At 42.9% G+C, this 72089-nt stretch overlaps 1 protein-coding gene across 1 annotated transcript; it reads left to right on the top strand.

The window, feature by feature from the left end:
* The first annotated feature begins 16727 nt into the window (after nucleotides 1-16727).
* On the top strand, nucleotides 16728-30151 carry SLC2A10 (solute carrier family 2 member 10). The gene is made up of 6 exons (XM_075278605.1): nucleotides 16728-16780; nucleotides 18189-18236; nucleotides 23442-24743; nucleotides 26763-26885; nucleotides 29087-29222; nucleotides 29965-30151. Exons 2-6 carry the CDS (start codon nucleotides 18233-18235, stop codon nucleotides 30083-30085), a joined length of 1686 nt encoding a protein of 561 aa, XP_075134706.1. The 5' UTR covers nucleotides 16728-16780; nucleotides 18189-18232; the 3' UTR covers nucleotides 30086-30151.
* Nucleotides 30152-72089: the final 41938 nt, after the last annotated feature.

The raw sequence follows: 72089 nt of genomic DNA, 5'->3' as shown, positions 1-72089 counted from the left end.
AGGTCTGTCCTTTTCCTTTTCGAACAGATATTCTGCTTCTAAACTTTTCTAGAAAGCTTCTATTTACCACCTGCCATCTAGGTTTGACCCACGAGTCTAAAATCTATGACGTATGGGAAATGTTTTATATTTTGGTAGACCCTGTGGGATAGATTAAACTTTGAGAAAATAGATCCTTGTTGTGGTTTATTAAAGGGGTTCTACCATTAAAACACTTATTCTTCTCGTTAACACATCGGAATAGCCTGAAGAAAGGCTATTCTTCTCCTGCCTTTAGAAGACGTCTCTGCTCTGCCTTTCGGTTAAAATCCCGGTTTTTGTCGGTATGAAAATGAATTTTCTCGCAGCACTGGGGGCAGGTCTCAGCGCTCAAACAGCACTGGCGCGTCCCCAATGCTGCAAGAGAACTCTCTCCAGCGACGCCTCCATCTTCTTTAGCAACCACCTCTTCACTCGTCTTCTTCCAGCTGGGGTCACACTTCGACACCTGCGCAGTCAGCTCTGCCATTGGGCCTCACACAGAGCTGACTGCAAATGCCAGCGGCCATTTTTTGTGGCTGCTTACGCGAGCATGCGCAGTAAGCGGTGACAAAAAAATGGCTGCTAGCATTTGCAGTCGGCTCTGCGTGAGGCTGGAGAGAGTTCTCTTGCAGCATTGGGGACGCCCCCAGTGCTGTTTGAGTGCTGAGGCCCGCCCCCAGTGCTGTGAGAGAACTAATTTGTGTTTTAATGGTAGAATCCCTTTAAAGCAGGGGTCCTCAAACTGCGGCCCGCCAAGCACTTCTGTCCGGCCCACCGACAACGCCGGTAGGCGTGCATTTATAATGAAGCTCCAGGGGAGATCGGGTCAGGCCATGGAGCGCACTTCACTTTACATATTGGAGGACACCACTCCTGATGTCTGTGCGACCTGCGCTGCTTCCGGTGTCCGCTTGTGTCCTCCTGCCACATCGCTTGTATGCGATGTAAGGAGGATACAGGAGGCACCGCTCCTTATGTCTGCGTGGCCTGATCTGCCTCCGGTACCCTCCTTACATCGCATACATGCGATGTGACAGGTGGACATCAGAGGCAGAGCAGGTCGCACAGACATCAGGAGTGTGGTAAAGTGAAGCGCGCCGTCTCCATGGCCTGGCCCAATATAGTCAACTGTGCCCCTCCGTCACTTCGTCAGTCAGGTCATCCTAGCAATGTGACCTGACGCAGCCCAAATTACAGTAAGCAAAGCCACTACCGTACTACAGTTTTCTGTGCCGCTCAGCAGTGGTCTCACTGGTCAGGTTTAGTGCCTGCTGCCTTCCTGGACGGACCCTACCTGTGCCCCCTGAAGTAAGCAGTATAATATCTTACTGTAGGATAAATAACACCTCAGAGGGCGTTCACACTTGTGCTCGGTGTCTGGTGTATAGTATTCCGTCGGGTTTCCATCTTCAGTCCCAGTGAAACTGAACAGGGGACGGAAACCTGACAGTCACCTTTAAAGCTCATTCAATTGAATGGGTTTGTAAAGGTGACTACCAGTGTCCGCCTGTGGCCTGTCTGCGGGGAAACCATTTTTTTAAAGCCGGACACAAAGTCCTGCATGTCTGAATTTGTGTCCGGCTAAAAAAAAACGGTTTCCCCGTGGACAGGCCACAGGCGGATACTGGTGGTCACATTTATAAACCCATTCAATTGCATGGGTTATAAAGGTGACTGCCGGGTTTCCGTCCCCTGTTCAGTTTCACTGGGACTGAAGATGGAAACCCAACGGAATGCATACACCACACACCGAGCACAAGTGTGATTGCCCCCTGAGATTGAAAATTGAGTGTCCCCCTCCACCGCACGGTTGCATTCATCTCCTTTTTTTCTCAATAACACATAGGAATAGCCTTAATAAAGACCTCTAAAGGTAGGAGAAGAATAGCCTTTCTTAAGGCCATTCCTACGTGTTATCGAGAAAAAATGTCATTTTAATGGTAGAATCCCTTTAAACTATATTTCGGCCCTCCAATGGTCCGAGGGACAGTGAACTGGCCCACTGTTTAAAAAGTTTGAGGACCCCTGCTTTAAAGTGTATTGTTATGTGAGTTACATTGGAGCCATTATAACCTCTTTTGTCATCATCAATAATTATGATTACATTATGATGTGTTGAAAACATGTTAAAGGAGCAGATATAAATGCTTTTAAATAGTGTTGTGACACTGTCATATTTCATATTAGTGATGGAGCCCATATGCGTTCATGAGTGCGTGCTGCAGACACACTATGGCCCGGTTCACATTTTGTGTTCGGGTTTCTGTTCAGGGATTCTGCTTGGAGACCTCCCCCCTCCCCCCCCCAAATGGAAACCTATACTCATTAAAAAGCGGTTACCTAAGGAAACCCATGGACCCCATAAACTATAATGGGTCCATGTGGTTTCCGCACGAAACATGCATAGAGAAAAAGTGCTACTTCAACAGAGGACAAGTGTGAAGTCATAGATTAGATAAATCTGTATTTATTCATCTGTGTTTTCTCACTTGGTCTGTTTTTTTCTTTATCTTCTATTAGATGCTGGGCAGTAATTATCGCCCAACTTTCCACAGACCCTAAATGAAATATAAATCTGCTACGTCATGTAAAGTTACACCTCTACCACCTGTAAGCTACTGCTCTGTCTGTCTATCAGTGTGCACTAAACAAGTATATTCTTTTCTTTTTACTTTATTTACTCTCCAGAATAGTGTAGTAGGGTATAGCGGATAATCGTGTGAAGACACAGTAACTATAAATGATATTGTATGCCTATAGATTTACCCAAACTGTTCTGTAATCACTTTGCCAGTTCAGACACATGACAGTTTTTGTTGTGGTTTTGTTTTGGAACATAAACCTAATCTGCTGCTATAGTCCATCTATGGCACTTCTCCTCCTTACTATTTTCTCAATGCTTTTGCTAAATTATATTAGACTAGCTTTTACCCGCGACTTCGTCTCCGGTGATTTGAGAATTGGGCGGACACAGACGTGTGAAACTGTAAAAGTGCTTTAAAAAGTTTGGTGGGCTAGCAAATGTGATGTGATGTGTTATATTGTGTATGTCGTGATACAGACAATGTGATGTGTTGTATTGTGTCAGACAATGTGATGTGTTGTATTGTGTCAGACAATGTGATGTGTTGTATTGTGTATGTCGTGATACAGACAATGTGATGTGTTGTATTGTGTCAGACAATGTGATGTGTTGTATTGTGTATGTCGTGATACAGACAATGTGATGTGTTATATAGTGGAAAGTTATATGTAACATGTGAGTGAGTAGAGTGAGGGCTACTCCTGAGGTGACAGTAAGGAGTGTGCAGGCAGGTTGAGGCAGGAAATGCCAGGCAGTGTGTGTGAGTGTGTATGTAGTGATACAGACAATGTGATGTGTTGTGTATGTAGTGATACAGACAATGTGATGTGTTATGTGAGTGAGTAGAGTGAGGTCTACTCCTGAGGTGACAGTAAGGAGTGTGCAGGCAGGTTGAGGCAGGAAATGCCAGGCAGTGTATGTGAGTCTATAGCTGGGGCTAGGAGTCCTGCTTTTGTGAGTCTCCTGCTAGGAAGCCATGTTGTTTAGTGGCACCAAAAGTAGCCTGTGACTCAATCCTAAGGGAAAACTATGTTTGTGGAAAATTGCACGCAAATCCGTCCAGGCGTTTTAGCGTGATTGAGGAACAAACATCCAAACTCACAAACATCCAAACATCCAAACACACAAACTTTCACACTTATAATATTAGTAGGATCTGAAAAAGGAATATGCCAAATCTGTGGTTAAGTGATCTTCAGGTCTGGTTTGCCTCTCCCTCCTCCAGCACAATCCCTCCTCATTCTCTAGATCATCTCCTGCTTGTTACTCTAGCCCAGGGGTAGGGAACCTTTGGCTCTCCAGCTGCTGTGAAACTACAACTCCCAGCATGCTCCATTCACTTCCATGGGAGTTCCCAGAACAGCAGAGCCAGTATGCATGCTGGGAGTTGTAGTTTTGCAACAGCTGGAGAGCCGTACGTTCCCTACCCCTGCTCTAGCCCATCGCTGGTCGCACTTTCCCTGCGGGATCACTTTGTTGTCTTCTAAGCATGGTCTCATTACCATTAGAAAGGATGTTGCTATAGCTGCATTGAAATCCTTTCAATCTATTACAAGTTGCCACTTTGTTCTTGTCAATTGTAGCTGATGGTGCATCGAGTTACAATGAGATCTTTTCAGGTAAATGGCAACTCCTTTGGATTTCTAGTATAATATTTTACCTTTAACATGAAGATCTTTGAGTGAATGGGAACATTCTATAGTGACAAACATCCAACATGATGCTACAGCTCCTACAGATGTTGTCAACTAGATTTCTTGGGTTTCTGATTGGTGAGTCTTTCTATAACGTGAGTCTTTTCTATAACATTCTTCTTGTCAGTTCTACGTATCAGGGCTCTCCAGGCTCTTCAATGTAAATAAGACTTTGCAAATGGTGAAATGGTGCCAAGGAAAAAGCTTTTCTGTTTTGTTCTGTTCTGTTCTGCGTTATACTGTGTGTGTGTGTGTGTGGGGGGGGGAGGAGCATTGTACTGTGTGTGAGGCAACTGAGGAGCATCTTAGTGTTTGGGAGCCACTGGAGAGCACTATATTGTGTGGAAGGCCCACTGGGAAGCATTACACTGTGTGTGAGGCCACTGAGAAGCATTATATTTATTGGGAACCACAAGGGAGCATTATACTGAGTCGAGGTAGTCACTAGAAAGCAATAAACTGTATAACATATTGCTAACCTCACTGTTGTAATGCCAGCTCAGGTCTGCCACCCCAAGGTAGACTTCAGGTAACAACAGCTCAGTGCCAAAGCAGTTCTTTTTTCCCAAGAACTTGTGCATGCAAGAAGCCAAGCTAGTACGCAATTCAAAAGGATTTTTTTAAAGTAGGGATACAGTGTAACTGAATACTGTTCTCTGTAGAGCTGTCTCAAAGTTGCCCTGAATCCTAAGAAACCATGCAGAAAAATGTGTATTGGCAGTAATTCTAAAGTTGGGCTTAGTTAAACGAAGAGAGAGTTCTGTTTGGGATCATTAGATTTATCAGCCACCATTTGTTAGAGTATTTTATTGGTGGCATTCAATGGCAACAATATTTTCCCTCATATCATCTTGTATACAGATGAACGAGTAGTATTCGATCGAGTAGGTATTTAATAGAATACTATGGTATTCGAAATACTCGTACTCGTTCGAATACTACTCCTATTCACAGTAAAGATTCGATTCAGAACCAGCATTGATTGGCCGAATGCTATACAGTGTATAGCATTCGGTTAATCAACGCTGGTTCTGCAGCAGGCTCTTCTTTGCTAGTCGGGAGAGCTGGCAGCTTTCAGTTATGCGGGAGCTGACTTCTTCTCATAGAAATGCATTGACCAGCGTTGATTGGCCGAATGCTATACAGTGTACAGCTTTCGGCCAATCAAAGCTGGTTCTGCCGGAGGCTCGTCTGTGAGGAGGCGGAGTCTAAGATCGGACCACAGCAGTCTCCATTGTGGAGCAAGTCTGTCAGAGAAGCTCCCCCTTTAAGTGTTTTGCATTCTAGGTTCCTATTACTGAGATCATACAAAACTCTTGATGGCTCCATGTGAGTTTTTGACAAAAGTATTAGGAATATGAAATGGTTCTGTCTGGAAAAGATAACTAGTGTCAGGATATCCATCTTGACCGCAAACCATGAGAGGAGAGGGTGATTGTAAGATTTGAAGTCCTGAGTCGATCTTTGTAAAAGGTAGATTTATTGTGGAATACTCTGAGAAATATGAGATAATATGGATTTCTAAATATTGAAAAGATCTGGTTTTCCAGTTGAAGGTGAAAAAGTGTTTTTTTTTAGTTGGTCAGCTAGGTAGAGTAATGTTCAAGGCTTCAGTCATAGATTAGCCCACCTTGAAGTCACTCACCAGACCACAGAAATGGAATCCCTGTTAAGGACTGAGAGGGAATTGTCAGATTTGTGATAAACACTAATCATATTGTGTACAAGGCCAATATATGATTCTTTTTGATAATCTGAATCCTTGAAATGTCAGAAGAAATGTAGAGCGTGAATGCTAAATGGTTCATTGCAATGGCACTTTAGGTGATGGGCACCCCTGTATAGTCCCATTTGCAATGGTTAGAAAAAAGGAAAGCATCCCATTGACGTTAAAACAGTTCATGAAGCATTGGTATGATACAGCAAGTTCAAACCCATACCCAACTAGGCCATTGTGAATTTGATAAAATAGCAATGGACCCAGTTAAATTTCTTTTTAGAATAGCCAAAGACCAGGCATATTGGGGACTGAATGTAACTATAGCCACATCCAGGTACATTGTGTGGCACCACTCTAAGCAGTTAGTCTGGCAAGTTTCACCAATCAATATTAACCTGTTTTTTTTTCCCTAAAAGTCGTTCATATGTACAGTAAAACCACCGCCAGTAAGAATGTGAGTGGCAATTGTCTGGCAAGTAGCAGGAGCAGGAGTTTAGAAGATAAAAATATATTATGAAGGAACGTAAGATTGTGACGTATATGGTTACAGCAAAGCAATTCCGTCACAGCAGGATGATGAAGAGAGTGACAACATGACTTTCACCTAGTATTCAGTAACTTTATCGCATTTCTCCTCCTCTGCCACCCCTGCATTACTTAAATATCTCCATAGTGACCTTTTTATTCCATTAACTCCCTGTGCTTCTCTTATGTCTAGTGAGGCCCCTTTTTCTCAAAGTATTCAGCACTCTAAATACTGATGCCTAGTACTATTCTCCTTAAAGGAGTTGTGAAGGAAACCGCCTTACCAAAGCCGCTTTGGCGCACCTGGCAATCACCCTTCCTCCTTGCTTTCCACTTACACCCTGCGAGTAATATAAATTTTATATATTTATTAACCCGAGTGGTTCGGCACTAGCAACTGACATGTATAGAAATATGTATCAGTGGGCGACAAGCAAATACAGTTACAATACAATACATAAAATAAAATGGGAGTAAAAGATAGAAAATAATACCAAAATGAGTCTCACTGAAACCTGATTGCTAGGCTTCAGGGCACATGTTTAGTCAGTAAGAGCTCCTAAGTCTCTTCACATGGCTTCCAGCAGTAGAACTTCCTTGTCTCCTCATGTGAGACAATATAACACTCCCCAGTCTCAGCCCAGAGTGATGTAATTAGGGATAAAAGTCCAGCCCTCCATCCTTGAAGCCAAATAACGAAGAACAGTGTAAGAAGGGGACAGGCAGAATGCTGGACACCAGATATATCAGCCACAGGTTTCTGACATATGTGTGGTCCAGGACAGATCTGGAGTAGACACAAATTTGTAAAGTGAAAGAACACTGTAGCTCACCATATGCTGAGTCCCGGAAGGGTGCACGACCTGTTGATTCTCCGGACCTACATAGAAATGTTCCATATGGATAAATTGCAGGTACAGGTGGTCCGCAGTCCTTCAGGTTCAGTTAAAAATTAACTTTCAATGATACTTAAAAACGATATCCATTACCATGGTACAAAACACACAAAGTGAAAGAGAAGATAAAAAACTCTGACGCGTTTCGAGGTTGTCTCACCCCTTAATCATGGCCTATACAACATCTCATAGCTATTTCCTTATATATATGTGCTGCTGGTAATTAATACACCTGAGACCATAATTCACGTGACATTTCAGCTGATTCTTTAGCCACACCTCACACCAAATCCAACAATAATACACGTCATGAAAATATATATCCTCTGTAGGGGTACACATAATACATAAACTGCTGGACCACTTAATAAGAATATTAACAATAGAAATTGCCAGTTATTACATTCGGACATTCGTTAAATTAAACGCAATATATGTTAACAGGTCCTAGTTCACATGGTACTCACCCTATTTGGATGTTAGATCTTTTACCCTCAATGTAACACAATCCTGGAAGGTTCACACGATAATTCCTATTGTATATATACATTTGGCAGCATAGATCATCATCACACACATGATTTCACTACAGTTTCAAACACTGTTTACAACATTTGTGATCACATGATCAAAAAAACACCTATCCCTGTAAGGGGCGGAACCGTATTGCTATATGCATTGTCACGTGTTAGTAAGTGACCAATACTTAGAGAGGGCGTGGCTTAGTTACTACGTATATATAACTCTTCATTCATTTTTTCTTCTTTTTTTTCCCTTTCATCCCGGTCATGTGACAAACCATGACCTGTAATACGTCACATCTACGGAGTACAAAAAACGGCATCAGATGTCATTGAATAGTATACATATACCAATGGAAAACCACTCTCATGTATTGTATACACCCCTCCGGGCTTCAGAGTACCCATAACATTGTAGAGCGTTACAGGAAATTATACTGATCTTTCCAGATGGTTTCGTGTTAATGTCATTATGATCTAAAATTAATATATGTACGTAAGATCAGTTCTAATATTTAATCCGTCCGGAGCTCTTCAATTGAACTTTAAAATGTAATACACCTCTCTTTTGAGTAATCTATCTCTGGTGTCTCCACCCCTAATCGATTGATGTACTTTTTCTAAAGCAAAAAATGTCATTGTTTGAGTGCTGCCTTGATGTTTCTCTACAAAGTGTCTGGAGGCACCTGACATGTGTTCTGTATTTTTTTTGGTACTATCCCTAACGTGTTCCTGTATTCTGAGTTTCCTATTAGTGCATCCTATGTAATCTAAGTTACAGATCACACAGCGTATGCAATAAATAACTGATGCAGAATTACAATTTAGATGTTCTCTTATTTGCATATGAAAATCCGAAGCGTTACTACGTACCTCCTGCACATCAACAGCCTTAGTGCATGTTTTGCACTGTAATGTGCCACATCTAGAAAAACCTCCTGGTATTTTTTCTTCACAGACCCCACTTTGTATAGGCAGATACAGTCCTATGAAAAAGTTTGGGCACCCCTATTAATCTTAATCATTTTTAGTTCTAAATATTTTGGTGTTTATAACAGCCATTTTAGTTTGATATATCTAATAACTGATGGACACAGTAATATTTCAGGATTGAAATGAGGTTTATTGTACTAACAGAAAATGTGCAATATGCATTAAACCAAAATTTGACCGGTGCAAAAGTATGGGCACCTCAACAGAAAAGTGACATTAATATTTAGTAGATCCTCCTTTTGCAAAGATAACAGCCTCTAGTCGCTTCCTGTAGCTTTTAATCAGTTCCTGGATCCTGGATAAAGGTATTTTGGACAAACAATTCAAGTTCAGTTAAGTTAGATGGTCGCCGAGCATGGACAGCCCGCTTCAAATCATCCCACAGATGTTCAATGATATTCAGGTCTGGGGACTGGGATGGCCATTCCAGAACATTGTAATTGTTCCTCTGCATGAATGCCTGAGGATTTGGAGCGGTGTTTTGGATCATTGTCTTGCTGAAATATCCATCCCCGGCGTAACTTCAACTTCGTCACTGATTCTTGAACATTATCATCAAGAATCTGCTGATACTGAGTGGAATCCATGCGACTCTCAACTTTAACAAGATTCCCGATGCCGGCATTGGCCACACAGCCAAAAAGCATGATGGAACCTCCACCAAATTTTACAGTGGGTAGCATGTGTTTTTCTTGGAATGCTGTTTCTTTTTGGACGCCATGCATAACGCCTTTTTTTTATAACCAAACAACTCAATTTTTGTTTCCAAAATGAAGCTGCCTTGTCCAAATGTGCTTTTTCATACCTCAGGCAACTCTATTTGTGGCGTACGTGCAGAAACGGCTTCTTTCTCATCACTCTCCCATACAGCTTCTATTTGTGCAAAGTGCGCTGTATAGTTGACCGATGCACAGTGACACCATCTGCAGCAAGATGATGCTGCAGCTCTTTGGAGGTGGTCTGTGGATTGTCCTTGACTGTTCTCACCATTCTTCTTCTCTGCCTTTCTGATATTTTTCTTGGCCTGCCACTTCTGGGCTTAACAAGAACTGTCCCTGTGGTCTTCCATTTCCTTACTATGTTCCTCACAGTGGAAACTGACAGGTTAAATCTCTGAGACAACTTTTTGTATCCTTCCCCTGAACAACTATGTTGAACAATCTTTGTTTTCAGATCATTTGAGAGTTGTTTTGAGTAGCCCATGATGCCACTCTTCAGAGGAGATTCAAATAGGAGATCAACTTGCAATTGGCCACCTTAAATACCTTTTCTTATGATTGGATACATCTGGCTATGAAGTTCAAAGCTCACTGAGGTTACAAAACCAATTTTGTGCTTCAGTAAGTCAGTAAAAAGTAGTTAGGGGAATTCAAATCAATAAAATGATAAGGGTGCCCATACTTTTGCACCGGTCAAATTTTGGTTTAATGCATATTGCACATTTTCTGTTAGTACAATAAACCTCATTTCAATCCTGAAATATTACTGTGTCCATCAGTTATTAGATATATCAAACTGAAATGGCTGTTGCAAACACCAAAATATTTAGAACAAAAAATGATTAAGATTAATAGGGGTGCCCAAACTTTTTCATAGGACTGTAACTAGGGGAGAGTATGTTGCCAAGTGTTTTGCATCTCCTCTCAACAAATTGTACCCCATTCTCAAGCAACTTACTAGTAACAGGATCCAATTCCAGGATCCAATTCCAATATGGGTAAATTTCTTTTAACTAATTTTTTAATCATATGGAACTGTGGACTAAACGCAGTACTGAAAATGATCTTGTTTCCACCTTCCTTCATTCTTTCATCTTTTTCCCTATCTCTTAGTAATTCTTCCCTATCTCTAAGTTTGACCCTGTTTTCTGCTCTTTCCAGCATCCAATTCAGGAAACTGCATTCTCTAAACCTGTTGAGAGTAAGATTACCAAGTTGTTCATAATCAATATCCCTACTACATGCTCTTCTAGTTCTTGTCAGTTCATCCACAGGTATTCCTTTTAGCGTGTGTAAGGGGTGGCAACTATTCGCTCTTAAGATGTTATTTCCAGAGCTAGGTTTTCTATACAGCAAGGTGTGTACTCTGCCCTCTTCCACACTGCCCGTTAACGTAATATCTAAAAAGTCAATGGACACTTTATGATGCATGAATGTGAACACAAGTCCATGCTCATTGCTATTGAGGTATCCAATGAACTCTGGTATGGGCGCCACATTTCCGACCCACACGATCTGGAGTAGGCCTCAGCCCAGGTGTAGATCCTTGGCTCATTACTGGGCCAGAAAAGGCTGCAGCTCCATGAGGTGAATGGAGGTGTGAGTCTGGTGAAACAATATTGCTCCTGTTTTGTTCGTGTGGCTGGAAGTAAGCCACACATATAGTTAGGTTATCAGTTCTATTTAGTTAGTTTTAATTTTGTTTTTGCCTGAAGTTAAGGCTTTATTTTGTTTTGTTTATTTTGTGTCTGAAGTCAAAGTTTATTTATTTTCCTGTTTTTTTTTGTTCTAAATAAACCATTTTGCTGCATGTTTTGTGTCCCTGTCTTGTGTTTGGGTTCGCAATACTACTTTTACTGAGCTAATTTCCCCACAACATTCATAATTCTTCACCAGATGATCATAGGATCAGGTCAGTTGTATGATGGGGTTTGTAGTGAGGTCCCCATTAAGTAGACCCCAAGAATGACACCCCAATCCCCTTTGGGTAAAGAGTTCAGTGTCTGGACCTTTCCCCTGCTCTCAACACTAGCGAGTTTGGACTTTGGCACACCACACCTGAAGAATTTAATGGTGCAACTGTGGCCTGTCCTCCTAGGCAAATATTATCCAAAAACCATATTTCCTTTGAAGATGGACTTAGAGACTTCAAGTGTATGGATGGTGTATGTTCAGAGCTCTTTCAGTATACAACTCCAGGATGGCCCCCTGCTGAGATAATGATGTTAGCACAGGTATGCTAATTGAGCCAGGCCTGGAACCAGAAAGGCATTACAGAGCTGTCATCCGACATTCCTGAGGCCAAATTTTGTTAAAAGACACAAATGTCGCACTGTGTATAAGGGGTCTGCAAAGGTGATGACTTGCCAAAGCCAAATACATAATTGTAAAACACATATCTGGGAGTCTCTTATCCTTACAGGGGTATTCCCATCCCAAGGATCCTATCGATATTGCTAGCTTATGTATATTGAAAAGTTTTCCTAAATATATTGGTTTAGCAATGCTGCTTTGTTTTCCTGCTATGTGAAATTATTCCTCTCATGGTTTACACAGTATTTCCATATAGCCAGACCTGTGTGATAAGACAGGATAGATGATGTCACTCACTGCTATCACTGTTATCTTCTGCTCTGCCATTCAGCTAATTGCAGTTTGCTGACAAAGCCCTGTCTGTTTTGTCTCTATGTAAACACAGTACATTCTCTAGAAGCATATGCATATTATTTGATCAGCATTTATTTTCGATTTTTAGTAATTATAATAAGTATTAATTATTATTATAAGTATAATTAGTATTAATAAGTCATACTTCATGGTCCTATTCAGTAAACTGGGGGAAGGTGGCTTTGACTATTTGAAAAGGAATACCGTAAGTGAGAAGAAAAGACAGAAGGCAAAGCTGCTGAAACAGAGATGGGAAAATCACTTTAAGATAATGTTCTAAAATTTGATGAGAACAGTATGTGGACTGTAATTTGGAGGAGGGTCAGGCAGAGGTGGAGGGCTTGACTGTTGCTCATGGTAGCAGTCGTGGCACTTGGCCCTATTGCTCCTGGAAGGGCAAATCAAGGGCAAATCTGGAGGGGGTAATAACAATGGAAGGCAAGATACTGACATCAGAGGAAGGGGGTGGTGATTGTGATATCAAACTGAGTCAACCTAGCCAAAGCATCAAAACTTGAAAAAAGTCACAGTCAGAACTCCTAGAGCATGAGTGTCAAACACAAGGCCTGCAGGCTGAATCCGGCCTGCAGCCTAGTGTTATCCAGTTCGGGACTTGTTTTTGAGCCGAGACAAAATGACGGTTCACTAATGGTAGATCATAAGATTTACATTCTACATCAGTTTCTCAGCGCTACACATCCTTGACTGGTTCCTCACTCAGATACTTATGGCATAGGAAGACATATTAACCAAGTGAGGAACAGAGCATTGGCATGTGATGTGATGAGATTATACGGAAACTCCTCCCCCGGTCCCTGCCTGTGCTCCATGTGGTAGCTGATACTGCAGAAAGTAGCAAAAGGTCATTCTGTAGCTGTGTCCTTGTGAAGGATCGCCCCGCCTTGCCAAACACCTGCGGTCTCCCCTCTTTACCTCTACTGTCCACTCTCACCCTGAGAGTGATCGGGTCTTATAGGATAATACGAAACGAGCTTTATAAATTTTATATATCTATTAACCCCAAGTGGATTGGTACTAGCCACAAACATACTTAGAGACATAAAATAGAAAACAAAAAGAAAAAAAGCGCAGGGCACTCACCAAACAACGGGTTCTTTAAAAGCAGAAGACTTTATTTCATCTTTTTAAAAACATCCAGTGCATAGGGATAGAGTAGATGGTATAACAAACGGATCAAGCGACGATCATTTCATGCTGTAAGCATTTCATCAGGCTTGCACTTAGAGACATAGAGTCCTATGAAAAAGTTTGGGCACCCCTATTAATCTTAAAGGGGTATTCCCACGTCGCATACTCACCAGTCTTCACTGCTGTAAAATCTTCCTGGTTTCTTGCATCATTTTGTGGGCGGGGTTTCACATGCAACTTGCCATTTAGCTCCGCCCCAAAATTAGTGTATAGCTCCGCCCACCACATAGCGTGATCCTATGGGGTGGCTGAAGGGCCTGTGATGTCATCAAAGGTCCTTAAACACTATATGCACAATGTTGGACTATGAAGTACAGGCAGGAGCAACTCCATTCTGTGTTACATATAGAGACTCCCTGTCTCTGCCATAACGAACACAATTGAATTAGCTAGCCTGATAACCGGGAGAACAGAAGATGTTCAGAAATGAAAGCAGCTCCTCTCCCCTATCTCATAGCCGGAAGCTAGGTCATGTGGTGTAGACACAGGAATAGCTAGAAACACAGGCTTGCTCCCGTGCACTTAGCCCCTCCTCCCTACTCCCTGAGAGCAGGCAGATACATCACTTGACTTTTGAGCAGATAAGTCAAGGGCTGTGTCAACAATGAATTGAATAAAGTAAGATAGTGGACAAACAAAGCAGTTTTGCTGAAGCAGTGTATTTAGGAAAAGTCTTACATCCACATTAACGAGCAGTACAGATAGGATCCTTGTGATGGGACAACCCCTTTAATCATTTTTAGTTCTAAATATTTTGGTGTTTGCAGCAGCCATTTCAGTTTGATATATCTAATAACTGATGGACACAGTAATATTTCAGGATTGAAATGAGGTTTATTGTACTAACAGAAAATGTACAATATGCATTAAACCAAAATTTGACCGGTGCAAAAGTATGGGCACCTCAACAGAAAAGTGACATTAATGTTTAGTAGATCCTCCTTTTGCAAAGATAACTGCCTCTTGTCACTTCTTGTAGCTTTTAATCAGTTCCTGGATCCTGGATGAAGGTATTTTGGACCATTACTCTTTACAAAACAATTCAAGTTCAGTGAGATGCTCATTCCGCCTGAAGACACACCCTCCCGACTAGGCCTATTCATTTGGGCCTAATCCGGAGCGCAGTGCGCAACTGGATGCCAGTGCATTGCACCGGCATTCAGTTGCGGCTACCCTTTTTTTGGTCCAAAACCTGAGGCGGCCTCCGTTCACACGGAGGAAAATGGTGAGGAATTTGGTGTGGAATTTTCCATGCTGAAAAAAAAGCCTCCCATTGATTTCAATGGGTTCTGCTAGCTTTTTTTTCCACTAGTGGAATTTTCAGCTAGTGGAAAAAAAAAGCTAGCAGAACCCATTGAAATCAATGGGAGGCTTTTTTTTTTTTTTCAGCGTGGAAAATTCTACACCAAATTCCTTATCATTTTTCTCTGTGTGAATGGACCAGAAGGGCCCATTCACACGGAGTAAATGCATGTGTATTTTTGCAAAATACACATGTAAAAATAAAACTCCCATTGACTTCAATGACATTTTTTTACATGTGTAAAAAAACACGGCAAAAAACACATCAAAATACACGTGTAAAATGTCTTTTAAGTCAATGGGAGTCTTATTTTTACATGTGTATTTTTTACACATGTATTTTGCCAAGATACACGCGCGTTTACTCCGTGTGAACGGGCCCTTAGGGGACACGGCTTGGATGAGGCTGATTAAGTGTTGATTCAAAGGAACCCTGGAGGTGTGTAAGGGCTCGTTCACATCTGCGCTCGGGCCTCTGTTCTTCAGGTTTCCGTTTCCTGCTCGAAACTGGGCAGGAGATGGAAACCTGCAGGCATGTTTCAAACCCATTCATTTGAATGGGTTTGAAAAGTGTCCGGCCATGAGCGGCGGTGAGCGTTTTATGCTCACCGCGGCGAAACCGTTTTTTTTTTTAACCGGACACAGAGTCGGACATGCAGGACTTGTCCGGCTTTAAAAAAAAGGTTTAGCCGTGGAGAGCATAAATCGCACACTGGTGCTCACGGCCGAACGCTGATGTGAACCCAGCGTAAGCAGTTTCAGGTGCTGACTCTGAGGGCTCATGCACACGGAGTTAATGCGAGCGCATTTTAGCATAATACACTTGAATAGAATACACATGTTAAAATAACACTCCCATTGACTTCAATAAAAAATTTTGAATGTGTAAAAAACACATCAAAAAACGCGTTGTGCTTTTTGGCGTGTTTTTTGACGCGTTTATTACACATGTAAAAAATTTCATTGAAGTCAATGGGAGTGTTATTTTTACACGTGTATTCTATACACGTGTATTATGCTAAAATGCGCTCGTGTTAACTCCGTGTGCACGAGCCCTAAGGAGCCCACTGAGGACAATGAGGTCTGTCCAGCAAAGTACCAGGATTTTGAAGTGGATACAGTGTCCTGCCAGTAATGTAGTCTGGCTGAGGTGCTGCAGTTTGTCTTGGGCTCTGTATGATGCATATTTGTTTCTGCATAAAAATAAACTTAATGCCTTTCTGCTACATTTCCGCTAAAACTTGTGTTTGAATGATTTCATTATTGGCTGTTGCTAACATTGTGAGGAAAAATAGCAAGTGCACTCCTTATGATTTGTGTAACTATGACTGTACTCCCACCACTCACATAGATTTGTATTTCCTTATCATTTGCCTGTTTACAGATATCCCAAAATAAATGTAGCAATATGACCAGCATTGAAAAATAATGTTCACTCAAACCATGTGAGTTCTGCAATTTTATATTATCAAGGCGATCACCTTATACCATTTATCTTGGGATATCTGAAAACAGGACAAGTAAAGGACATATCTGTAACGTCCAACAATTCAGAAAAAAAAAAATATCCATGCAGTGGAGACTAACAAGCCCCCTCCCCTGTGAAATATACAACTACAAACTAAACTAACGTGAAACATTTTGAATCAAATTTTTTTTTACATATTTTTTTTTCTATTTTATTTCTTTTAAATTTCGAAATTTTATTCTTTGATTTCGTAACATCAAAAAAATAACACTTGCAGCAGAATATGATGGAGCTACATAAGTGAAGTTGGAGAGAGGGAATTTGCAGCCTGGGCACAAGGGGTTAATCTGCTCGCATTCCTGCACTCAGGAGGAGAGAATGGGAATTTTTTTTTCTTTGCCACGTCCTCCCCACTTCCTGCAGCCGCCTCCTGCCTGCTTTCTGCTGCTCCTTCTGTGCCAGTAAGTAGTGTTTACCTACAGTTTGGTTACACAAGTACCTACCACTGTGCTCCCATCAATGGATTACATATATGTGCCCTGGGTAACTTTGCCCAATCCTTTTAGACAGTTTGTTTATGGAGTGGATACACTTGGCTATAGTTGATTTTAATGGTAACAATCTCCTGTAGGCTGACGCTGATACATTGTAACAGACTACTACAGCATGTCAATATACACGCCCAGTAATAACAAGCAGATATCTCTTATCACCTTGTTCTGCTGTCTCTCAGGTAGTGACAGACATGCTGCTTTCTAAGTTCTGTCTCCTGTTCTTGGTATAGTTACACTTTATTAGTTGCAATACTTGCATTGCACTGAAAGGAATGGATCCTCATACTCATGGGATGAATAAGTCCTCCAGCCTCCCTGACTATGCATAGGAAGAAAACAGGAGGGCAAGTGCAGGGTTAATCCACAGCCATGAGGAATAGGGGTTACAGAGATGTGATTATTAAAAGGGCTCCTCCTGAATTCACTAAATTCCTTAAAAAAGTGACGAAAACTGAGCTGATGTAGAAGTAGTTTTTTATTCAGCTTGACAAAAAATGCAAAATCTGTAATATTTATTATAGTGTTAAATTTTATGTGGCATTTGGGGCCCTCTCAGGGGCCAGTAGCTGCTACCTCTGCTACTCAAAAGGATGTTGTATCTGTAAATATTTACTTACATATACAGTACTCTCAAGTGGCAGGACTCTCAGGGATTGAAGCTAATACCCAGTATTCACGGTCTAGCTACCTTCTCAGGGATAGTTAGTGGATTTGGATATGGTTTATTTTGGAGGGGAATATGGAAGCTGATATTAAGCTATAAGGGACTATTGATCAGCGACAGGTCCCATCTACATCTGCATTTCCTTTTGGATTTTTACCCTCTTCTGGTTATCTTATCTAGTGTGGAAAGTTTATAATACATGTTTTTTAGCATTGGATTATTAAAGTGTTTTTCTTTTATCTATACCCCTAAGGCTAAGGCCCCATTATTGCGGAAATGCAGGTTTTTATGTTGCAGATTTTGCTCAGTTTTTTTTTTTTTAAATCCAAAGCCAAGAATGGCTACAAAAGGAATGGAAAATATACAGGAAGCTCTTATATTTCTACCTTCGGCTTTATCCACTCCTGGCCTTGGCTCAAAAAAAAAAAAATTGCAGCAAAATCTACAAAAACAAAACAAAACAGCTTTTCCGCAATCTGAGGCTTCAGCCTTTCAGATTTTGTAGGTAGAAGATTTCATTCACATGGTGTGGAAAAATCCATTGACTCTTGGCAGGTTCTCTCTAGAGTCTCTGTTGGAGTCCCTCTCTTGTTATCTGTTCACCTATTGTTGCTCTTTTGTTGACTGTCCCTTTACTGTGATTATTTCCAGCTTACCTACGATGTCAAGACGCCATCCATGACTGTCACTTAAGCATGGGTATGTCACACACTGTATAAATACATAGAGATAAATATTGACTTGTGCAAAAAAAGGTGTAAATGATAAAAGGAGAAATGACTTCAATGGGTTCCGTTTAGCGCGCATACACATTGAAATTAATGGGTTAAAAAGCCTCCCATTGATTTTAATGTGTTACGCGTGCTAAATGGAACCCATTGAAGTCAATGGGATTCTGTTTTGCAACGCTGACACAAGTTTACGTGTCAGAATCTACGCCGCGTTATATCGTGTGAACAGACACTTAGAAACAGAGGACTTTTCTCTCCTCTGTTTTCAGTATAAAAATTGTAGAAACCCCACAGACACCCGGCAGACTACTGTTTTAGCAAAACGGCTCTCAGTTGGTTGGGTCCTGCAGCGGACCCAAATGAGGGAAACCCCAGTGCAAGTGTGAACCTAGCTGTTTGTGGGTTTGTGTGTTTGGATGTTTGTTCCTGAATCACGCAAAACCCGCTCCACTGATTTGGCTGAAATTTTCCACAAACATAGTTGCTACACAGGATTGCGCAATAGGCTACTTTTCATCACAATAGCACAAATATGTTTTTCCCAGGACCCCCACAAAACCCAAACTCACATCACTATCTCTGCAATCTCACACACTTTGGACCATAGCAAGCCACAAAATTCATATTACCCTCTACAGCAGAGGTCAGCAACCCCTGGCACACATGCCAAGAGTGGCACTCCTGCCATATTTCACTGGCACGCCAGCAGCACAGGACCTGCAAGAGTTAAATGAAGGCCGAGCTTCCCTTCAGTGCTCTGCTAGAGCTGAGGCATAAGGACACTCCCCTTCTCTCACTGCCCTCCAATGAGAGGGGTGCAGGAAACCCAGGGGGTGGAGCTTAATCGCTCAGGTCTCTTCCTGCTATAGTGATAGCTCCTGCCGTCTGCATCCTGCAAAGGTTCCCTGAGGAGGAGAGGAAGCTGCTAGCAAAGTGAAAGTAAGAAACACACAGGTCCCTTCCTTTAGTTCCTATTCTCATTAATGGGAAGAATATGCAAATCTGTCTTCTATGATGTAATTAGGAAGTCAGAAGCTGCCTCATTTTTGCAAACCAATAGAGGGCGCTCACTGGAATGTGCAAGCCTGTCTTCCCTGATGTAGTTAGGAAGACAGAATTCCAGTGAAATAACCCAATAAAGGCTTCTCCCTTTAGCATCATGCCCGACCTTCCAAGAGGCCTTTATTTTGCAATGACGCTGGGATTATTACCAGGTATAGTCTCTCAATTGAGGACGGCCGTTTCAATGTACTTGCATCTCATCAGCTCGATGTAGAGAGGACTATAACCTGGTAGAGGTGAGAGGCTTAGACAGGGTTAAGGGGATATTGTCACTCCTTAGGGAGAGACCACCATATAGGTGTGTGGAGATTTATTAAGCCTTTAGCACTCCACTTCGCAAGGAACCATGTCATTGCAAAATTGCAAACGTCATTGCAAAATAAAGGCCTCTTGGAAGGTCAGGCATGATGCTAAAGGGAGCAGCCTTTATTGGGTTATTTCACTGGAATTCTGTCTTCCTAACTACATCAGGGAAGACAGGCTTGCACATTCCAGTGAGCGCCCTCTATTGGTTTGCAACAATGAGGCAGCTTTTGACTTCCTAATTACATCATGGAAGACAGATTTGCATATTCTTCCCATGTTTCCTTGCGAAGTGGAGTGCTAAAGGCTTAATAAATCTCCACACACCTATATGGTGGTCTCTCCCTAAGGAGTGACAATATCCCCTTAACCCTGTCTAAGCCTCTCACCTCTACCAGGTTATAGTCCTCTCTACATCGAGCTGATGAGATGCAAGTACATTGAAACGGCCGTCCTCAATTGAGAGACTATACCTGGTAATAATCCCAGCGTCATTGCAAAATAAAGGCCTCTTGGAAGGTCGGGCATGATGCTAAAGGGAGAAGCCTTTATTGGGTTATTTCACTGGAATTCTGTCTTCCTAACTACATCAGGGAAGACAGGCTTGCACATTCCAGTGAGCGCCCTCTATTGGTTTGCAACAATGTAGCAGCTTCTGACTTCCTAATTACATCATGGAAGACAGATTTGCATATTCTTCCCATGGTTCCTTGCGAAGTGGAGTTCTAAAGGCTTAATAAATCTCCACATACTTATATGGTGGTCTCTCCCTAAGGAGTGACAATATCCCCTATTCTCATTAATGTCAGGCATTTGGTGTTATTAGTTTAGTGTTAGTAACTCCATGTGCCTCACATTAATAGGAATAAACCCCATCATGTCCCTCATATTAACCCCTGTGTGCCTCATATAAAGGTTACTAATATGTGAGACATATGGAGGTACTAATAAAAGACCTCAATAATGAAGATACTTAATTATTACCTCCAAGTCTCTCACATATCAGTAACTCTTACACAGGGGTTAATGTGAGGGACATGATGGGGTTAATTGCTATTAATAAGAGGCACATGGAGTTACTAAACTGTCATGCACAGGGCCAGACTTTTATCTACAATTGTGGATAAAACTATGGTCCTGTACATTTCAATGGGCCCATACACATAGATCCTGTGTGTCCTGGACTGGCTTAGGTCAGCAAAAATGCCGCCCTCCCCGGGGCCCTGGCATAGCGCCGCCTGACGTGCACGGCCAGACTTGTCTTGTGACCCAGTCCATCATATTATGCCCTGCCACAAGGTCACACATGCTGCCATAGCTAACACCACTGCCACAGTTTAGCCAGACATGTCTTGTGGTGCAATCCATTACATTCTCCCATACCACACTATCTTGATTTCACAACTGCTCCCATCAAGGGAAATTTTTGATGTTTTTTTTTTTTTTTTTTTTTTTTTGGAAAGTCAAAAAATTTGTCTCCCATATAATGATGTACCATGTACGAATCATTAAACCAGGTTATTTGCTTTTGCAACATAACGCCATGTGTTTCTAAAAAAAAAAAAAAAAAACCCAAAAAAGCAAAAAAGGCAAGTATCTTTTCCACTTATAAAAGGGTAATCTTTGGAGCATTTTAACTGTTAAAATGCGTAAAAGCAAGTGCTTACCATCTGTTTCCCATAGACATACATGTCACTTTCACTTTGACATAACTTTAGCTGTGTTTGCCTTAGAGAACTAGACATTGAATAGATAGAGTCCTAGGAACCCTAGGAGCGGGCTATGTTTTCAGCCATTTTGATGTTTGACCCAAAACAAAATGAATCTTGAGGTCCGCCAATCTCTACATCCTATTAATATTATAAATGTGAAAGTTCGTGGGTTTGTGTGTTTGGATGTTTGCATGTTCGGATGTTTGTTCCTCAATCACGGAAAAACCGCTCCACCGATTTGGCTGAAATTTTCCACAAACATAGCTAATACACCCGATTAAACAATAGGCTACATTTCGTCACAATAGCGCACATACGTTTGTGCCAGGACCCCCACAAAACCCAAACTCACACCACCATCTCTGCAATCTCACACACTTTGGACCATAGCAAGCCACAAAATTCATATTGCCCTCTACAGCCTCGCCCCTAACCCCACACAATCTCATATACATATACTTTACCACTTTGCCCCTCACCTTAACGATTCTCCAGGAGGCTCTCTTTAACGCTCCGGAGCAGCCATGTTTGCCGACCCCCACCACTTTGACAATCCGCGACACCGCCCACCCATGTCAATACCCCTAGGCGGTCTAATAAATGCAAAAAAAAAGTTTAAAAAAATATAAAAACAAATAAAAAGGATTAAAAATTCAAATCACCCCCCTTTCCCTAGAACACATATAAAAGTAGTTAAAAACTGTGAAACACATACATGTTAGGTATCTCCACGTCCGAAATCGCCCGCTCTACAAAGCTACACAAATATTTTTCCTGTTCGGTAAACGCCGTAGCGGGAAAAATGGTCAAAAGTGCCAAACCTCCATTTTTTCACTGTTTTGATTCTGATAAAAATTTAAATAAAAAGTGATCAAAGCAATAACATTTCCCGAAAATGGTAGAACTACAAAGTACACCCAGTCCCACAAAAAAAGACGCCCTATACATCCCCGTACACGGACGTATAAAAAAGTTACGGCTGTCGGAATATGGCGACTTTTCAAAAAAAAAATTTTTAACACAGTTTTGGATTTTTTTTAAGGGGTCAAAATGTAACTAAAACCATATAAATTTGGTATCCCCAGCATCGTAACGAAACACAGAATACAGGGGACATGTCATTTTGGTTGCACAGTGAACGCTGTAAAACCAAAGCCCATAAGAAAGTCGCAGAAATGCATTTTTTCTTCAAATCCACCCCATTCAGAATTTTTTCCCTGCTTCCCAGTACATTATATAGAATAAATAATGGTGGCATCATGAAGAAAAATTTGTCCCAGGAAAAATTAAGACCTCATATGGCTCTGGGAGCGGAGAAATAAAAAAGTTATGGAGTTTAGAAGGAGGGGAGTCAAAAACGAAAATCAAAAAATGCCATCGGCGGGAAAGGGTTAACTTCAAATACTTCTGTCCCAAAGTCACTATGTAAAGTTTCTCACAACACCGTATAGCAGCTCAAATACAAACTAACTTCAACACAAAAGTCTCACGTATTCTCTGAATTATAGCAAAAACAAGATACAAAGTTACATTTCATATCCCATACCTTATACACAGTACGAAAACCTTACCTGCGCCTGTATCTACCCACTGCTACAATCACCGCAGACGAAGTCGCGGGTACCAGCTAGTGGAGTATATTTACACATGACTTTTTTATGGGAGAGATTTTTAAGTGAAAATTACAGAAAAATTAAATGAAACTTAAAATATAATAAAACATAAATAAATAAAATAAAATTGAGGAAAAGGGATCTGTGGGTAATGTAAAGCTGGAGCTTATTCTTTTCCAGCTCTAGATAACTCCACTTCTTTCTAAGATATCAAATTGTATTTTTTAATGATATATTCTTAAAATTATACGAATAATAGAAGGAGAATGGCCCCTTTAAAAAAAAAAGAAAAAAAAAAGAGAATGGTTATTGCTGATAGATTAAGCCACATATATTGGACAAAGGCCAGCCAAACTGCAATCAAAACATGAACAGCGTACATTTTTCCTGTGAATATTTTTGACATTGTGTTGTCTGTTTTTGTCACTACCTCTTTACACATCTGATTTCATAGCTGATCATATTTTCTTTCTCTCTTTACAGGTGTTCCTGCCGTTACTCTCCTCTTATCAGCTTTGGTGTCATTGCTTGGTGGTCTCATATTTGGATATGAGCTTGGTATTATCTCTGGGGCTTTACTTTGGTTGAAGAATGATTTCCTCCTTACCTGTTTCCAGCAGGAGATCTTGGTTAGTGCGGTACTGGTGGGGGCTCTGGCTGCTTCCCTGGTGGGAGGCTTCCTGATTGATCACTTTGGCCGCCGGACTTCTATACTGGCCAGCAATGTGGTGGTGTTGAGTGGCAGCATTATTCTGATATTTTCTGGATCTTTCTCGAGGTTGGTGATTGGCCGCATTACAATTGGCTTTGCCATCTCTATTTCTTCTATGGCTTGCTGCATCTATGTCTCTGAGATTGTCCAGCCTCATCAGCGTGGCAGGCTGGTGTCACTGTATGAAATGGGCATTACCATAGGCATTCTCCTCTCCTATGGGATGAACTACTTTTTGTCCAGCTGGAAATACATGTTCGGTTTGGCAATATCTCCGGCTTTATTACAGTTCACCAGTATATTGTTTCTTCCTTCCAAACCTTCTATGGTGAATCAATCAGACCAAGAATCCCGCAATGGACTGATTCAGCTGCATGATTTTAAAGAAGCGGAAGGTATGAAGATGTCTTCATCCAAGAAAGCCTACTCCTTTCTTGACCTCTTTGGCACTAAGGACAATATGAGAACCAGGACTCTGATAGGGTTAGGGCTAGTGCTCTTCCAGCAACTGACAGGTCAGCCTAATGTCTTGTATTACGCATCTACCATATTTCGCTCAGTTGGGTTCCAGAGCAATTCCTCAGCCATGCTGGCCTCTGTGGGCCTTGGCATAGTCAAGGTTCTCTCCACACTGGTAGCCATGAGCTGCGCAGACAAGGTAGGAAGGAGAGTTTTACTTCTCACTGGCTGCATTATGTTGACAGTCTCCATAAGCGGAATGGGATGTGCAAGTTTTATGATCCAGTTGGATCCCCACGAGAGCTGCAAGTCCCCAGCACAAGATAATACATCATCTTATGTATCAAATTCGACCAAAAGGCTAGAATCCATTGATGACGTCACTATGTCCCTTCATACTCAGCTGAGTGACCCCATGAAGACAGCCCAAGTTTTTAACACAGGAATAATGAACAGTTACACAACTGGATTGACCATGCCCAGCACAGGGTCAGAGAAGCACATGAATTCCTTTATCAGGGCTGGGACACTGCACAATAACACTGTTTTGAACTGGATTACTCTCTTTAGTTTGATGACGTTTGTAAGTGCTTTTTCAATTGGATTTGGACCAAGTAAGTGTAAAGCAAATATGTGTTTAAGAGTTATAGTGATTTGTGGATTAGTCAAGATTGATTCAGAGATTACGGAAATCTGTGGTTGTTGTCACAAGTATGGATTTGGCTAAACACGGATATAAAAAAATTAAGACCATAGGGAATGGGGTGAGCCAGGGTTAAACCACTGTTACATTATATGCTGCATCACATGATGGGGCATAAGGTTCACTTAACCTTTATTAAATGTTACTGAAATTCCTACTGGTGAATGAAAATGAGATAAAAACCCAGTTACTTCCACCAAAACTTGTATTCCTCCAGACATCATATATTATAATGACTGCAACACCCATACAGTGTAATGACCCCAACCTACACAATATAATTTCTCTGGCCCCAGCACTTTTACTGTATAATGCCCAGGGAGTGAGCCACGTGTAGAGTTCCTGGTCCCTCTCTCAGCTCTGGGTCCTTTCATTGAAGTGTTGCTTGCGCCTGCGCATAATACCTCTCAGCAATGCAAGAACAGGGACCTAAGAGAAGTAACCCCTCGCTCACATCTGCGTTTGGTAATTCGTTCAGGGAGTCTGCATGGGACCCCCCTTCCCCCCGAACAGAATACCAAACGCACTGGCAGGTGGTGTGCCAGTGAAAGCAAATGGACCCCATAGACTATAATGGAGTCTGTGTGCTTGCCGCGAGATCTCCGTAGGGAACAAGCAGACAGGAAAATAGTTCACAATCTAATCTCCTGTCCGCATGTTCCGTGCGGAGATCTCGCGTCAAGCACACGGACCCCATTATAGTCTATGGGGTCCGTGTGCTTTCACTGCACACCGCTTGCAAATACATTCGGTAGTCCATTTGGGGGGTCCCCATTCGAACTCCCCAAATGGATTACCAAGTTCAGGTGTGAACAAGGGGTAAGTGTTAACAAGAACTGGACTTGCAGTTTACTCTCTGGCCATCCAGTAAACAATGGGTGCTTCCACTGGTAGTGATGCCACAATCACAGAATACAGGGAATATAATTTCAATTTAAACATAACTTTTAATTGAGTCCTATCAAAATATAAAAATTCAAAATCTCATGATTTGTACAAATTGTCTCATGCGTAATAAAGAATCTACTGTGTTGTTTGCACAACTTCCAACACAGTATTCTTAAAATTGAATTACCTGGTCAGATGCACTTCCCCCTCAGTTAACCAGAGTTCATGAGGGGCTACAATTAAATAAACCAATATATCTCTAGTGCATGCTGTACATACTTGCACCTTGAAGCTACCCACCTATCGGCTATGTCAACAAGTTCTATAGTGGGACAGCCTGGACGCTACTTCTCCTACTCCAATCGATTTGGGTATAAGTAGTTTATAATGTTATCTCTCCTCATATACTGTGGTGTTTAAAACTATGCAGTTGTGGCATTGAGATGCTTCTCAGATTTGCCCAAAATATACAAAGAGGTTCATTTAGGGTATGCTCACACTAAGTTTTTTTGTAGGCTGATTTGAGATGCAGAGGTCTAAACCAGCTCAAGATTGGGCCGCTCGGTTTGTTTTTCACCTCATTAGAGTTGCGGCCCTGGCTGTGAACCTTAAATTACTCCTGGTGGCAATGATATACCAAGAACTCATAAAATAACAGAGATTCACCAAGTTAGATGAGTCACGTTCCTTATTTCATTTGCACCAATATATTTGGAATATATGCTTTGTGCCATGTAGACTGCTGGTCTACGTATAAATTGTCTAAATATTAGACAGGATTATTACATGTGACCCAGTATGTCTGCTTCTACTAGTAGCTAGTGGGCGAGGAATCAGATTGAGAAAATTGCCTTCTCCCTAGATATATAGAAATGGAAGGGTGACTGGGGAGGAACACTAAAGGACAAAAGTGTATTTGCCACTAGATATGTTCCTGTACCAGATCTGGACATTCTATAAGATCACTGACATTGATTTGCTGCATTGTGCTGACGTTCATGACTCCATCATGTACATTTCTCTTATCCCAAATCTTATCCAGTGACTTGGCTAATCCTCAGTGAGATCTACCCTTCTGAAATCCGAGGTCGGGCCTTTGCCTTTTGTAACAGCTTAAACTGGGCCACCAACCTGCTGATCACACTGTCCTTCCTGGATGTCATCAGTGAGTCACATTTCATAAGTACATTTTTACACACAATTTACTTATGCTTCTTCTGGTGTAGTAAGATGATAAATGTCCTCCACTACTCTCAAAGTAGAAATCTAGCCAACATCTTAGAAAACTAAGCAGACCCTAACTGAGCTGTTTATTAGTTCCGCAGAATTTGGGCACTGGTATGAGCCATGACTCTGAGCTTAGCTGCATTGGCTATTTGAGTCTAAAATAGTCTGAACACTATATATTTTTTCTCATCAGAAGTTCAGTTTGCTGCTTCCTATTCCTTTATACTTCACACTGACAAAACTGTAAAACCTAACTGCACTCTGCTGGAGTCTGAAGTGCTCTTCCTAAATTTCTAGAGGCGAAGGCTGGTGACCTCCCTCATGTTCTAATGTTGGCTGCAGCATTGCTTATTCAGATTGGTTGTCTCATGTATAAGCAAAGGATCAGCAGGAAGTCAGTAAATGGAGAAATGATTTTCATTATAAGAGCAAGATTATAAACTAAAAGAAACAAAACTGTGAGGTGAGAAAAAGATCAGGATCAGGGAACACTTATATAAAGCCATTGATTAGTTTCAGCAGTCATGAGAGGCTCAAGACGTCTGGCGCCGTAGCCCCATCACATGGCAGAAAGGGGCCTAGAAGTGGATAACAGAGTGCTAAGGACAGGTACTTATGCTACCTATACTGAATTATTATTTTTTTTCCATTTTTATCTGCCCCACACATTGCTGCAAATTTTGGTCTACTCCCTTAACTATGAACCTGTAAATGATTGTAACAAGTACACATATATTGTATACCCTATTGTTGGTGATCACTAGATTGTGAGAGTCTTACACCCATACTATCAAATAATTACTTAAAAAGGTTTGGCATCTGACCCCTTTGTGAATCTGTAGGCCAGTCTACAGAACACGACGTACAAGGGGAAAAGTTCAATGACTGCATGGGAAGGTCTGTGAGCCATAAACTCTCTTCTGCAGACGCTCTATACCCAGTACTAATGGACTTCAGAATATAAAACTTTACTGTAGTGTACCTTTAAGGGCCCCGTCACATGGCGTAAGTGCGCCGCTCATTTAGACCCGTGCACGCGAGCGCTTCAAAACACATCCCATTCACTTCAATGGGAGCGCGTGTAAAGCCGGCTTTACAGGCGCTCCCATTGAAGTGAATGGGATGTGTTTTGAAGCGCTCGCGTGTACGGGTCTAAATGAGCAGCGCGCTTACGCCGTGTGAAGTGGCCCTAAAGGGATTCAATTATTAAATTTGATTTTTTTTTCCTCCCTAACACGTAGGAATAGCCTTAAGAAAAGCTATTCTTCTCCTACCTTTAGATGTCTTCTCCGCATCGCTATTCCGTAAAAGATGTCCCCTCGCAGCACTGGGGGCGGTCCCCTGTGCTCAAACATCCCCAGTGCTGTGAGAAAATTCTCCAGCGACAGCCTCTGTCTTGTTCTGGCGCGCCCTCTCCGCAGCGTCTTCTTCTGGCTTTAAATGGCATGTATGCACAGTCAGCTCTGCCTGATGGTGCATGTCTGTGGCCATTTTCTTGCGGCCACTTACACAGTACACTCGTGCAAGGGGCCACAAGAAAATGGCTACAGAAGAAGCTGATGTTAGAAGACATCGTGGGGAGGTGTGACAGATGAAGGCAGAGGCTGGCACTGGAGAGTGTTCTTACAGCACTGGGGACGCCCCCAGTGCTGTTTGAACACTGAGGACCGCCCCAGTGCTGCGAGAAAACTCATTAGCATGCTGAAGAAAAACGGGATATCTACGGACCGGTGGCGTGGAGAAGACATCTATAGGTAAAGAAAGAATAGCCTTTCTTAAGGCTATATCTATGTGTTAGGGAGAAAAAAAAATCCATTTTTATGGTTGAATCCCTTTAAGTAGGATATCCATGAGCTATGCTATACTGTAAATGTCTGGTAAATGTGGGTCACACCTCTAGGACCTTTTTCTGTTACGAAAAAGGGATCTACTTACCCCCTATTTGCTGAATCATAGCATTTGCTATCCCCATTAAAGTATAGAGGATCTCTGCTTGGTCCAGCCCTCTCCATTCATATGTATGAGAATTAGAGAGAGGATACATTTCTTACTCCTGTACATAGGATTGTCACGTGACTATTGTTCAGCAACGTCTCTGGGTCATTGTGCTCACTGTTCTTCTTTATTTGTTCTCTCCAGAGTCCATTGGTCTATCCTGGACCTTTCTGCTATACGGTTTAATTGGAGTAACTGCCATAATATTTATTTACATATTTATACCGGAAACCAAAGGGCGGTCACTGCAGGAGATCAATGAACTGTTCTCAGAAAAAAGGTAAACGATGTCTATCAAGTCAGAGATATCAATCAGTCAGAGAGCATCTCATAGGGCGAACGGTAGCAAAAGTGGTAGTGGTCTTTTTAAGGAGCATGGCGTAATTATGTTCAGACCCCATATATTAATATTAGACCCAGACTGTTACTGGCTAAATAGAATAAACAGTTGCACCATTTTTATTTAGTGATCACCATAAATATTGTTAATTTTATTGTGTGACTCAGAATGGTTAGTGCGATATTAAATATGTCTTTACTTCCTATTAAATTCACGTTTCCAAAGTTATTGTTTTGATCAGAACAATGGACTGAAAGTTATAAAATGACAATGATAGTATTTGTAATAGCTGTCATGCCGCAGAAGCCTTGCCCATCCAACATGTGACAACTGTCAGTGCTAGCTCTTCCAACCCCTTTTGTAACAACTGTCAGTGTGACTGTTAATTTCATCTATGGAATATGTTGGCACATGGCGGGGCCGATTGCTGTATGGTTCACAGTTTCTGGTTTTATTTATCACAAATCTCTTATATTACATATGCTTAATGGGATTTTTTCTAGAAGTAATAGTAGAATGAAAACAAAACCTCCCAAAAGAAAAATGTAGTCTTAACAGAATATGTCCTTTGTGTGGTCACTAGTGTGACATACAATAGGTATGATATCAGATAAAATTTCACTGTCCATATACATGTGTAACCACCTGCCATTTATTCTGATTCTTTTTTTTTGGGCTGCAGATTTCTTTCCAGAAGACAAAAGTGGGAGAAAATGGGGATTATTCATTCATCTAGCCACCGCTACCAAAAAATGGAACAATTCTCCTCTTCCGACTACAGTACTACAAGTGGCTTCCAATAAGATATGGGGCTGTGGCTTTATACAGTGTGCAAGGCTGTGCTTTATGCAGCATGGAGGACAGTGATTTATACAAGTTGGAGAATGGTGCCTTATAGCTGCAGTGTAGTTCCTGTTCTGTTGTAGAGACCACAATTTATCTGTACACTTTACCAGCTGTTCATACACCAGTGCCTGATGTTTGTACGGGACGTTTTTCTATTATAGTGCTGTTGCTGCTGATATCCTCTTTGCTCATCATTCATGTGCCTCAGATGTCACTGCCCTCTGGTGGTGAGAAGCATGCTGCGGCAAAATCACGGCATTTATGTTATGTGGGGCCCTAGTCTAAGGAGAGGTCACTTTATGCGCCAATAACTTTGAGACACTTTATTGTAACCAAGTGATTTTTTGAGTGTGTTTTTTTTTCATTACATGTTGTACTTCATGATAGTGGTAAGTATTGATCAATATTTTTTTCATTTATTTATTAAAAGACATAGGAATTTTGATGGAAATTTGGAAGAATTTGCAATTTTTAAAATGTGAAATGCTCACCCAAATACATGAATAAATATTATCTACCATACAACTGCTTTATATTAGTGTCATCTTTAATTCAGTGTGGGAGTTGGAACGCTTATAGCGATTTTCCAAATTACAAGAATATTTCCCAAACCTATTTGTTAGGGATCACTTCAGTTCTGAAGGGGATATTAAAAGCCTATACATTAGCAGTCCCTCAAATAATTCCAAACAGCATTTGGTAAATTTAACCCTTTAAGAATTTCACAGGAATTAAAACAATATGGAGATAAAAAATGTAATTTTCTTTCAATAATACATTTAGCCATAAAATGTGCACTTTCACAAGAGGTTAAAGGAGAAAATGCATCTCATGGTTCTGCAATTTCTCCCAAGCATGAAAATACCCCACATATGGATGTAAAGTAATATTTGCTCATACATCAGTGCACTGAAGTGAATGAGCTCTACTAGGTGTCTGAATTTATCTGAATTTATGCCTATGTCTTTCACAGGTTGTGGCAATGAGAAAAGTCAGCTTTCCAGTATTATGCTTTGGAAAGTATGCTATGCTTTGGAAAAACCAGACAGAACTTGGAAGAAAAAGAGGGACGTGCATTTGAGGCCTAATTTGGACTTTTACACTGCATTGGTGTGCATTTCCAGAGACCTTGAGATAAATTAAATAAATGATCCTCCCCCCCCCCCCCCCCAAAAAAAAGGGTCCCATTTTAGAAACTACACCCCTCAAGGGATATTATCTCAACTGGTGTTATTATTGCCCCAGAGTCCTTCCCAAAAATTAAAGGGGTTTTCCCATCTGTACGAGCTTGAGAAGGATCACAATACTTATGTAGATTAGATAATATGCAGATGCTTGTACAGAATGCATTCAGTGTTATATGTGTGTTTACATAGAGAGATAAAACAGGCTTTTTCAGAAAACTGCAATTCGCTAAATGATTGTCCTGCCGGCACTGAGTAAGTGATGTCACTTGTCCTAAACGTCTGTGTTCGTAACGCTGTGTAAACAATGGGAGGAATAAGTTCACATAGCAGCCAAACAAAGTAGAATATCTTACGAAATACATTTAGGAAAAATCTTCAATTTACATAAGCTACCAGTATAGATGGGATTCTTGAAATGGGACAACCCCTTTAATCTGCATAGAGAAAATTTAATTTTTTAAACAAATATGTAATTTCACTGCCCAGTATTTAAGGTCTCTGGATACATGACTCAATGTATAAAAACCTGTGCTCCAAAAGCCACATAACGCTCTTTCACATCTGCACCCTGTTGTGTGTCCAAACAGCTTTATGCCCACATGTATAATATCGTTGTACCCAGGGTAACATACTTAACAATGTCATATGTGGTATAAACTGCTGTTTAGGCAAACAATTAGGCACAAAAGGGGAAGAGCACAATATGGTTTTTGGGAGCACCATTTGGTTGTTGGATTCCATGGCACTTTTGTTGGGCCCCTGAATTGCCAGTAAAGTGTAATCCGTGGACACATGACCCCATTTAGGAAACTACACCACTGAAGCGATTTATCAAGTGGGGGTAGTGTGCATTTTTAACCTTTGCATTAGTTGTATTAATTAAGTTTCCAGAAATGAATGTTGAGCTGAAAAATTTAAATTGTAATTTTTCCAAAGATATACCATCGCAGTGCCTGATATGTTGCACCCAGCTTGTTTCAACAGAAACACATAATATTCATAGACAGAAATATAAAAATAATGAACATCTGGCGTTAAAAATGTTCCCTGCCCCCCTGGATACATTTCTTCAGGGGTGTAATTTCCAAAATAGGGGTCACATGTCAGGGGCTTCCACTTTACCAGTATTTCAGGGGCTCTGCAAAAGTAGCATGGCGTCCAAAAACCAAACCCCCTAAATCTGTGTTCCAAAAATCAAATAGTGCTTCTTCTCTTCTGTACCTGGCTGTTTGCCCAAACAGCAGTTTATACCTACATATGCAATTGTTAAGTTTATGTTGAAAACTGAAGAATTTAGAAGAATAGAAGAATTTATCAAGTAGTAGCAGAGTGTCTCTGTGGTTAGCACTGTTGCCTTGTAGCACTGAGTTCTTGGGTTTGAATCCAGCCAAGGATGCCATCTAAACAGTTTGTATGTTCTCCCCATGTTTTCGTGGGTTTCCTCCTGGTACTTTGATTTCTTGTCACACTCCAAAGACATACAGAAAGGGAATTTAGATTGTAAGCCCTATAAGGAATAGAGATGAGCGAACAGTGAAATATTCGATATTCCTTTCGAATAGCCGCTCAATATTCGACTATTTGAATGAATATCGAACCCGATTATAGCCTATGGGGAAAAACCGTTAATTTCAGGGGAACACACAATTCGACTCAGGAGGGTCACCAAGTCCACTATGACACCTCAGGAAATGATGCCAACACCTCTGGAATGCAACTGGGACAGCAGGGGAAGCATGCCTGGGGCATATAACAAGCCAAAATCACAGTTTTACCCCACCATCACAGCCTATCAACTACACACTTTCCACACTCAAAAAAAACCACTAAGAAAGTGGAAAAATACCTGGAAACCTTCTTTCCTCCCCAATTGGATGGACACAAACCCAAATTTTAAGCTAAAGAAAAATTACCAAGCACCCCTTTAAATCATGTTGCCCATGACAACCACAGATGGAATAGGCAACGGGAAATACAACAGCCCCCACCCTTAACTGTCATTGTGGATGTGTGTGTTTGTGATGTGGTAAGACCTTCCGAAATTCACTTTTCTGGCCCTTAACGTGAGCCCTTCCAAATTAAGTTACAGGCCCTTAAAGGGATTCTACCATTAAAACATGTTTTTTTCTAATGACCACGTCGGATTAGCCTTAAGAAAGGCTATTCATCTCCTACCTTTTGATGTGGTCGCCGCCGCGCCGGTCATCCGAAATACCGGTTTTTCCCAGTATGCTAATGAGTGTCCGGCAGCAATGAGGTCGGGCCCCAGCGCTCAAACGCCAATGGAGGCGTCCCCACTGCTGCTGGAACTGGGCAATCCAGCCACGCCTTCTTCCTGATCTGCCTCCTCCCCTTCTGTGTCCTCTTCTTTCGTCGTCATGCGTGACGCATGCGCAGTCGGCTCCGACGCGCGAGTGAGCTCATCCAGGCGTCGGAGGGCCGTACAGACCTTACTGAGCATGCGCAGTACACTCTGTTCGGCAAATACTTTGCGGAGCGTACTGCGTATGCGCGCAATTGCGGCCTCGCAAATATGGCCGCCGGCCGCATGTGCAGTCGGCTCTAACAGGGTCTCGCTGCCATAGCCAACTGCGCATGCGTCACCCATGACGACGAAAGAAGAGGACACAGAAGGGGAGGAGGCAGATCAGGAAGAAGGCGTGGCTGGATTGCCCAGTTCCGGCAGCAGTGGGGATGCCTCCATCGGCGTTTGAGCGCTGGGGCCCGCCCTCATTGCTGCTGGACACTCATTAGCATACCGGGAAAAAACAGTATTTCGGATGACCGGCGCGGCGGAGACCACATCAAAAGGTAGGTGACAAATAGCCTTTCTTAAGGCTATTCCGACGTGGTCATTAGATAAAAACATGTTTTAATGGTAGAATCACTTTAAGCTGAGCTACCAGTAGAGATTGAGGCCCTTTAACTTAGTTCAGCCTTGCACCAGCAGAGCTTTTTGCCCTTTGGGTGAGTTGAGCCTTGTAGCAGCAGAGTGTTAGCCCCTTTAAAATTGTTAGCCCCTAAAACGGTGGTTCCAGAACCATCACTCTCATTGTGTTGGATTGATGCAGTGGATTGGACTGAGGACCCAGACATTGACCTTGATTTTGATTGAGAAATTGATAACATTTTGGCATCAATTCCTGGGGGTAACTTTTATTTAGAGGACCGCAAAGGTGGAGAATTGGATGCAACCACTACTACCGGTAATGATCCTCTAATATCGGACTCTACATTACCTGTACAGGGTTCTGATCAGGTGTTAATAGTCCAAACAACATGCTCCAGTACTTTAGATGTAGATCAGAAACCACTTTCCCTTCCAACACCAGATTTAACCAAGCTTCAACATCATCATCCTGCTGAGATAGAGCCACTAAAGGAAACCTTGCCTACCAAGGTATGTTCTGGAGCTGCGACTGAGCCAAATCTAAACACAAAGTCCTTTGGAACTGAACTAAATTCACCAGCAGTGTTTTTGGCCCTTAGGGTGAGTTGAGCCTTGCACCAGCACGTGTCCCGTAACAACAGGCGGTTCTGCGCTTTGCACAAAGTTCCACTTGACCACCGATACATGGACAAGTGCATGCGGCCATGGACGCTACATCTCAATCACGGCACACTGGCTGAATGTAGTTGAGGCTGGGACTGGGTCGCAAACTGTGGCGGCCTGCCTTGTCTCCCCACCCAATATTCCTGGCAGTAATGTGAAACACCACCCTCCTCCACCACCGTTAAATCGACCCCAACTACGAGCTGGAAATGCTGCAACACTGGCGTGGGGAGATGTTAGCAGGCCGTGCTGAAGCTCATCAGCTTGGGGGACAGACAGCACACTGCCTCCGAGGTGAGGGATGCCATCCTGGATGATATGGCAATGTGGTTTTCGCCGCTGCACCTGGGCCCAGGTATTTTTTCGTGTGTGATAATGGCCAGAACCTGGTAGCGGCTCTGGAGCTTGCCAGCCTCCAACACGGTCCATGCCTGGCCAACGTTTTCAACTTATTAAAGCAACGGTTTTTAAAAACGTACCCCAATTTACATGAGCTACTGGTTAAAGTGCGGCACTTGTGCGTCCACCTTGGCAAGTCTACAGTAGCTGCTGCTAGCCTCAATACACTCCAGCAATGCCTATATCTGCCTGAAGCTTCGGCTGTTGTGCGAGGTCACCGCACACTGAAACCCTAGATATCATATGTTGAGCAGGGTGTGTGAGTAGCAGAGACCTTTGATGGAGGTCCATCTCCAAAACCCAAGGGTTCATCAAAGTCAGCTCCCTCAGTTTCTGCACCATGAGTTTCCCATGGGTGGCAGACTTCTGTGAAATCCTATCCCATCCTTTCCACTGGACACTTTACAAACTCACTAGAACCTCTATGAAAGTGGATAAATAATTTGAAAACTTCTTTCCTCTACATTAATATGGACAGAAAAAATAACTTTAAATCGAAAGAAACATTAGCATGTGCTCATCACAATTCCTGATATGATAGGTGCGTTAAGCAGGGTGCAGGGTACAACGCAGACCAGGCCCGAGCACCAGGAACAGATGTTACAATGGCTAGGGGATAATGCTTCAAGCTGCTTTTCCACCAGCCAGTCAGCCACTACCTCCAGTCGTGTTCATACCCAAGTGTCTGCCCCTCCTTCCTCCCAAAATGCCCAATCTTCCCAGCAGAGTCATCCCACCCAGGATCTATTTTCGGGTCCTTTTACTGTCTCTCCCTCTGTTGAACCACTTCCCGAATCCCAGGAGCTACCAGACGACTGTGTCCTGATGCCCAAATACTGGAGCATCCACCATTTCCTGCCAATTTTGTGGTTGTGGACCCACAACCAGCGTTTCTCGGCCTCAGTGATAATCACGAGACACTGTTGCCATCAGGGCAAGGTTATATGTGGTTTGCAGTAAGAGGAGAGTGAGCAATTACAAGAGGAGTTGGTGGACGATGAGGCCACCGACCCGACATGGACAGGGGTGATGTATAGCGGGGAAAGCAGTGTAGATGTGGAGGCAAGCTAAGCAGGAAAAAAAGGTGGCTAGAGGCAGAGGCATGGACAGGGTTGATGTATAGCGGGGAAAGCAGTGTAGATGTGGAGGCAAGCGCTGCAGCAAAAAAGGTGGCTAGAGGCAGAGGCATGTCCAGACACAGCAAGGCCAAAGATTTTCCGTGTACTAGCCACTCGCGCAAAACTCGCCCATGTTGGCAGACTTATTCCTCCAACAGGCTAATAACTGCCATCCGGTCCACACCCACCAGGGGCGCACTCTCCAAGGTCTGGGACACGTTAATGGCACCCCCTGGCAAAACTACCGCCACTGAGGGGCCTAGTGTCAACAGGAGGGACAAGTATAGGTGCATGTTGTGGGAGTACCTGGCCGACCACAGCCCTGTCCTCTCCAATCCCTCTGCGCCCTACACTTATTGGGTCTCCAAGTTGGATTTGTGGCTAGAACTTGCGCTGTAGGCATTGGAGGTCCTTTCCTGCCCTGCTGCCAGCTTGCTATCGGAAAGGGTCTTCAGCGCAGCCGGTGGCATCATCACAGATAAGCGTAGCCGGCTGTCAGTGCTGACTGTCTGACTTTCATCAAAATGAACAGCCAATGGATAGACCCATCATTTACATGTCAGTTACATGACAAATTTAGTGCGGTTTGCACACTTTGCAAGTCTAAACTGAGTAGGGGCTCTGAAAAGAACAACCTTACCACCTCTTGCGTGCACTGTCTTTTGGAAGGCAAGCCCTGGGCTCCATGGCAGAGAGCAAACGCAGGACAATCGTCGCCCGGCATTGCCAACACTGCCTCTTCCACTGTTTACAGTGCTAGTGCTGTAGTCCAGATCACCAGCCTGGACACCTCCACATCTGTCTCTGACACTTTGGGGAAAGTCTCTCTGAAAGCCTACTCCTGCGCTGCAACCTCGACCACACCTGCGACCTGTAAGTGCTTCAGCACTGGGGTGTGGAGATGTCAGCAGGTCGTGCTGAAGCTCATCAGCTTGGCGGACAGAAAAAACACTTCCCCCGAGGTTAGGGATGCCATCCTTGATGTGACGGCAATGTGGTTTTTCCTGCTGCACCTGGGCCCAGGCATGTTGGCGTATGTGATAATAGCTCAGATCTGGAGCTTGCCAGACTCAAACACGGTCCACACATGGCCCACGTTTTCAACTTGTTGGTGCAAAGGTTCTTTGAAAGCTACACCATTGTGCCTGATATACTGGTGAAAGTGCGGCCATTTTTGTAAGTGAAAAGTAGCCTCTGCTAGGCTGAAAACATTCAGAGCACACTCCTGTCATCTTCGCACCATTGGCTGGCGGAGAAAGACAAGGGGGATGAAGTCGCATTTCATGTCACTGTCCCACATGAGGCTTGAGGGTGAAGTTCAGTGCATCCCATTACTTCAGCACAGATGGTGTGAAGGGGAGTAGAAAATGGAGGAAATGGAGAGTGACCCTTACAGTTTATGGGCAGCGAAGTCATGCCAAGTAACACACTGGCATACATGGCTGACTTCATGTTGGGTTGCTTTTCAAGAGACAAAGGCATAGTTCACATCATGGAGATCAAACAATACTGGATTGAACAAAAGTTGGATTGAGCTTATATAGCCTGACTGAATTGCTGTGTATCCCACTTAACTTTTGTGGGGTACAGTATTAAAAACTGGTTTGAGCATACATGGACTGACGGAATTGCTGTGTATCCCATTTAGCTTTGGGGGGTAAAGCATTAAAAACTGGGTTGAGCGTATATAGCCGGAATGAATTGCTCTGTATCTCTGTTAGATGTTTGGGGGGACACCCAGTGGAAAGCTGGGTTGAGCGTATATAGCCGGAATGAATTGCTCTGTATCCCTGCTAGGTGTTTGGGGGGTCACACTGTGGAAAGCTGGGTTGAGCGTATATAGCCGGAATGAATTGCTCTGTATCCCTGTTAGCTGTTTGGGGGGACACCCCGTGGAAAACTGGGTTGAGTGTATATAGCCGGAATGAATTGCTCTGTATCCCTGCTAGGTGTTTGGGGGGTCACACCGTGGAAAGCTGGGTTGAGCGTATATAGCCGGGATGAATTGCTCTGTATCCCTGTTAGCTGTTTGGGGGACACACCCCGTGGAAAGCTGGGTTGAGCGTATATAGCCGGACCTAATTGCTCTGTATCCCTGCTAGTTTTCGGGGAGACACCCCGTGGAAAGCTCGACTCCTCTCCCTGCAGTATAGCTCTGCAAAGAGCTGTTTTTCTTCAGGCTGCGGGAATATGAAAACCCTGAAACATAGAATACCTCCCCTACCCTTAATAACCCGCAAATGAAGACATGGACTACCTTATAACTTTTTTGCGTGGGTGTAGGTCGGCCACAGCTATTTATTTATAAAACATTCATAGTAAAACAAAGGGTTGCCATGGCCACGGTTACCATGGCAACTAACTAAACATCAACTGTAAACATATGCAGATCAGGAGAGCGGAGGGGCGGGATCTCCCCGCCTCCCCTACTTCTTGTGCATAACCGCCCTCCAGCTGTGACTGGCAAAGTAGAGCCGAGGGTTAACTGAAAGAAAAGAAAAAACGTTACCATCACGTAAAAGACCTCATCTCAAAATCATAAACATGAAACGGGAGAGGCAGCGACACGCCACCTCCTAAAAAACAAACTTCCGGACAAAAACACGGTGCACCGCACCGAAGAATTGTCACAGACTTCCCTTGTCTGACAAACACACTAAGAACACCATTATTATTATTATTATTATTATTATTATTATTTTTTTATAAACAACACCACTCCTGCTACCTTCAAAACCGAGTGTAACTCCACTGATTTACTCCTTATATTATTATTATTTTTTTTAACATATATGTACACGAAACCGTGACAACAAACCGCTAGGGGGTGACATAACACATCCATCATTAATTTTTTTTTTTTATTATTATTATTTTTTTTTATACCGCATAAAGAAAATAACAAAAGCAAATTTTTTTTTTTTTTTTAAATAAAACGGAGACCAATAAAAAGGGGGAGGGAGGGAGGGAAAACGATGCGGTCTGCTGGTGGTTGCCGGACAAAGAGGAAGAGGGGCGTGGCTACACAGGACTAAGAAGGGATGGGAAGACACCAAACGACACAAAACACAGGGGAGACAGACGAGACCACATCTTGGAGACAGGTAACAGAACACAGGGAAGGGGAGGAGGAAAGGAGGAAATCCATAAAATTAACTTACCCCGCAGTCTAAGATTTTCTCCTACCGTCCGAAACCTGTCAATTTTTCCCTGCCTACTAGAAGCTAGCCCTCAGCAGCACATCTGTCCCTACGTCTAAAAGCCGCAAAATGACACGAAGATGGCGGTCGGTATTCTTATAAATCGGAGGTCACATGTTTTCAGCAGCCATTGGGTTTTTCAAGTTTTTACAATGCCTACGTTGTCGTAGTTCCTGTCCCATCTCCCCTGCACAGTTATTGGTGCAAAAAACGCGCCAGGGAAGGTGGGAGGGGATACAAATTTTTACTGCGTTTGTAGCGTGGTATTCGATTAGAATACCTATTCGATCGAACGGCGTTCGCTCATCTCTAATAAGGAACAATGTTGACAATATTCCTGTAAAGCACTGTGGAATATGATGGAGCTACATAGGTAAGGAGGCGTTCACACTTGCACTGTGCTCTCTGCATGTAATCAGTTTTTGTGACTCATCCAAAGAACTGAGTTCAATGGGTTTTTAAAACTATCTGCATTTTGAGCATTTTCACCCTGTATCTGTTCTTTTGGATGGAGACCATAGTCGGACTTGCAACACTTTGTCTCCATTCAAAAAATAAGAATACACGATGGACCGCAGAGGGTGGTGATAAAACTTCCACACATAGGGAGTCAAATCCATAGTACATAGTTCTATGAACCTGGGGGTTTATGGTTATTAACTCTCTTGAGGGTGACTTTGGACTGTTATTTATGCATTGGAGGAGTCTTTTATGTCATTGTGGTATTAGTTTAATATACGTCTCTACAATTTTTTTACTTGATATAATAAAGGTTAAGTTTTATAATTTTTTTTTTAAACCATTCAAGTTCTTTTGATGGGATGGTTATACCCTCTGTGATAGATGATAATATGATATTATTATGTATAGAGAGGCCACTTTATCGTCATCTGAAAGAGTGTTTTGGAGTTTTATATGGCTATTTATATTTATTATCATGCTTTCCCTTGTATATACCTAGTATATTGATTCTGTATATAACAAACTCCTTTTCACTAGTATACACTCACCGGCCACTTTATTAGGTACACCTGTCCAACTGCTCGTTAACACTTAATTTCTAATCAGCCGATCACATGGCGGCAACTCAGTGCATTTCGGCATGTAGACATGGTCAAGACAATCTCCTGCAGTTCAAACCGAGCATCAGTATGGGGAAGAAAGGTGATTTGAGTGCCTTTGAACGTGGCATGGTTGTTGGTGCCAGAAGGGCTGGTCTGAGTATTTCAGAAACTGCTGATCTACTGGGATTTTTTCACGCACAACCATCTCTAGGGTTTACAGAGAATGGTCCAAAAAAGAAAAAACAGCCAGTGAGCGACAGTTCTGTGGGCGGAAATGCGTTGTTGATGCCAGAGGTCAGAGGAGAATGGCCAGATTGGTTCGAGCTGATAGAAAGGCAACAGTGACTCAAATAGCCACCCATTACAACCAAGGTAGCCAGAAGAGCATCTCTGAATGCACAGTACGTCGAACTTTGAGGCAGATGGGCTACAGCAGCAGAAGACCACACCGGGTGCCACTCCTTTCAGCTAAGAACAGGAAACTGAGGCTACAATTTGCACAAGCTCATCGAAATTGGACAATTGAAGATTGGAAAAACGTTGCCTGGTCTGATGAGTCTCGATTTCTGCTGCGACATTCGGATGGTAGGGTCAGAATTTGGCATCAACAACATGAAAGCATGGATCCATCCTGCCTTGTATCAACGGTTCAGGCTGGTGGTGGTGGTGTCATGGTGTGGGGAACATTTTCTTGGCACTCTTTGGGCCCCTTGGTACCAATTGAGCATCGTTGCAACGCCAAAGCCTACCTGAGTATTGTTGCTGACCATGTCCATCCCTTTATGACCACAATGTACCCAACATCTGATGGCTACTTTCAGCAGGATAATGCGCCATGTCATAAAGCTGGAATCATCTCAGACTGGTTTCTTGAACATGACAATGAGTTCACTTTATTCCAATGGCCTCCACAGTCACCAGATCTCAATCCAATAGACCATCTTTGGGATGTGGTGGAACGGGAGATTCGCATCATGGATGTGCAGCCGACAAATCTGCGGCAACTGTGTGATGCCATCATGTCAATATGGACCAAAATCTCTGAGGAATGCTTCCAGCACCTTGTTGAATCTATGCCACGAAGAATTGAGGCAGTTCTGAAGGCAAAAGGGGGTCCAACCCGTTACTAGCATGGTGTACCTAATAAAGTGGCCGGTGAGTGTATATCATGTTTGGCCTCTATTTACTTTTATAAGTGATACTATGTACCTGCCCTTTGTGTTTTTTTTCTTTTACAATCGATAGCATTGTATTCCCCTTTTCTCTAATGTTATCATATTTTGAAATTTTTTTTTTCCATATTTTATTATGATCTTTAATAAATTTGAGTATTTTATAGTGGTGGTTCTGTTTTTTGACTAAGTAGTTTGTATTTACATGAAAACACTTTTTTTTGCCTAGGATTGCACTGTATATTTTTCCGTAGAAATCCTACTAATATTACAAATGTGAAAATTTGTGTGTTTGGATGTTTGTTTCTCAATCACGTAAAAACAGCTGAACGGATTGGCATGAAATTTGCCACATACATAGATAGGAACCCCGATTAAAACATAGGCTACTTTTTATCCCGGTAAATGACGTTACTACACGACCGCAGTGAAGGAATTTAGGTTCACACAACATTAAAGGACCTGTGATGACATCATCACAGGTCCTCGAGCCATTCTAGGATAGGATCTTATTAGATCTCATTAGATCTTATTAGGTCTTATTAGTGACATTTATATTCTCTTTCACAATATACCTACATGACCCAGTGGCACTCCTATTTGGGAATGTGAACTCCCCTTTTCTGTGTGGCACATTATATGGTTCTGTGCAGCCAGGTCATCCCAATGCGCCTCCTTTAAGGAAAAACAATATAAATTCATCAAAAAATAGATTGTCACTTACCACTTACGAAAAAGACTTTCCTAGGAGGTGCCAGACACTGCCTCTGGAGAAAAAGGCAGTGGTAATGAAAAATTCAAGTGAAGAGATGGTCTGCAATAGAGATGAGCGAGTACTGTTCAGATCAGCCGATCTGAACAGTATGCTCGCATAGAGATGAATGGACGTAGCCGGCACGCGGGGGGTTAAGCGGCTGGCCGCCGTCAAAGCGGAAGTACCAGGTGCATCCATTCATTTCTATGGAGCGTGCTGTTCGGATCGGCTGATCCGAACAGTACTCGCTCATCTCTAGTCTGCAACACTCCAGGGTCTTTTAAAACTTCAAACTTTTTATTCCATCGTAGTTAAAAAGATAGCATTACGGCAGACTGCCGAACACTTCCCATTCACTTCAATGGGAGCGCTCGTAAACACCGCTGTTACGAGCGCTCCCATTGAAGTGAATGGGAATTGTTCGGCAGTCTGCCGTAACGACGGCGTGTACGGCTGTGATACACGCCCGGCGTTACTCTGTGTGAATGCCCCCTAAGTGTGTGTTTTTATTGCACCTATATGTTTTTTCCTACTGGCACTGTTGTTTTTTGTATTGTCGCTATCTTTTGAACTACGATGGAATAAAAAGTTTGAAGTTTTAAAAGACCCTGGAGTGTTGCAGACCATCTCTTCACTTGAATTTTTCAATATAAATTCATGCTATATTGGTATCATAGCCCAGAGGTCTTACACCGAGGCTTCAGACCACTGCTAGAGGTGCCATATCTAAGCTGGCAAGTAAGATGTCGGGGGGTTAGTTCTATGCCCTCTTGATGTCTGAGGACTTCCAACGTGTCATGCACATAGGAAGGTAATGACAATACAAAGAGTCACAGTATTAGATCAACATGTGTGCTGATACCCTGCGTCAGACTTCTTATGCTGGACATTTATTTCATACCTAAGATCCACAAGAGTCTTCAATCCTTAAGAGGATGTCCCATCGCATCAGGCATATGGAAGTCTGACTCAGGATTTCAGCACATCTATCTAATACTTATATTAAAGAAGATCCCACTGAGATTGAAAAGTCTGTTTCAAGGTAAGTTTAATCAAAAGTGAAATACACCCTGTTTGGTGCACCAATTAAACTTATCTTGAAACAGACTTTTCAATCTCAGTGGGATCTTCATTAATATAGATTATACGGATCGGGACTGTATTCCACTGTGGTCAACCCGATATCCCACCACACCGCTTTACAATCTATCTAATACTGTGACCCTTTGTAATGTCTGTGACATGATGGACATCCTCAAGACATCTTGAGGGCATAGAACTACCCTCTGACACCTTGCTTGCCAGCTTAGATGTAGACTCATTGTGTAGCTCGATCCCTTATCAACATGGTTTTGAAGCTGTACAATACATTCTGGAGAAATGTTGTACACAACTTCAATAATGAGTTTGTGCATCTTATAACCTTATGAACTTATGACCTTAATTTCCACCCATAATTACTTCATGTTTGATAGACACTTCTTCCACCAGCTTCATGGCATTGTAATGTGGAGCCTGGCTGCACCCCCCCTCACAATATCTTTTGATGCATTGAAATTGGTCTTTTTGTGGGAAGTCATGTATAGCTTTGGTTTTAGACAAAATTTTATTAAATGGGTACATATTCTATATAAATACAATCAGCAGGGCTAAGGGTCAATCGGGGCCTGTCAGAGTAATTTCCCATCCCACTATTTTGCGGCTGTGATTTTGGAATCAATGGGGGCATCTACGGGCTGCAAAAGCTCCCGCGGCATAGAAGTGCCACATCACGGGGCATGTAACTCCGTGTGAACCCTCCCTAAATCAGACAGAAACAGTATAGATGGCATTGGGAACGTTCCCTATTAGAGATGAGCGAACACTGTTCGATCGAATAGATATTCAATGGAATATCAGGCCGTTTGAGGTATTCAATTCCAATCGAATACCACAAGGCAAACGCACTAAAAATTCGTATCCCCTCCCACCTTCCCTGGTGCTTTTTTTGCACCAATAACTGTGCAGGGGAGGTGGGACAGGAATTACGACAACGGAGGCATCGAAAAAAAAATCGGAAAAAGTAATTGGCTGGCTAAATCAGATGACCTCCAATTTATATAAATGGTGGATTTAACATTCGGTTAATTTGAGATTGCGAACTATGTGATTGTGAGACAGGGACAGATCTACAGGCAGGGTTAGCTAGGGATTACCTTTATTTAGGTGGGAATGTTACTCACCCAGCTCTTTGGGGCTCTCTCTGGTCGGGATCCCTGTCAGCTTGCAATATGCGTGAGCTGACTTTTTCCCATAGGAATGCATTGAGCAGCGTTGATTGGCCGAATGTCATACAGAGTACAGCATTCGGCCAATCAACGCTGGTTCTGCCGGAGGCTCGTCTGTGAGGAAGCGGAGTCTAAGATCTGACCAGAATGGTGACTGCTGTGGAGCGATCTTAGACTTCACCTCCTCCAGCAGAACCAGCGTTGATTGGCCGAATGCTGTACTCTGTATGTCATTCGGCCAATCAACGCTGGTCAATGCATTCCTATGCATAGCGGAGCTGGCTGTGCGCTCAACTTGGCTACACCGGAGATGCAGCCGAGCTGAGCACATGGCCAGCACTGCTACTCCGGAGATGAAGCAGAGCTGGCTGTGCGCTCAGCTTGGCTACTCCGGAGATGCAGCCGAGCTCAGCGCACGGCCAGCTCTGCTAAACTGGAGATGAAGCAGAGCTGGGCGTGCACTCAGCTCGGCTACCCCGGAGATCGAGCTCAGCACATGGCCAGCTCTGCTACACTGGAGATGAAGCAGAGCTGGGCGTGCACTCAGCTCGGCTACCCCGGAGATCGAGCTCAGCACATGGCCAGCTCTGCTACACTGGAGATGAAGCAGAGCTGGCCGTGCGCTCAGCTCGGCTACACCGGAGATCGAGCTCAGGGCATGGCCAGCTCTGCTACACTGGAAATGAAGCAGAGCTGGCCGTGCACTGAGCTCTGCTACACTGGAGATGTAGCAGGCTGATTGTGGGCTGAGCCCTGCTGCACACTCAGCTCTGCTGCAACTCAGATGTAGCAGAGCTGAGTGTGTGCTGAACCCTGCTGCACACTCAGCTCTGCTACATCTGATTCAGCAGAGCTGAGTGTGCAGCAGGGTTTAGCACACATTCAGCTCTGCTACATCTGAGATGCAGCAGAGCTCAGTGTACAGCAGGGCTCAGTGCACACTCAGCACTGCTACATCTCTGATGAAGCAGAGCTGAGTGCGCAGCAGAGTTCAGCAGCTGCATCTCCGGAGTAGATGAGCTGAGTGCACGGCCAGCTCTGCTTCATCTCCGGTGTAGCAGAGCTGGCCGTGCGCTGAGCTCGGCTGCATCTCCGGTGTAGTCGAGCTGAGCGCACGGCCAGCTCCGCTACATCTCGGCATAGGAATGCATTGACCAGCGTTGATTGGCCGAATGCCATACAGAGTACAGCATTCGGCCAATCAACACTGGTTCTGTCAGAGGAGGCGGAATCTAAGATCAGTCCACACCAGTCTCCATTATGGTCCGATCTTAGACTCCGCCGCCTCACAGACGAGCCTCCGGCAGAACCAGCGTTGATGCTGTACAGTTAGGTTATCCATTCTGTTTAGCTAGGGCCATATATATATATATATATATATATATATATATATATATATATATATATATATGTATGACTTTTGTTAAAATAAACCTCAGCCTGATGCCTCTGAATAGTGTGTCACCGTGTCCCTGTATCATAATGTTCCATTAACTATACTGCTGATGCTGCTCGCTACTCCTACTGCCACCACTCAAGCAGACATGTCCTTCATCCTGGTATATCATATCATTCCATGCCATATTACCATTCATGTGGAAGCTACCACCCCTCAGCCAAACATGTCCTGTGGCCTGGTCCATTATATCCTTCCATGCCTTTCTGCCAATCATGTGGCAGCTACTACCACTCAGCTAGACATGTACATAATTTCATGGGGCAACACTGAAGATGTGACAATTTCATACAATGTAAAGTAGTCAGTGTACAGCTTATATAACAGTGTTAATTTGGTGTGCCATCAATATCACTCAATACACAGCCATTAATGTCTAAAACCCCTGGTAACAAAAGTGACTACACCGCTAAGTGAAAATGAAAAATTGTGCCCTGAGTGTTAATATTTTGTGTGGCCACCATTATTTTCCAATCTTCGACCTGGAGTTCACTAGAGCATCACAGGTTGCCTCTGGAATCCTCTTCCACTCCTCTATGATGACATCTCAGAACTGGTGGATGTTAACCCATTCTCGCCAGATAAATTTTTCGATTTTCATTTTTTGTTTTTGACCCCCCCTTCCAAACCCCACAAGTTTATTTATTTTTACGCTCTCAGGACTCGTTCACATCTAGGTCTCCGTTTTACAGGTTTCCGTTTCCTGCACTTGAGAAAGGTCCCAGTGTGGACCGATACGTGGTGTACTGCTGTTTCCAATAAAAGGACATTTTAAATCCATACAAGTTGCTGACAGACCGGATTGTTTATATATATATATATATATATATATATATATATATATATATATATATATATATATATATATATATCTATATATATATCTATATATATAAAAACATATATATGTATATATATATATATATATATATATATATATATATATATATATATATATACTATATATATATATCTATATATATCTATATATATAAATATATATATATATATATATATATATATATATATATATGTATGCACATGGACAAAATTGTTGGTACCCCTCGTTTAGTGGAAGAAAAACCCACAATGGTCACAGAAATAACTTGAATATGACAAACTGGAATTCGCCAAACTACATGTTGACAAGCCACAAAGCTTGTGGGAAAATGTCCTATAGACAGATGAGACAAAAATGGAACGTTTTGGCAAGACACATCAGCTCTATGTTCACAGATGGAAAAATGAAGCATATCTTGAAAAGAACACTGTCCCTACTATGAAACATGGAGGAGGCTCTGTTATGTTCTTAGGCTACTTTGCTGCATTTGGCACATAGTGTCTTGACTCTATGCAGGGTACAATGAAATCTCAAGACTATCAAGGATTCTAGAGCGAAATGTGTTCCCCAGTGTCAGAAAGCTTTATCTCAGTCACAGGTCATGCGTCTTGCAACAGGATAATGACCCAAAACACACAGCTAAAAACACCCAAGAATGGCTAACCATTGGACTATTCTGAAGTGGCCTTCTATGAGCCCTGACCTAAATCCTATTGAGCATCTTTAGAAGGAGCTGAAACATGCCGTCTGGAAAAGGCACCCTTCATACCCGAGACAACTGGAGGAGTTTGCTCATGAGGAGTGGCCAAAATACCTGCTGAGAGGTGCAGAAGTCTCATTGACAGTTACAGGAATCGCATGATTGTAGTGATTGCCTCAAAAGGTTGTGCGACAAAATATTAAGTTAAGGGAACCATCATTTCTGTCCAGGCCTGTTTCATGAGTTTTATTTATTTTTTTTTAAATCTGTTGAAGCGAAAAGCAATGTCTGACTTTCATTTGTTCATTTTCATAGAATTTGTATTTATTATTACTTTTGTCAGATTCAAGTTATTTCTGTGACCATTGTGGGGTTTCTTTCATTAAACGAGAATATCCAATAATGGAGAATATCAGTTTGGGACCTTTTTTATTAAATGGTATGCATTGACTTGTTATTGAGTTTTAAATTTGCTATTTCATTCCACCACTAGGTGGCGGTAACACCCTTCTGCCAAGTCCTTAGATTTCACTTTAATTCCTCCCTGCATAATATTCTGCTGTAATTGAATTTAGTCTATGAGTCTCTGATTTAATCTATTTTTATAGGGCTCATTACAGTCACCCTCTTATTTTTACCTAAACTTGTTGAAATGCCAAAGCAATCAGCTCACAATTTAGGAATTACATGTTAGCGGCTGCAGGAAGCAGATGTTTTAAGCCCAGAGATGTGAATAAAGTATATGTATGAATCACATAAATACATATTGTGGTCATTATTTATCCTATCAGTCTCTGCAGAACATGGAAGGAAGAGCACCGTGCACCCTAGTGCAACTAAGATACTGAGACATTAATGCATTATCAGAGTCACTAACATCTGCAAAATATGAAATTTTCAAGTTTCAATCTGTGGCATGTGGAAGGAGCATAAAAGCCAGCTTGAAAGTGAAAATTTTAGCCTAAAAAATTAGATCAAGTGGTTTGGGATGATTGTGTGATGCCTCCTGTTCATTGACATATCAGTTATTGCACTTGTAAAAAACCAAGAGGGACTACCGTAATACCTTCAAGTCACTGGCAGGCAATTGCAAAAAGAGCTGCCAGCAGTCTAACCTGTAAATACATTTATTTCTGCATGTGGTGCTTATACCCAATACTTAATTAATCAAAATATGTTGAACATTTTGTTTCCATTTTTTTTTATAATTTGCATATAATTAACATTTTTATTGATCCATAATTCTAAGACATTTCCTTCTATATATAAGGACATAGGTTTTTACAGTGGACTTTCCCTCACATTACTAAAATACATTATTATCTATACGTACAGTGACATGCAAAAAGTGTTCTACAATTGCAAACCTACCAAGACATGGCCGTCCCACCTAAACTAACAGAGCAAGGAGTGCAAGTGTCAGAGAAGCAGCCATAGCTTAGGTGGGAGAATCTGTCCACAGAACAACTATAAGTCATGCACTTTACAAATATTGCCTTTAAGTAGGAGTGACAAGAAGAAAACCATTGTTGAAAGAAAGATATAAGAAGTGCTGTTTACAGTCTGCCACAAGCCATATAGGGGAGACAACAAATATATGGAAGAAGGTGCTCTGGTCAGACGAGATCAAAGTTGAACCTTTTGGCCTAAATGCAAAATGCTATGTGTGGCAGAACAGTAACATTGCTCATCACTGGGGATGAGAGAATCGATTCTGCAGAAGTGGAATTTGATCCGAATTTCAGGAAATCGTCGATTCACCCACAATCCGGATTTCTTCATGCTTCGATGGGAACGTGGTATCACCCATAATGCCAAGCGTCCAGCGAATCAGAAGCCAGCCGCTCCTGTGATGTCACAGCCATATAAAACCCAGCGGCCATTTTAGCTACAGTCATTTCACACCGCTCTTACTGTAGGGACAGACATCAGCGATATCAGAGATAGAAAATGGATAGAAGTTCAGAGAAAGAGGATTGCTAGTGAAGGGAAAGTATAGGGAGGAAATAGGCATTGCATTCACTGTTCTGTCCAAGTCTAAAATTACAGGCCATTTTGCAGTACAGTTCTGCCCCAAAAAAACCATAATTCTTATCCAGAAATCTCTGCCTTTATCATGCTTTTTTTTTTTTTTAAAGGTGTTCATTTTTGGGGAAAGAAATAAGGAACTTATTCGCCGTTCTCTTCAAAGTAGAAAATTACAGTCCGTTTCCTTAAGTGTTTCACCCACCTGCAAGACATCCTAAAAATATCAAGAAAACTTTGCATGCACTTCAGCCACTCGTACACAGCCAAATGGAGTGGAATGAGCTGGCCCAGTCCCCAAGAGTAATGGCTGAGAAGGTGTTCAGTGTTTCCGGTGGAGTTGTAACACCTAGAGGGAAAAATCTGTCCATAGCTAGCATGAAAAAAAGGACTTTTGTTAAAATAAACCTCAGCCTGATGCCTCTGAATAGTGTGTCACCGTGTCCCTGTATCATAATGTTCCATTAACTATACTGCTGATGCTGCTTGCTACTGCTACTGCTTGCTCCTACTGTCACCACTCAAGCAGACATGTCCTTCATCCTGGTATATCATATCATTCCATGCCATATTACCATTCATGAGGAAGCTACCACCACTCAGCCAAGCATGTCCTGTGGCCTGGTCCATCATATCCTTCCATGCCTCACTGCCAATCATGTGGCAGCTACTACCACTCAGCTAGACATGTACATATTTTCATGGGGCAACACTGAAGATGTGACACTTTCATACAATGTAAAGTAGTCAGTGTACAGCTTATATACAGTGTTAATTTGGTGTGCCATCAATATCACTCAATACACAGCCATTAATGTCTAAACCCCTGGTAACAAAAGTGACTACACCGCTAAGTGAAAATGAAAAATTGTGCCCTGAGTGTCAATATTTTGTGTGGCCACCATTATTTTCCAATCTTTGACCTCAGGTTCACTAGAGCGTCACAGGTTGCCTCTGGAATCCTCTTCCACTCCTCCATGATGACATCACAGAGCTGGTGGATGTTAACTCATTCCCGCCAGAGAAATTTTTTGATTTTCATTTTTTGTTTTTGACCCCCCCTTCCAAACCCCACAAGTTTATTTATTTTTATGCTCTCAGGGCTCGTTCACATCTGGGTCTCCGTTTTACAGGTTTCTATTTCCTGCCCAAAACTGGACAGGGACGGAAACCTGCAGTCATTTTTCAAACCCATTCATTTGAATGGGTTTGGAAAGTGTCTGGCCGTGAGCGCCTGTGAGCGTTTTGTGCTCTCTGCGGCAAAACCATTTTTTTTAACCGGACACAAAGTCAGACATGCAGGACTTTGTGTCCGGTTAAAAAAAAAAGGTTTCGCCGCGGAGAGCACAAAACACTCACCGGTGCTCACGGTCGGACACGATCTTCTAGGTTTTCTGTTGACAGAAGATGGAAACCTGAAGACAGAGATCGGGCGCTGGTGTGAACCCAGCGTCAGCCACACGAGGGCTTAATGTTTGTTTGTTTTTTAAATGTAGATTGTGAGCCCCACATAGAACTCACAATGTACATTTTTCCCTATCAGTATGTCTTTTTGGAATATGGGATGGAGATCCATGCAAACACGGGGAGAACATACAAACTCCTTGCAGATGGTTTTTTGTCCTTGGCAGGATTTGAACACCAGGACTCCAGTGCTACAAGGCTGCAGTGCTAACCACTGAGCCACCGTGTGGCCCCGAGGGCTTAATGTTTGTGGGACAAATTTTCCTTCATGATGCTACCATTTATTATTCTGTACAATATACTGGGAAGCTGGAAAATTTTTTAGAATGGGGTGAATTTGAATAAAAAGTCCATTTGTGCGGCTTTCTTACGGACTTTGTTTTTATGACTTTTTGCAGCCAAAATAATATGTCACCTGTATTATATGTTTCAGTAATGACCGTAATTCACGGCACTGCACGGACTCCCCCATAGAACTCTATGGGCGAGTGCGGCAGTTTACGGGCATCTGCGGAGTCTATGTTGATGATCAGCAACTAGTATTGCTGATCAGCAACATGCAGACCGTAAAAGCATTACGGTCGTGTAAGACCAGCCTAAATGTCACCCATCTGCTGTTGTTTCCTGCTGTATGTTTGTATGTATATATGTTTAGTTGTGAGACAGGCAGTTTAATAGGCCAAGGTTTTGTAGCCATGTTAGGAAGCTTAATTTGGAACTGCCAGTGGTAGGCACTTTTTACTTGCTAGAGAAAACTATAGTGACACTCTGCCAACTTTTCCATTCCTCTGACAGGAGCTTCCTCATCTGGCTCAGGAACGCTGGTAACTCAACCTATTCTTAAGAATTTAAGAAAATAATCTCTCCTTTTCAAGTGGATGATCTGGAGTTAAAAGCCTCATCAGCCACAGTGACTGATGCCGTCAAGAGGTGCAGACGCGTCCAACACTACAGGATAATCCCCTACAAAGAGCTTGCTGGTAATTGTGAAATCCTGTTTTGTTCTCGTGACACCGTTTTCTTGTTCAATAATCCTGGCAGATGAGAAAAGTGATCCAGGGCCTTGTTGTGTTAGAGCAGACCTGTCTTAGGTTAAGTGTTGGCGCCTCAGTGGCTGTAGGAGCACAAGCCTCAACATGCCACATTTCACTTGCAACCATATGAGCAAGGCAAAATGATGCAGCAATAGCAGAGGCTAGCGGGAAGTTGAGAAGGATTAGCTCACTTATACATGAGGGGATGACGGTGTCAGTCCGATACTAGGGGGATCGAACATGCAGCATTTGCCATGGTACAGTCAGAGGTGTTTATGGACTGAACAGCAAATGCATCAATGAATTAGTCACTTTCTAGAGGATTTCTGTAACCTTGACTATGAACAGAAACACAGTATACAACTTATCAGCGGACAGAAATTGCAACTACAGATAGACCAGTGGTAGACCAGTCCTGACAGTAGTTCTCAGGGGCAGATTCAGGTTTATGAGGGCTGTTGGGTAACAGAGTTACATCCCTCGTTCACATCTGCATTTGTATTCCAACCTGGGGAGTCCGCACAGGGACCCACTGCCCCCCCGAATGGAAAACTGAACGCAACTGCAAGCGCTGTGCTGTAAAAGCACACGGACCCCATAGAATATAAAGGGATCCATGTGCTTGCCGCCCGGTGCCCGCACGAATCATGCGGACAGGAAAGTAGATTGGGAACTACATTCCTGTCCGCAAGATCCTTGTGGAGATCTGGCGGCAAGCACACAGACCCCATTATAGTCTATGGGGTCTGAGTGCTTTTACTGCACCAGTGCTTGCAATTGCGTTTGGTATTCCGTTCGAGCGGGTCCCCATGCAGACTCCCCCAGACAGAATCCAAACACAGATGTGAACAAGGGCTTACCGTGTTCCATCTTTCCAAAAACTCATTGGGGTGCGCTTTTGTAAGGTCTTTTTCTGCCCTGCGCTGCATTTATGAAGCTTTTTAGTATTTTTTTTTTTTTCCAAATGTTTTAGTGCCCTCGCCACTCTTGCTGCTTAATAGGAAAAAGGTCCACGGTCTAAATGGAGATCCTATTCAATGCTGTATTTATGACTTGTGCTTTTTAAAAAGGGGCAAAAAAGGTGTAAATGTACTCTAGTCCGTGGACAGTATAAAAGAGCTTTGATAGGTGATTCCTCAGGCAAGCCCGACAGGAGTGGAGGAGTAGGGAGTAAGCGCGCACACCAACGTATGATCTTGAACAGTTTATTAAACACGACGCGTTTCGGGCATCTACCCGAACACACGCAGAAGCGAAGCAGCATATTGGTATTCACCACTACACAGTTTGTATCACACTTGAGAAAGGGCAGATGCCCGAAACGCGTCGTGTTTAATAAACTGTTCAAGATCATACGTTGGTGTGCGCGCTTACTCCCTACTCCTCCACTCCTGTCGGGCTTGCCTGAGGAATCACCTATCATTGCATCACGCTGTTTCACAGTGTAAGGGAAAGAGCTGCTGCTATAACACCTTTTATATGCTCATATGGAGTTGTGACTATTTCACAACACCAATAGGTAAGAGACTAACTACATATCATCACCAAGAGTGTTTATAATTACTACACTATATTGGCGCTCGGTGTCTCTCCCATTTTATCTTTTTACAGTATAAAAGAGCTTGTCGGGTCAGAAAGCATTAAAAAGGGGAAAATACACCCTTTTGAACAAAAACAAGGGAACATTTCACATGGCTTATAAAGGCACATCTAAACAAACCAACACATGCATAACATTTAACAAGGAGGTGCGCCTACATCATACACAATCCTAACATAACAGTGAAACTAGTCTAAAAAAAGGCACACCTGCAAAACATATGACCTAAAAGGGGAAGATGATAAATAACAAGCTCTCCATTTTTAATTAAATTTGGGTCATTGTGTGCAGCGATTCTTCATAGGCTGTACAGGGGATGTCACCACCCAAGCATTTTCTGAGGTTAAAGATCCTGAAGAGTATCTTATTTTGGAATAAGTACCAAAGGTGTCAAAGGTTTTCCCACTATACTATACCTACCTCAATATTTATTTATAATCTTACTTCTGACTCCCAACCTGACAGTATTTAGAAATCACATAGGCTGCATTTACACAGTGTATTTGTGCCAAAACACGCAAGCATTTTATATAAAAACCTCATGCGTTTTTGAATAGCACTTTACATGTAGTTCTTAATTCCAGTGTTACTTAGCAAGTGTTACTATGTATTTTACTTGTATTGTAAAGGCCATTAAGTTGAAAACCTTTGCTTTACTGGTTGTTAGCATACAGATGAAATACATGGTACTATGTGCTAAGCATTACTGCTATTAAAAAACACATGCAGTTCTCCAAAAAACAAAAAAGCACTGTGTGAACTCCATCATATGAAGAAGATGTTGGGGCTGTTTTGTACTCTGTTTCTTAATTATTGGGTCTAATAACAGACAACCTGTTCTGTATGCCGGTGGTCTTATACGATATGATTATTCTTCATTATAACTTCATTATATTTTTATTACTTATGATTTACAATGATTTCTTTTCAATACTTACATTACACTGGATCTTGTTCAACAATAAATGTTTCTGGGCCTCCTAACAAGACGGAAGTGCTATAAATGATGACATGTGATGATTGGCTCTGCAGTATGTAATGACTCATGCAGCTCATAGCAGATAATTATCTCCTTGTATTAAGTTGAGTTTACATGTTTTTTTTTGCAGTTTTTAATTGCAGTTATGAATAGCACATTTCTAACATGCCAGTAAACCAGGTGTTTCATGTTAACCCCCTTACTCATTAGCATGATCTGTGATCATACAGTTGGAAAAGGCCAATACAGTTTTGGACATCTCCAAACTCATCTGTCAGTATAATTCCAGGGAGAACTTATTTTATGTTATTTTATCTCCTGTCCGCCTCATAAAATAAGTCATGGAATAAAGTATTCCTGAGGAATACTCTGCCCAAACTGGAGAACTGTGGCTAGTTTTATAATAAAATCTACTACTATTTCCCATATCTACCTATATTATCAATGTCTACCTTTTCTCTCCCCTAAACTTATATAATATTTTTCATGTAACCTGTATGTAATCCACAGTCATGGATTCAGTTTCTATCCCTCCTTTAGTGTGGTCATGCTTCACCTCCTTTCCTTGCTGCATATATTAATATGTTCTCCAGTTGCCATATAACTCCATAACTAACTCTTACTTCTCCTGTACAGAACTTGTGTACTTGCCATGTTTTGTTTGTTTTGTACAGGAGGTAAAAGTTAAAGTGGTTGGCTACTTTCAGAGCAATATTGACCAATGTTATTGTTTGCATAATAAAAATTTGTACAATTTTCCAATATACTTTGTGCATGATTTCTTTATGGTTTTCTAGATATTTGCTTGCATTTACTCATTCTGTAATTCTGCCTACCATAAATAAAGTGGATAAAAATAAGGCCAAGATCATGTGATACAGTCAATAGTCATGTGATGGACACACTGGTGCATAGCTTAGTATATATATAAAAAAAAAAAACTTTGCAAGTCTTCAGTAGGTGATACCTTTTTTAATGGCTAACTCATAATGATGACAGAATATGACGTTTCGAAGCTTCCTCAGAGCTCCTTCTAGGATTACAGGAGGGAGGGGGGAAGAGGCTTATTACTATATACTTATAAAAACAAATAATCAATTGCCAGATCCCAGGTTCTTATCTTAATGGCTGTCTTAGTTCAGTAATCTGTATAGAAAGACATAAACCCACGTGAAACGTTCATTCCATTGTCCAGTGTCTTGAATAGGGTCATGGCCTTGTACTCATAAATCAGTCGCTGTTTCCTTGATTTAAAGTTCCCTTTTAAGATCAAGATTTTCATGTCATTGATGATGTTATGATCTTCCTGGCAGAAATGTTTTGGCACAGGAAGATCAGTTCTCTGTTGTTTGATTGTATGGCGATGTGAATTAATTCTCATTCTGAGTTTCTGTCCGGTCTCTCCAACAAACATACAGATTTTCAGTTGAACATTTGGTGCAAATTATCAAATACACTACATTAGGTGTGTTACAGGTGAACACACCTGGGATTTTATATTCCCTGTTAGAGTTTGGTATCTCTATCCTGTCAGTGGTCAGTATGTGAGGGCAGGTCTTGCACCTCTTCTGTCCACATGGAAATGTTCCTTTGTTAGTTGGAGGTGTCACAGCTGAAAGTGGTCATGGCGGTCCAAAGGGAAGAGACTGGAAATTTGAGGAGACGTCTCCTGTGAGTATTACTGCATTGTATTTATTGTAATGTCCCCTCCCTGCTGTCTTTGGCTGACTATCAAAAGATGAACATCACCCCCCTTGCCGGACGGCGTCTTTCGATCATCCGCCTCAGGGAGCAGAGAGGCTAGGTTCACCACTGGCCACTATGTGACATTATACTCTATGGAGGGGCCGCTTTGGGACATTATACTGTCCAGAGGTCACTGTGGGACATTATATTGTGTGTAAATGGGGCCTTATACCATGTGAAGAATAGGAAAGGGGGCACTAGGCCATATGGGGGTATGGGGCTTTAGGTCAAAACTTTGCTATGGGGCCTAATCATTGCTATTTACACCCCTGGTAAGCAGAATAATTTAAAATAAGCAAATATCTAGAAAATATATATATGTAAAGTATAGTCTGCGCTCCATTTCATGTGCTCCTCATCCCTTCCCTTTTTAGTGCCTTTCATAACCTACAATCAAAATAATGAAAGATATTTATCATCTGAGCATTTTTTTAACTTAATTTTTAGACTAGTTTTACTGGGGTGTATAGCAACACTAGAAGATAGGTATTAGGGAAGTGACAGCAGTTCCCCAGTGCTGTAGATGAACCCTGGAGGAAGAGGCACAAGAGACAGTGAGCCCTGGTCTGAAACCCCCCACTGTCCCTTCCTGCTTGCTGGCCTATCCTAGGTAATAGGCGACAACTTTAAGACGGGCCCTTCCTAAATATGTGACACACAAAACGAGGACAAGACAAACAACAACAAGGGAGGTCAGCTAGCCAGGGGTCAGTAACAGTCGAGCAATGCAGTCTCAAAATCGATATCGAAAAGAGTAGTCTATAGGGAAAGCCAGAGGTCAAGAATCAGAATACAAGAATAAACAACAGGAGAAAGCCAGCACGCACAAAGCAGTAGCAAGCACCAATGTGAATGTGAGCCAAGAATAAATAGGCAGGAAGAACCCCCCTGGACTTGATAGGAAGGCAGGCTTTCAATCACAGGTCAAGGCCAAAATTAACTATTAGAGGAGCAGAGGAAATGAAGGTAAAGGAGATAGGTGTGGTGGGAAATCAATTACCAAGGTGAAAGAATAGGACAGTGTTCAAGCAATGCGAGAAGAACCCAAAAGAAGAAATCACAGCCGAACACGCCTCCTGTGCCGCAGCATGCAGCCAGATGATGACGCCAAAGCCCGGACGGGTAAAGATGTTACAATAGGCACATAAGCTGAAATCTCACAAAACACAGTGAGTGATTCTGCACAAACCACAACATGAAACTCATTGAACAAAAGTTAATCATAAAATTGTTTTTTATTACATAAAGTGTAAAAAGACATCATATCTCTCTATATTATAAAAATGAATTCTTGTACTGTATAAAAGAGGAAAACCCATAGAACACAGCCATAATATAGAGCATTTTAGAAGGTCAAAAGAAGTAAATGGTGATAATGCTCACAAGCAGTTACAACAAAAGAATACACAAGGCCTCAAACTGTAAAGTGCTAAGTAAATATGCAAATTGCAATGAAAATTATATGTATATCGAACAAAATGTTGAATACATGCACACATCACACTGGAGGGTCTTTACCCTCGCCTTTAATTCCTCTTAGGACTAGCCTACCTAATGAGACAGTTACAGTGTCTTACAAACATATTCATACCCCTTGAACTTTTTCACATTTTGTCACCTTATAAACACAAACTTAAAAGCATTTTACTGAAATTTTAAGTAATAAACCAACACCATGTGGCACATAATTGTGAAGACGAAAATGATACATGGTTTTCCAAATTTGAATCAAATAAAAATCTGAAAAGTTTGAAGTGCAAAATTATTCAGCCCCCTGTACTCTGACAGCCTTAAATAAAATCCAGTTTAATCAATTGCCTTTAGAAGTCACTTAATCAGCTAATAGAGTCTAGCTGTGTGTAATTTAGTCTCAGTATAAATACACTTGTTCTGTGAAGGCCTCAGTGATTAGAGAACACTAATGAACAAACAGCAACATGAAGACCAAGGAACTCACCAGACAAGTCAAAGATAAAGTTGTTGAGAAGTTTAAAGCAGGGTTAGGTTATATAACATATCCCAAGCTTTGAGCATCCCAAGGAGCACTGTTCAATCCATCATCTAAAAATGGAAAAAGTATTGTACAATTGGTAACCTACCAGTCCATGGACATCCCCCTAAACTAAAAGATCAAGCAAGGAGAGCACTGGTCAGAGAAGCAGCCACTAAGCCCACGGTCACTCTGGAGGAGCTGCAGAAATCTACAGCTCAGGTGGGAGAATCTGTCCACAGGATAACTATAAGTTATGCACTACACAAATCAGGTCTTTATGGAAGAGTGGCAAAAAGAACACCATTGTTGAAAGACAGAAATAAGAAGTGCCATTTGCAGTTTGCCCCAAGCCATATAGGGCACACAGCAATCATGTGCAAGATGGTGCTCTGGTCAAATGAGACCAAAGTTGAACTTGATGGCCTAAATGCAAAGTGCTATGTGTGTAAGAAAAGTAACACTGCTTATAACCCTGAACGCATCATCCCCAAGGTAAAATAGCAGGGGAGGGTCTATGACCAGCCGCAATAGTAATGTATAGTATATAATCTCCCATAAAATTGTGGAAAAAAAAGAAGCATTAAAAAAATAAAATAAAAAAATAAAATAAATAAAAGTTCTAAATCACTACTTTCCCTAGAATACATATAAGGGTGAATTCACACTACGTAAACGCCAGCTTATTCTGAACGTAAAACACGTTCAGAATCAGCGGCGTATAAAGCAGTTCCCATTCATTTCTATGGGAGCCGGCATACGAGCGCTCCCCATAGAAATGAATGGGCTGCTTTTTTCACTACGAGCATTCCCATTGAAGTGAATGGGGAGTGCTTGTGTGTACGGCTCTGAAGGAGCAGAGCTAGCCGTACACGCGAGCACATCCCATTCACTTCAATGGGAGTGCTCGTAGTGAAAAAAGCAGCCCATTCATTTCTATGGGGAGTGCTCGTATGCTGACCTGTGGTGTCACTTACCGATCCCAGCCCAGCCAGGTAACTCCAGCCGGTAACGGCCTATTAAAAAAAAAAAACAAACAAAGAAAAACGCAGCAGTAGCGGCTCTCACCAGGCCCCCTAATGTCCCGGGCCCTGTGGCAGCTGCCTCTGCTGCTATGGCGGTAGTTACGCCACTGATTATATACATTATGGCCTATTCCATAATTATCTCAGAGGTTGTTTGTTTGTTGGTTTAAGTTAATTTTTATTCTACTTCACAATTAAGTGCTACCTCGTGTTGTGTTAGTCTAAAATCTCAATAAAATACATTTAAGTTTGTGGTTGTAAGGATAACAAAATGTGAAAAACTTCAAAGGGTATGAATACTTTTGCAGTCCCCTTTAAACAGCATAATTAATGGTATAATCCCCCCAACTCCACGATCTCTTTATGTCTTTATTTGTACTGATTTATTTCCTGAGTGCCCCACAGGGTTTTCTTTTCTTTTAGGCCGGGGCCCCACGTGGCATAAACTGCAATGTTTTACAGTTCACGTAGCAGTTTTGGAAATCCAACATGTCAAATTATACCTTCGGAAATGCCGGTGCTTTCCCTATAGGTATAATGAAAGCAAGAAATCCACAGAAAATCTGCAGACTTTTTGTGTTGCCTTAACGTTTTTTCTCGCAGCACTTTTTGGCTGCGACCAGCTACGTGGGGCCTTAACGTAACCCAGGTTTTTTTGTTTTCTTGTTATATCATTCCCAAGCTATGTCTGAGGGACTCAGATTGTAGTTTGAAAACATCTTCTTGATTATCCTTCCAATATCTGAAGTGTCTGCACTCAAGTTCCTGAGGATGAACAGATGACTGATAAAGAGGCTAGAAAATTTTTTCTTGGTTGAAATATTGTATGTCTAGCTAAAAGAAATCAAAAAATTTAAACAGGATTTTTTTTTATATTTGTTTGATTCCTCTAACTCTTTTAAGATCAAACCTCAGGCATCAGAATCAGACGTGGCGATTTGTGAAGATAATTATTTGTTTAAAAAAAGAAAATTCTGATAAGTTAATTAATAATATATTTTTATATAAATATATATATATATATATATATATATATATATATATATATATATATAATGGAAACAGGACGAGCTGTCTCGTTCTCTCTGGACAGGTAGAGCTTGTGTTATTTTCACAATAGAATGGCTACAAGGTTCTTCCTGGGCATCCAGTCTTGATATCCATTATGGAGATGGAGTGGAAATTTCCGGCTGGAAGATTAGAGCTTAGTTTCAGATTTAAAACTGTATACAAATTAGATCCTGGGGAATGTGAAGCTTGAAAAGAGCCAGCTAGTTGATCCAGCAGTGGCAAACATCTCTAGAAAATCTTTTTTTTTCCAGCAGATGTTTCATATCTCCTTAAGGATCCAATGGTCCGTAGAGCTGATATTTTTCTTAAAAAATCACTTTTCATTGGCAGCCTTATCTAAAGCACTGCAGGTCCTGTGTCTAGAACATTAAGATTATTGCTAAATCAGTTGAGAAGAGACATCCAAGATGGTGTTCCCGGGGAAGTATTAATGGAGCAGCTTTTTCCTCCCTTAAACTAGCTGCAGATTTCTGACTTTCCTTTTAAAAAAAAAAAGAATTGCGCAAAAAATCTAGCAGTCAACAATGTGGCAAAAAGAGCCACATGACTGAAATCTTGGACAGAAGAAGCTACTTCAAAGTACAATCTATTTTCAATCCCTTTTGAACCTGGGAGACTTTTTGATGAAAAATTGGATTAGCTTTTGGAAACTAATAAGAAGGCAAGTGTTGGGGGGCAGGTCAGGGCTGGCAAGGGTTAATCATTGTATGTCTGGACTCTGTGGTTTGGGAGGAGTTTTTCCCTGACGTTCTGCCCCAACCTCTGGTGTGCTATTTAAGCTGGGGTCTTGCACCAGTCCAGTGCCTTAGCTTTGTCTGTTTGTTCTCTGGCCTACTGTGATAGTGTCTGTGTGTGTGTGGGTTCTCTGTCACTTTGTATCTGTTAGGGTGAACTCCCAGGGTCTCTATTAGGTTCCACCTGCATATTTTGCTTTGATTTTCACTTATTTTTTCTGCTTATGTTTATTCTGAATTTCTAAATAAACCAGTTTATTTCTCATGTCCATTTGTTACTATTTTGTTCGGAGACAAACATAACAGAAGGAACCCTGGCATTTTCTTAGATCAATAGAAACTTTAAGCCTTGTTTCCCTATCAAAAATTCAGAGCCCCTACCTCAGAAAAATTAAAGAAGTACATGAAGATGCAGGGGCTTGACATCAGGTGTTAAGTTGAAAGTTGTTTGCAAATTTTTTTCCTAGAATGGTACAGTATTACCTCAGACAAATGGATTCTGTATCTCTTAGAAAAAGGTTACCGGTATGTGATATAAATTCTCCACAAACTAAAGGATCATTTTCTTCTAAACAGGCAACAGATTCCTCATTTTCCTAAATGAGGAAGAATGTTAGGGGATTTATTCAAGAATTTTTCCAATTACAAAGGTCAGTGGTTCTTGGAGATTGATTATCTCAGATCTCTTAATTGACATGTGAAGAAAATTTACTTCAAGATGGAACAATAAGGACAAGTCCTAGCATTATCGGACCTGAAAGATGCATGTTCCCATCCATCCAGTTGGATTCTACCAATTCAAACCCCTCCCTTTTGGTCTAACTTCTTCTCCAAGGGTTTTCACCAAAGTGGCAGTAGTGGTAGTAGCAGCTCTGCGGTTGAGAGCAATTCAAATTTTCCATATCACGACATTTGGCTGGTAGGCACTCCATCTGCATCCCTCCTGCAAGATCACCATCAGTCCAAACAGCAGCACAAGATTGGGGTATTCCTGCCCCTGTGTGCTGTTAGGACAGGTGGAACTTTTAAAGGGGTATTCCCATGTACATAATCATATCTATATTTGTAGATAATTAAAAGTTAAACATTTTTGCAAATAAGTAATTAAAAATTCTGCAGATTTTTAAAGATTTTCTCTAACGTTCTTAGGGGTGACAGTCTTTTATCTTGATCGGTTGATCAAGCCACAGCCTCAGAACAGCACCAGTCCAGTCTATAGTGTCTTGCGAAAATTAAAGAGGACCTTTCACCATATCCGGGCACAGGCAGTTCTATATACTGCCAGAAAGCTGACAGTGCGCTGAATTCAGCGCACTGTCGGCTTTCCCGATCTGTGCCCGGTGTGAAGAGCTTACGGCCCGGTACCTTAGATCTTCTATGGTCAGAAGGGCGTTTCTGACCATTAGCCAGAGACGTCCTTCTGCCTCGCGGCGCCAATCGCGCTATGCTGTGGAGCCGGGAGGAACGCCCCCTCCCTCTGCTCACACAGCTTGTCCATAGACGAGCATTATCAGGAGAGGGAGGGGGCGTTCCTCCCCGCTCCACAGCACAGCGCGATTGGCGCTGCGAGGCAGAAGGACGTCTCTGGCTAATGGTCAGAAACGCCCTTCTGACTGTAAAGCGCTACGGTACCGGGACCGATAGCGCTTTACACCGGGCACGGATCGGGAAAGCCGACAGTGCGCTGAATTCAGCGCACTGTCAGCTTTCTGGCAGTATATAACACTGCATGTGCCCAAAAGTGGTGAAAGGTCCTCTTTAAGCGGTAACTACAAGACACTGTAGAACAGATCTGATCAAGGGAGAGAGAGCGTCCCTCTGCCCAGGAAGTTGACACCGCCCTAGTCAAGTGGGCACGCAAGAATTCAGGGACTGGCAGATCCTGAGAGCAAAGAGAACAGGAGATGGCTTCCTTGAACCATCTTGACAAGTTGGATCTAGAGGCCTTGACACCTCTGTTGTGACCGTAAGTGTTAATAAATAAATTTTCCGATCTACTGAATGAGGATGTCCAGGTATATACAAAGGTCCCTCACCAGGTCTAGCTTGTGTAACTTCTCCTCCACTTCAGAAGTGGGAGAGGTAAAAAAGGCTGGCAAGGTTATCATTTGGTTGATATTGCCAAAAGAATGGACCTTTGGCAAATAACCTTGGACATACCTGAGTCGGACCCTGTCAGGAAAAAAGGCAATATATGGCTCAGAGGCAGCCAACGCTTGTAAGTTCTCCAATCCTTTTGGCTGAAGTATTTGCCAGCAAGAAGGTTACCTTATAAGAAAGGTATTTCAAATCCATGTCCACTAAGGGTTCAAAGGGAGGAGAACATAGCCCCTGAAAGATTGAGGCCAAGTCCCACTGTGGAACAGGGGACTGTACCTGAGGGCGGAGCCTAGAGGCCCCTTTGAGGAATTGCTTCACCAGAGGATTTTGTGATAACCGTGTCCCCAAAAGAGCGGAAAGTGCCGACACCTGTACCTTTAAGGTTGCTGGAGTTAAACCTTTATCTAGGCCATTCTGCAGAAGCTCCAGGACTGATTCGATAGCAGAGTTGTCCATCTGTCTATCTGAACACCAATCCTGGAAAATTTGGGTGATCCTCAGGTAACTCCGGTTAGTAGATTCCGCTCTTGAATGGACTAATGTCCTTTGGATGACCTGGGACAATCCTCCAGGCAGTGAGGTTGAACCTGTCCAGGTCCTGGCAGAGCTGTTTGTTCAGTGTTACCAGGTTCTGAACTTGTGGAAACCACCAGTAGGTCCCTCGACTCATTAGAATGAGGTGGGTAAACCATGCCCTTTTCGGCCAGAACAGCATGATCACAATTGCCGAAGTCTGGTCCTGCCTGAGTTTTGCCAATACCTTCGGTATCATGGGAATTGGGAGGAAAAACTTACGCCAGTTTGAACCTCCAAAGGTATCAACAGAGCATCCACCGCCAAAGGGTTGTCTTCCTGATAGAGGGAGCAAAACTTCCCACCATGGCGTTGTATTGGGTGGCCATCAGATCCACCTCGGGGAGACCCCACATCCTGGTGAGATGATGAAAAATGTCTTGATTCAGGGACCATTTGCCTGTTGTTACCAGGCCTCTGCTTAGCTGATCCGCAAGGATGTTCAGCCGACCCCTTATGTGAACCGCTGATAGCTGAGATAGATTCCTCTCTGCCCAGGAGAATATCTGGTTCGTTACTTGCAGAAGAGAGGAGGTTACCTGCTTGTTGATGTAGCGGACCGCTGTTAAAGGGGCTCTATCAGCAAAATCCTGCAGATAGAGCCCTACATATGCGTGCATAGCCTTTAAAAAGGCTATTCAGGCACCGTAAAATTTAAATTAAACTACCGCCCCCCCCGTTTTAAAATAATAACTTAAAAAAGAATGTTCTCTACTTACGGAACGTGCACCCTGGGCGGGCATTCAGGGTGCGCCGTCTTCTTCTTCCCCGCCTCTTCTTCCTCTGACGTCTTCGGGTCCCGTCCTCCTCCGGCGCTTGCTCGCGGACACTGATAAAAAAAAATAGCCCGGGCGCATGCGCAGTAGCCGTAGTAGAAGCCGCGTGCTACTGCGCATGCGCCCGGGCTATTTTTTTTTATCAGTGTCCGCGAGCAAGCGCCGGAGGAGGACGGGACCCGAAGACGTCAGAGGAAGAAGAGGCGGGGAAGAAGAAGACGGCGCACCCTGAATGCCCGCCCAGGGTGCACGTTCCGTAAGTAGAGAACATTCTTTTTTAAGTTATTATTTTAAAACGGGGGGGGGGGGGGGGGTTAGTTTAATTTAACTTTTACGGTGCCTGAATAGCCTTTTTAAAGGCTATGCACGCATATGTAGGGCTCTATCAGCATGATTTTGCTGATAGAGCCCCTTTAAGTTATCCGTTCTCACTCTCACAGCTTTCCCTGGAAGGAGGGGTGCAAAAACAGAAGTGCTCAGTGCATGGCACTCAGCTCGCGCCAATTTGAAGATTGCATTTTCTCTAGCTGGTTCCAGGTCCCTCTTACCAGGGTCTCCCTGAGATGTGCTCCCCAACCTGTGAGGGAGGCAACCGTGGTCAACAGGGTCCATGATGTCGAGACTGTGGACTTCCCATGCTTGAGCTGAGACCACCATTCGAGTGATCGATGGGGTACTGATGATCAATTGGATCGGCTTCCCTACCCTAGAGGGCTGTGGTTCCAGACTCTCAGATTCTCGCATTGTAGTGGGCGCATGTGCCACGAGGCCCAAGGTACTGCCTCCACGGCCGCAGACATGAGACCTAGGTCCCTCATGGTGGTCCTGTTTGTTAACCTTCCGGGTCACAGATAGGTGGTGCACCGCTCAACTGATCTTCTTCTGAGGAGAGGGCAGGGAGATTTCCATGCTGAGAGAATCTATGATGTACTCCAGGAACTGAATCCGGGTAGAGGGAACCACTACTGACTTCTGCAGTTTACCCACCAGCCCAGCTCCTTGAGAAAAGCCACTGTAGTTCTCTGATGTGTGGCAAGAACCTCCTCTGACTGTGCTTTCAGAAGCCAGTCGTCTAAATATGGGACTATAGAAATCCCTTGGAGGTGCAGGGCAGCTACGACTGGAGCCATAACCTTTGTGAAGGTGTGGGGGGGGGCAGAGGAAAAGCCGAATGGGAGAGCCATAAACTGGAAATGGAGGAGGGAAGATGCGTACGTGGAGGTACGCGTCCCTTAGGTCTAAGGTGACGAATAGATCTCCGGACTGTAGGAAGGGAAGTACGGATCTGATGGTCTCCATACGGAAACATACCTTGCGAATGAACCGATTTAGGTACTGAAGATCGATTATCATTCGCCAACTTCCTGACGACTTTGGTACCAGAAACACCAAAGAGTAGACGCCATGACCTTGTTCTGTCAAAGGAACGGGTTCCAGCGCCGCCTTGTCCACGTACTCCTGAACAGCTTTTGAAGTTGCTTGATGCTCTGAAGAGGGCGGGTTTCACATATTTGTTTGGAGGAGAAGTAAAGCTTATCTTGTATCCATCTTGGACCAGTTCGAGAACCCAGGGTCTTGAATCACCCGGAGCCAAGTGGAAAAATGAGCAGAAAGGTGACCTCCTACCACCGCGATGTCATGAGGGGGGAGGTAAGAAAGAGTCAGAAGGTTCTCTTTTTCTATGAGTCACGAGGAACCCTCCAACCAGAGCCTCTGGATTGCGTACCCGAGCGCCTCTGGGACAGGCCTCTAGCTGTTCCTCTAGCGAAGCTTCTTCCACAAAAGGAATTTTGCCTCCCCCTGGAAGACTGGGGAAGACACTTCCCCTTAGAATCGGAGAGGCCCTCCATAATGAGTTCCAGCTCCTTACCAAATAATATTCCGGGCTCAAAAGGAAGAGCACATAGATTGAATTTTGACGCATTAAATGCCCATCAAGGCTTCAACCATAGGGGGAGCCTCGCTGCTGTAGACAGGGCCATAGACCTGGAGGCCAATTTTAAATTGTAGGACACAGCCTCAGTGAGAAAGTCCACAGCAAGGGAGATGTCAGACATAGAGGACAAAAGGTCATCCCTATGTACCCCTGAATCTATGTCTCTCTCCAGAGAGGACAAATCAGGACGCAGCTTCTCAACCACCTCGCTGGAAGAGATGGCCACCAATGCCTGGGCGGATGCTAAAGATGTCAGACATAGAGGACAAAAGGTCATCCCTATGTACCCCTGAATCTATGTCTCTCTCCAGAGAGGACAAATCAGGACGCAGCTTCTCAACCACCTCGCTGGAAGAGATGGCCACCAATGCCTGGGCGGATGCTAAAGATGTCAGACATAGAGGACAAAAGGTCATCCCTATGTACCCCTGAATCTATGTCTCTCTCCAGAGAGGACAAATTAGAACGCAGCTTTTCAACCACCTCACTGGAAGAGATGGCTACCGATGCCTGGGCGGATGCTGCAAAGTAAATACGCCTGAGAGATCCCTCTGTCCGGCGAGCTATAGAGTCCTGTAAACTGGACCCATCTTCAGCAGGGACCACCGTGCGTTTAGAGTTTTGATACAGCCATATCAACTCTTGGAGAGCGGCCCCAAGAGTCTAGTTGGGACTCAGAGATGGGGAATAAGGCCCTAAAACGCATGGAAACATTGAATGCCCTCTCAGGGCGTTTCCATTCCATTTCCTAAACCTGAAGGTTCTGGAGCCTCTGGAGGGTCCAGCCTCCGCAAAATCACCATCTTGGTCAGATACCCAGATAGATTTTAACAATCTTGGCATCTTCTCAACAGGGAAGATGGGTCTCACAATTTCCTCCGGCTCTTCCTCAGAAGAAACTTCATCAATAATACGGAGATCCTCCAAAGGAGGAAGAGACTGCTGCTGAGACTCCAGTCGAGGTCTTTTAGCCAACTCGGCAATGGACTCCTTGACCTCCTTCATGGACTCTTCAACAAAGTCCTTGACCCAGCCAACAACGTCACGGACAGATGTGTCTTTGGAAGGCGGGCCCCGACACTGGAGGCAACACTGATAGTCATAACCATCCGGTAGTGGGATCTCACATTTCTTGCAGGTGAAATGCCTGCGCTTGGACGATGTCTTCCTTCTGGGGTTCTCCTGAGAAGGAGATGAAGAGGACAACATCTAAGGAGACATAAAGGTTGATTAAAAATCTATAAAGGAAACAGAGGGAACCACAAGGCTCAGGAAGCAGTCTGACCTTACAACAGAAGAGATAGACTGCACAATTAGAATATAGGATAAGCTACTAACGGTCTGGTGCTTGATCAGAAGAATGCTGAACAAGCACAGAACCCTGTGCAGCTCAGGTTTAAATAGCGCGCCACCGCAGACAGGGGGCAGAGCCTATTCCAAGTCCCGCCCCTCCGCCACCGGCACCCAACGTGAGGCGCTGGAAAACAGGGAAAACCATACAGATAATTCCCCAGGAGGGCCAGGAGCCCACCCTAGCCCTCCTAAAGCCTGGTTCTTTAGGAAATGGTTAAAACCATTTCCTAAAGAAGAGAGCGCTTAAAAGCGCTGAATTCCACGCCTGCGCACTGCCACCTGCTCTGTTTCCGGAAACAGAGCGGGGAGCAACAGAAACATAGTGCCGGCTGGCAAAAAAGGTTCTGGCTAAGGGAGCCATGGCAAAAAGGTTCCCCCCCACCCCGACTGGAACCCAGAGGGAAGCAGCCACAGTCGGGACAGCAGACCGGCCAGGAGAAAGAGAGGGGGGGACAAGGATCCTGTCTCTCCCTCAGAAGACTGAAGGGAGACAGAAACACAGAAAAAAAGGTAAGAACATAACGAGGAGATGTAGGAGACACCTCTCCCCCCCCACCTGTCCCCACACAAGACAAAAAAAAACACAGGGGGAAGGTCTCTCCGGCCTCTTATAGGGGAATTTGTTAGTTTAATTAAAAGTTCCACCTGTCCTAACAGCTAGACTCATATACATGACCGTGAATTACACGGTCACGTATGCGGGCAAAATATGGAACAAGTCCTATTCCTGACCTGCGGCCCTTGCTTCCATGGCTCCTATTCATTTGATGAAAGGGGCTGCGGAAGCATGGCCAGTGCACAGGCAGCACATGGGTGATATCCGCGTGTCCCCCATGCGCCACCGGTGGCTTTTAATCACAGCCAGTCGGCAGCACACGGTCATCTGCAACTGGCCTTACTGCTAAACTTCAAAATCCTTTCTAGGCTTCATAATAAGCACAGAATTGCAAGTTCCTTTTCTTTCTCAAAGTAAAATTCAAAAATCCAAACTGCAATAAAAGAGCTCAAATTCCCACTGTCTACAGTTCATCAAATTATGAAGACCTTGGGTTTGTTAGTAGCCTCGATAGATTCAGTACCCTTGGGCTATGACATAATGGAGACATGAAGCGGATGCATGCAAAAATAAGGCAGTTGAATGGACTGTTCCCAATGATGGAAACGGAGATCAGGGCTTCCCCGAATTACATTCAGAAGGTTCCTTTATGAAATACTAGCACATGACACATTTCAGAGTCACTGCTCCTTTCTCAAGTGCATAAGTGATAGTTCACATAGACATATCATTAACTATCCATCTTATAAAGCCATCATCTTAAAAGGATCCACCTATTGGGAGTGTCTCAATTTAGTGCTAACATAAAGGAGTATAGTCACATTTACAATATCGATAATTCACACTGGTTAGCTAAAAAACCCACTGCCTTGGCGTTCGCTTTGGTTAAAGTGCACATGTATACCTGAAAAAAACGCCTTCCAGGATAAAATATGGTTAAAGGAGTTGTCTGGGCCAAACTAAAACTTTAACACTAAGCTAAACCCCCTTCCCCTGCCTAACTTCAAATTTACCCCCTTTAAAAAAAATTGTATATTTACCCATATGCATGGGGCGGTCACATTGTCTGATTTCATGGTGATGTTTAGTTTCGCTGTTTCCGGATATGGGAGGCCACCAGAACTCCTCTCTCCCCCCCACCCCTAACATACTCACCAATGTTCACATCCTCTTCTTCTGCTGGGCATCACTTCCTTCACAAGGGATCCGGCTCCTGTGCAATAGAAAGACGACAGAAGCGAAGAGAAGCAGAAGGCCTCTCACACCGTTTTATTACACATGCGTGGGGAGCCCGCTTAAAGGAAATACCTAGGTTGCATTCCCAGTTAGCTGTGTATGTGCATATAGTTGTCAGAGTATCTGTAAACAAGATATATATGAGTGAGATGGGGTGGTCAGACACACAGGGGGAGAAACGGGCGTTTGAATGGATAGATGAGTCTGATTGTTGGCTTCTATTCTGGATCTCTGGATTCTGGAATGGCCAGAGGTGTCAGCCACGTGGAAGGTCCACCCTGTTCTGGAAAATTCTATGGCTCTAGCCAATAGGAAGGGACTCTGCCTCAGACTGGGAAGGAACAGCACCACCTCTGTTAGACGTGTTATATGTCATTACAAAAAGACGACAGTAGATGTCAGTATTTACAAACAAATAAGAAACACTTCAGCATAAGAGAACTGACAAACATCTCTGCCAACTTTTGGTTACATAAACCCCAGGGTGCTGGATGCTACAGTAAGGGAAGGGAACTTAATGACGATAGGTTCACAACTGTGTTTGGGTTTTCATTTGTAGGGTCCACTTTGGAGTAAGTATCTGAAAGACAGTTTAGATGCTTTTCTGGACCAGGAGAAGGGGAAGGAGGAGCCAAGTGATTGGACCAGGGATGGGGTAGAGAGACATTAAGTGCAGTACTTTTGGAGAACTTGATTTTATAATTGCTATAGTAACTGTAGGTGGCGATTTTGCAGAGAAGAGAGGGGAGCATAATCAGTGGTTGGGTGATGAAAAGCAGAATGTTATCTGCTAAATGATGAGATTTTAGGATTAGGACTCCAAAACACAAACCCTGTAAATCTGGGTTGTACCTAATGGCTTCTAGTAAGTGCTCCATCCTTGGCAGGGTGCCATTGTGTATGGTGATGGTGGTAGTGGGGGGATAGCATACCGTTGACTTTAATTTGAGCCTGTGGGGAAGAATGCAAGATAGCATAATAGGTGTTAGGATTCTGCCTTGTGTACTGGAATCAGGTGCCCTGAAGCAAGATGGTGGGATGGGCTTCGCTGAACCAAGTTTCCTGTTTCCTGCAGCTGGGCTGGACTCCTGATAAGCCTTTACGGAACAACGGAAGTTGGGCATTGGCGTCCCACGTGGTGTCCACCGCCCATCTCCGGAACTCCATGACATAATCGATAACCGGACGTCTACCCTGTTTGAGCGCCAATAAGGTGGTTTCTGCCGTAGCCCTCCGGTGGGGGTCATCAAACATCTGTGTCATGGCGGCTACAAACTCATCAAGGTTGTTGAGTCGATCGTCGTCTGTCTCAATAAGGGGGTTAGCCCAAGCGATGGCCTTGTGGGTTAGTAACATTATTATGCACAGCACCTTAGAGCGATCTGTGGGAAATTGTGCTTCATGAGTGCCGAAATATAAATGGCATTGATTGATGAAGCCCCTGAACTTGTCCCGATCGCCGCTAAAGCGAAACGGGGGCAACTTAGGCGAAATTGGTGCTGGAGGCGTAGTGGGGCCACTGGAAATGTGATGTTCCAACGTCTGAGTACGAGCGCTTAAGTCCTGTAAAGAAGTTCCAATCTGCTGCGCATTTTGGTTGACCTGTACCTCCAGGAGAGCCAGGCGCTTCTTGATGTCCTGGACCTCCGTAGCCAGCGTCTGCGTGAGACTGCTCACCTGTTTCAGGCGAGCGTCTAGGGACTGAAGTGTGACGACCTCCATGATGGCTTGTGTATCCTGTCACAATATGAGTGGATACGCAGGAGGCCAGTGGTCCAGTTTCAGTCCTTTATTGCAAATCTGACACAGGATAGACAAGCAGACAGTAAGGGCCGGCTGAGAGCGGGAAGGCGGTGCGTAACCAGGCAGAGGTCAAATGGATGTCAGGGCGGATAGAGTCTGTCGGTGGACGGGAATCCCGGAAAGCGGACCAGGTGGACGAATAGGCACCGGGGTCTTCAGCGACAGCAGGCGCAGACCTTTCGCACTTCCGTGCGGGCAGCGGAGTCGCCAGGTGCAGCAGCTAAGCCGAAGGATGAGTAGTCAGGTGAC

This window comes from Leptodactylus fuscus, chromosome 6 (genome assembly GCF_031893055.1).
Source record: "Leptodactylus fuscus isolate aLepFus1 chromosome 6, aLepFus1.hap2, whole genome shotgun sequence".
Taxonomy (NCBI): domain Eukaryota; kingdom Metazoa; phylum Chordata; class Amphibia; order Anura; family Leptodactylidae; genus Leptodactylus; species Leptodactylus fuscus.
This window is presented reverse-complemented; position numbering and strand designations above follow the sequence as displayed.

Excerpts from the sequence above, each read along its gene's own strand:
- SLC2A10 (XM_075278605.1), top strand. Across the intron at positions 26,886-29,086 it reads GTCCTTCCTGGATGTCATCA|AGTCCATTGGTCTATCCTGG; the intron begins GTGAGTCACATT and ends TGTTCTCTCCAG. Across the intron at positions 29,223-29,964 it reads GAACTGTTCTCAGAAAAAAG|ATTTCTTTCCAGAAGACAAA; the intron begins GTAAACGATGTC and ends TTTGGGCTGCAG.